Source organism: Arachis stenosperma, chromosome 3 (genome assembly GCF_014773155.1).
Source record: "Arachis stenosperma cultivar V10309 chromosome 3, arast.V10309.gnm1.PFL2, whole genome shotgun sequence".
NCBI classification, from domain to species: Eukaryota; Viridiplantae; Streptophyta; class Magnoliopsida; order Fabales; family Fabaceae; genus Arachis; species Arachis stenosperma.
Window position 1 is genome coordinate 165,285,696 of NC_080379.1, and position 70,096 is coordinate 165,355,791.

General features: G+C 33.8%; 8 protein-coding genes across 12 annotated transcripts; 4 read left to right on the forward strand and 4 right to left on the reverse strand.

Moving 5' to 3' along the window:
* Window positions 1-14,522: 14,522 nt before the first annotated feature.
* On the forward strand, window positions 14,523-20,239 carry LOC130966864 (phosphomethylethanolamine N-methyltransferase-like). Its single transcript, XM_057891685.1, has 12 exons — window positions 14,523-14,801; window positions 14,896-15,014; window positions 15,851-15,988; window positions 16,112-16,249; window positions 16,578-16,721; window positions 17,028-17,138; window positions 17,245-17,386; window positions 18,455-18,735; window positions 19,388-19,549; window positions 19,636-19,689; window positions 19,786-19,860; window positions 19,949-20,239. The coding sequence occupies exons 1-12, from the start codon at window positions 14,792-14,794 to the stop codon at window positions 20,045-20,047; spliced, it is 1,473 nt and encodes a 490-aa protein (XP_057747668.1). The 5' UTR covers window positions 14,523-14,791; the 3' UTR covers window positions 20,048-20,239.
* Window positions 20,240-22,587: 2,348 nt separating this feature from the next.
* On the reverse strand, window positions 22,588-27,771 carry LOC130968903 (ERAD-associated E3 ubiquitin-protein ligase component HRD3A). Its single transcript, XM_057894398.1, has 6 exons — window positions 27,028-27,771; window positions 26,374-26,865; window positions 25,732-25,947; window positions 24,992-25,315; window positions 24,620-24,862; window positions 22,588-23,105 (listed from the first exon to the last, which is right to left on the reverse strand). The coding sequence occupies exons 1-6, from the start codon at window positions 27,586-27,588 to the stop codon at window positions 22,884-22,886; spliced, it is 2,058 nt and encodes a 685-aa protein (XP_057750381.1). The 5' UTR covers window positions 27,589-27,771; the 3' UTR covers window positions 22,588-22,883.
* Window positions 27,772-28,840: 1,069 nt separating this feature from the next.
* Window positions 28,841-30,087, forward strand: LOC130969941 (uncharacterized protein At3g17950). The gene is made up of 2 exons (XM_057895864.1): window positions 28,841-29,239; window positions 29,322-30,087. Exons 1-2 carry the CDS (start codon window positions 29,156-29,158, stop codon window positions 29,775-29,777), a joined length of 540 nt encoding a protein of 179 aa, XP_057751847.1. The 5' UTR covers window positions 28,841-29,155; the 3' UTR covers window positions 29,778-30,087.
* A 2,515-nt stretch (window positions 30,088-32,602) lies between these two features.
* On the reverse strand, window positions 32,603-33,342 carry LOC130970802 (uncharacterized). Its single transcript, XM_057896995.1, has one exon. It carries the CDS (start codon window positions 33,261-33,263, stop codon window positions 32,757-32,759), a length of 507 nt encoding a protein of 168 aa, XP_057752978.1. The 5' UTR covers window positions 33,264-33,342; the 3' UTR covers window positions 32,603-32,756.
* Window positions 33,343-36,150: 2,808 nt separating this feature from the next.
* LOC130968030 (uncharacterized) lies at window positions 36,151-38,580 on the forward strand. 2 transcript variants are annotated; one of them, XM_057893109.1, is made up of 5 exons: window positions 36,151-36,425; window positions 36,558-36,700; window positions 36,811-36,900; window positions 37,028-37,186; window positions 38,260-38,580. In XM_057893109.1, exons 1-5 carry the CDS (start codon window positions 36,209-36,211, stop codon window positions 38,332-38,334), a joined length of 684 nt encoding a protein of 227 aa, XP_057749092.1. In that variant the 5' UTR covers window positions 36,151-36,208; the 3' UTR covers window positions 38,335-38,580. The 2 variants fall into 2 exon arrangements, with proteins under 2 accessions (XP_057749092.1, XP_057749091.1); XM_057893108.1 differs by having other exon boundaries at window positions 36,152-36,425; window positions 36,802-36,900.
* A 2,877-nt stretch (window positions 38,581-41,457) lies between these two features.
* Window positions 41,458-49,111, forward strand: LOC130968621 (uncharacterized). Of its 3 annotated transcripts, XM_057893989.1 has the most exons (10): window positions 41,458-42,486; window positions 42,664-42,906; window positions 43,146-43,292; window positions 43,530-44,863; window positions 45,894-45,967; window positions 46,233-46,311; window positions 46,433-46,552; window positions 47,162-47,268; window positions 48,013-48,170; window positions 48,378-49,111. In XM_057893989.1, exons 1-10 carry the CDS (start codon window positions 41,788-41,790, stop codon window positions 48,612-48,614), a joined length of 3,198 nt encoding a protein of 1,065 aa, XP_057749972.1. In that variant the 5' UTR covers window positions 41,458-41,787; the 3' UTR covers window positions 48,615-49,111. The 3 variants fall into 3 exon arrangements, 2 of the variants coding, with proteins under 2 accessions (XP_057749972.1, XP_057749973.1); XR_009081709.1 differs by lacking the exon at window positions 48,378-49,111 and having other exon boundaries at window positions 47,172-47,268; window positions 48,013-48,172; XM_057893990.1 differs by lacking the exons at window positions 48,013-48,170; window positions 48,378-49,111 and adding an exon at window positions 47,614-47,945.
* Window positions 49,112-50,077: 966 nt separating this feature from the next.
* LOC130970490 (TPR repeat-containing thioredoxin TDX) lies at window positions 50,078-53,414 on the reverse strand. Of its 2 annotated transcripts, XM_057896590.1 has the most exons (11): window positions 53,170-53,414; window positions 53,048-53,081; window positions 52,870-52,959; window positions 52,695-52,782; window positions 52,521-52,601; window positions 52,327-52,391; window positions 52,039-52,179; window positions 51,831-51,944; window positions 51,402-51,432; window positions 50,513-50,847; window positions 50,078-50,338 (listed from the first exon to the last, which is right to left on the reverse strand). In XM_057896590.1, the coding sequence occupies exons 1-10, from the start codon at window positions 53,277-53,279 to the stop codon at window positions 50,513-50,515; spliced, it is 1,089 nt and encodes a 362-aa protein (XP_057752573.1). In that variant the 5' UTR covers window positions 53,280-53,414; the 3' UTR covers window positions 50,078-50,338. The 2 variants fall into 2 exon arrangements, with proteins under 2 accessions (XP_057752573.1, XP_057752572.1); XM_057896589.1 differs by lacking the exon at window positions 50,078-50,338 and having other exon boundaries at window positions 50,459-50,847.
* A 9,282-nt stretch (window positions 53,415-62,696) lies between these two features.
* On the reverse strand, window positions 62,697-65,524 carry LOC130970156 (probable inactive receptor kinase At1g48480). Its single transcript, XM_057896152.1, has 2 exons — window positions 63,920-65,524; window positions 62,697-63,661 (listed from the first exon to the last, which is right to left on the reverse strand). Exons 1-2 carry the CDS (start codon window positions 65,313-65,315, stop codon window positions 63,045-63,047), a joined length of 2,013 nt encoding a protein of 670 aa, XP_057752135.1. The 5' UTR covers window positions 65,316-65,524; the 3' UTR covers window positions 62,697-63,044.
* Between the last annotated feature and the right edge of the window lie 4,572 nt (window positions 65,525-70,096).

The following is a 70,096-nucleotide window of genomic DNA, read 5'->3' on the forward strand; positions in this document are numbered from 1 at the left end:
CGTTAGCATATTAGTGCCTAAAGATATCAAACCTATCCGCCACGAAGAAAAGCATGCATAATGTATGAAATGACTAACGTTATTTAGTTATATATATTATCTTTAAATTTAGACTAAGGTTACACTAAAATTAATTATTAATTTAAAATATATATTAAAATATAAAATATGTTTCGGCCCAGTCTAGCTGACCTACTATCCGGACCTAAAAAGTCGGCCGACCCACCGGTTTGCACGACCTGAGTCGGGTGGCGACCCGAGTGCCACCTCCCACCACACAATGCACATGACGGCTGGGAAGGAAGTTTTTTGGAAGGTGGCTCTTCCTGTGGGACCCGTCCTATTATAGAGATTATATAAAGCTAGGGAGTGTCCTATTCCTTCCAAGGTACGTCACCTATCTTTTATCTTAACTGTTATCTTTGTACGGACACTGATTTTGGCGTCGGAACCCTTTTACAAGTGGCCTCCTTCCTCGTTCTACATCGTCAGCCCGAAAAAACTTTAAACCCCAGTTTTCTCTTCCATACGCCAGTCCGAGAGATTCATACGCACTAAGGTGATCCGAATCCAGTTTTTCCATCATCCCTAAACGTTCGGTGACCTATCCAAAAAACGGACAAACAAACAAAATATATATTAAAATAAAATTAAATTATACATATATTTATATAAAAATATATAATTAATTTTAAGAGTTAATTTTAATGTATAAATTAAATAATAATTTTTATTATCCTTATGTGTTGCGTATATTATTACTAAAATGATGGCAAATAGGATCAAGGGGGGATTTAGAGGGGAATTAGTGGAGGCCATGACTCCGTAGAAAATTTTGAAATTTTTATGTATTATATGATGATATATTTAAATTTAAAATTGAATTGTTAGTCTAGTAGTTAATTAGAATATTTTTTGTTAGGCCAACTATTTTTAATTTTTATCAATAAATCTTTTTAATTCTATTATTGCATAAAAAATACTTTAATTTTTATAACAAATTCTAATTAAATAGTAAAAAAAGTATATACATAAAAATTAAATTATTTCAACATTTATTTATTTTTTCATGATATTAAAATAATAATATATTAAATAAATTATATATTAGTATGAATATTTACATATTTTATTTATTAATTTATTTTAAATGCATATATTAAAAATATCTGAATAACTGATCTATCTTATTCATGTTATATTTTTTATACTAATAAAAGATAAAAATTAAAATTTTAGTTATTATAAATGCTATTAAATATAAAATTATTATTTTTTAGTAGAACTTTTTATTTTAATATAACATTTATTAATAATTTTTTATTAAAAATAATAATAGAAAATAATATCATCAATTATATGATACAATATTTAATTATACAAATAAATATTTAACTTTTGACCTCCTCTTCAAAAAATTTTCTGGTAACCGTACCCCAAATTTATCTCATATATATATATATACTGGTAACCCGAAACAAGTTAAATTGATATTATAATACCAGATAAAGATAATAAGAAATAATCAAAAGGCTAGGAACATAATTTTCTCATGTGAATGGTAAAACACGAATTTAGAAGCTTTTAGAGAAAATAATTAAAAAACAAGATTCAATAGGAAAATTACAAACTTCGTTCCCATATGCATGATGATGAAAGAGAGGTTAGAGATGAGAATTTATGTGTGCTCTCATAGAAGTGAGAGAATTATAAGAGAGAAGCTTGTGAAGAGAAAATGATTTCAGTAAAATGGTGAATGTTTCAATTACTTATGTACAGAGTTCTGCCTTTATACAGAAATAAAGCAAAACAAGCTAACCACTTCTAACTAGTCTAACAGAATGCATCTAATGATTAACATCAACTATCTCTAAGAGAATTGCAACTAACTAATAATCACCTAACTAATAAATTTAACACTGACACTTTGACAAACTTTAATTTAACTAACTACATAACTGAATTGTAATTAGTTTTAAATATAAGAAAAGTTGGTAATTATTGAGTTAAAGATTGATTTTGGATTTATATATATGACGACAAATATTTACTGATTTAAAAGTTTAAATTGTTTTAATGTGTGTTTTAAGTGATGCAGGCTCATTGTTCATTTTTCAGTCCAAGCTTAAGTTGCTTCATCACATTTTCAATACACCAACTTAAGATTCCAGCCCAATACTCGTAATAAGCACCATTTAGAAAATACATGTCAAGAGAGAGAGAGAGTTCTTAAACATTCATGTTTGGAATAAAAGAAGAAAAGATAAAAGAATATTTGACACTATTAAGAGACAGCTGAAGTTCTAGAAAAAAAAATAAGGACACAAGGACAATATCACTATTTCAAAGACATCAATAAAGTAATTAATATTCAGAAAATCACTAGCAAAATTGGGTCGAGCAAAACAAAAATGAAGATATATTTATAATAGCAAAAAAATAGAAATGATATGCATGTCAAGGAAGACAGCAAATCCAAAGACAGTAGAGATGTTGGAGTAACTTCTCAAACAAGCAGAGTTAGTAGAGCAAAATGAAAAAGTATTGCAAGCCGATAGAGACCGCTTCACCGCACAAATTCAAGAAGGAAATTGAAGAGGCAGTGATAGAATTTGAAGAGCAAGCAATTGAGCAGAAATCATTTTTCTTCAACCTTGAGCTTCATTCAAAATTTTAGTGTTATGACTATCTAATGTTATTTTTCTGTAATTGAGAAAAAGACTTGTTATGGTGAGGTGAAAAATATAAAAAATCCATGAGAGAAGAGACAAGAAAGATACAAGAAAAAGTCAATTCAGTTTTTGTGTAATTTTATTATGTTGAACTAAGATTTATTTTTTTCTTGTCAAGCTGGGATAGCACTTGGTGGTTAATTAAACTAGAGGGTTCTCCTTGTCAAGTTGGAACAGCACTTGGTGGTAACTAGGCTTGGGTATAAGCTTAGAATATGATACTAAATGAATTAAGAGTGTAATTCATTGGTGTTAGTGTATGTAATCTGATTGATTATAGTGGAAATTCCACCATAGTTGTGGTGAAGACTGGATATAGCTTTCATAGAACTTGAAAACCAAACCAGGATATATAGTGGTCTCATTTTCTTCTTCTCTTCTCTATTTTTTTCTGGTTTTAGAGACAAAATGAAAAAAAAATCTTCTATATAATTAGCTTATGCAAAAACAGAGCAAAAGAAGTTCACCTCTGGATTTAACTTGATTCAACCTCCTTTTCAAGTTCTAACAGTTCCATCAGTAATTTACAACTTCATTCTATGCAAGATCCTACTGTAAGCTAGAGGTGTGAATGTCCTTTAATCCCAACTTGAGGCACATATTTTTAAAAGAGCCTGATGATAACAATTTTGTTAAAACATTTAGCAATTGTTAGTGACTTGCAATCGGAAGAAAGAAAGGGACGGAGGGGGGGAGAAAGAGAATCGGGTGGTGTTGTTTCCAGGGAAGACCATGGAAGTCGGCTCCTCTAGTGTTGGGGATGCTAGATTTGATGGTCTGAAGTTTACTAGGAAGCACATCCTTCCATACAGCTAGATTGCTATGGATGATGCTGCTATCCGAAATCATCTTAATATTTTAATCCAAGGGAGAATTCATACTGCTGGGGCCTGCACCTCCTTCTTTGATATTTTTGACGAAACTCCTTTGAGCTCTACCCAAAGATCTTTGGAGGATCTCCAAGGGAGGATTACCATGTATCAAGAGGATGAGAAGAGGCTGCAGGAGGAGAACAATAAATTGAAGGAAGCGCTTGCCCAGGCCCGGTAGAGGGAGAGGAAGTTGATGGGCCAATGCGCTATGGCTGAGGGTTTAAAGGAGAAGGCCGAACAAAATTACATTCGCCTTTTTACGGATAAAATTGAATTGAAGGAGGAACTGGACAAGTTTAGGGAGGGATATCAGGATCTGGAGGAGTCCATGGCTGAGGGGACCAAGGTGCTGTTTGAGGTGCTGAAAGAGCAAGTTCGGGTTTTGGCCCCCGACTTGGATCTATCACCTCTGCACCCAGATAAAGTCGTTGTTGATGGTGCCATTGTATCTCCTCCTCGTCCTGCTATAGATTCCAAGCTGAAGACGGTGGGCAGCATATAATAGAATTCCCTCCTCGTGAGGTTGGTATGCCGTCTTCTTCTGTAACTCCCGAGGTGATTCCAGCTCCTAACGTCGAAGAGATCCCTCCAACCCCTCCGACTTCAGCGGCCGAATTTCTGACCTCTTCTCCTGGTGATGATTCAAACTCCCTCCTTGGTCCTAAGTAATTGAAGCTATTAAGGCTCGGCTTGTGGGTCCTTTTTATGAATTCTTTTTATATTTGTTTGTTATATTTGTTTTGATGGTTCCTGACACTTGATCCTTTTTTCATAGGATCTTTTAACAATTTTTTGTTTCTGGTCCTTTTTGGATAGGGCCTTTAACAAAGTAGTCGTTTTTATTATGCGTGCGATGTTGTTTCTTAGTTGATGAAACCTTTTTATTTTGCAAAGTTTTTTTGTGAAGGAACCTTTGCTGTTTTAAACTCTGATTTTTATAAAACTTCTTGAAAGAGTTTTTTCGTCAAATGGAACCCTTTACGGGGAACCCTTTTCCTTAATCTTCGTATCTCTTTTGTTTCCCATCGATTTGGTTTCACGTGTTAAATTGTACTTAATTTATTGAATCGTTTTCGTAACTTAGGCTATTCTTGCGATGCATTTCATTCCGCTCGGACTTTCCGACTTGTAAGTCGTTAGCTATATTATGTCGCTTATCATGATCGACTTTTATAACCTCTTGACATTGACTTGTACCTCATCACTTTATCTTTGCCGACCATGTAGGTCGGTCACTAGATTTTCGCACTTTTTCGAGCTTAAGTCAATGCGTATCGTAGTAATAAATGGAAACTTTAAAGAGAGAAATAAAGAGATAGAGGAAAGAGATATTATTACTAATGAAATGTGGCTTTATAAGGATGCTTTCGCTACTAAGGGAATGATTATCCTCTCCTAGCCCTCGCTTTGATGCCTCGTTAAAATCCCCTCCAGGAAAACCCTTTTTTGGCGAAAAACCATGAAGTTAGAAAAAAGAGTAAATCAGGGAGCGAGGTTCGCTTCTAGCTATAATATCTCTTCATATTACAAGTGTGCCATGATCTTGGAAGCTCGGTTTCTCCTAGATTGGACACTTTATAGTATCATTTTCCTAAGACCTCAACTATCTTGTAGGGTCCTTTCCAGTTTGCAGCGAGCTTTCCTTCGCCCAACTTGTTTACGCTGATATCGTTTCTGATCAGGACCAAGTCATTTGAGGTGAAGCTTCTTTGAATGACCCTTTTATTGTATCTACTCGTGATTCTTTACTTCAATGCTGCTTCTCTTATCTGGGCTTGTTCTTCTTTGTGAGCTTGAACATTGCCGACCTCGTCGTAAAATTTCACTCTTAGACTTTGCTCACTGATCTCAATGGGAATCATGGCTTCTATGCCATAGGCAAGTCGAAAGGCTATCTCTCCAGTAGTAGAATGAGGTGTAGTTTGGTAGGCTCACAATACTTGGGGGAGCTCCTCAGCCTAAGCTCCCTTTGCTTCTTGAAGTCTTTTCTTAAGCCCTACTAATATAATTTTATTAACAGCTTCGGCTTGCCCATTTGCCTGGGGGTGCTCGACCAAGGTGAACTGATGCTTGATTTTTATGCTGGACACCAAATTCCTGAATGTTGAGTCGGTAAATTGAGTACCATTATCCGTGATAATAGAGTGAGGGATTCCAAACCTGGTAATGATATTCTTATAAAGAAACTTCTGAATTTTTTGTGTTGTGATGGTGGCTAAAGGTTCTGCTTCAATTCACATCGTGAAATAGTCTACTCTCACTATGAGGTATTTAACTTGTCTAGGCGCTTAAGGAAAAGGCCCGAGTAGGTCCAGTCCCCATTTTACAAAAGGCCATGGAGAAGTTATACTAATTAACTCTTCTGGTGGAGCGACATAGAAGTTGGCATGTATCTGGCATGGTTGACATTTCCTTACGAAGTCGGTGGTATCTTTTTGTAAAGTCGACCAGAAGAATCCTGCTCGAATAACCTTTCTTGCTAAAGATCTTGCCCCGAGATGATTTCTGTAGATACTATTGTGCACTTCGTCCAGCACTTCTTGTATCTTAAAAGTCGGGACGCACTTTGACAATTGTGTAGATTTTTCTCTTCTGTAGAGGACGCTTTTTACCAATGTGTAGTTTTGTCCCTTCCTCTGAATCTTTTTGGCCTCTTTTTGTTCTTTTGGTAAGATGTCGAATTTTAAGTATTCGATCAGAGGAGTCATCCAACCAAGGTTTAATCTGGAGACTTCTAAGACGTCTAGCTTGGTGTCCTCCCTTATGACTGAAGGTTCTTGAAGAGTTTCTTGGATTAGGCTTCTGTTATTTTCACCGGGCTTGGTACTTGCCAACTTTGAGAGGGCGTCTACTCTATTTTTGAGCTCCCGAGTTATATGTCTGACCTCGGTTTCAGGAAATCGCCTAAGATACTCCATAATTTTTTCGAAATATCTTTTCATATTTGGGTATTTAGCCTAGTACTCTCTGTTAATCTGAGAAGTCACGACTTGAGAGTCACTGAAGACTACTACTTTAGTTGCTCCGACTTTTTTAGCTAACTTCAGTCTGGCAATCAGGGCTTCATATTCTGCTTGATTGTTGGAGGTCGGGAACTCAAATTTCAAGGAGACTTCTATCTGAGTTCCTTTCCGGCTAGCCAGTATTATGCCTGCACCGCTTCCGACTTTGTTGGAGGAGCTATCCACATACAACTCCCAAGTTGTGGATGTCTCCTCTTGATCTCCTGCGTATTCGGCCAAGAAGTCGAGGCCTTGCTTTAGTTCAGGGCCTTGTAGCACCTTGCTTGTGAAGTATACAGGATGCTGTCTGACCTCATCCTCTCGTATTAAAGCTGACACCACGGCCTTCTCTGCGACAGCTAAGTATAACACGAGTTCTTCACCCGCTTTTGGCCGGGTAAGAATTGGAGGTTTGCTCAGTGATGCGTGAGCATCTTCTCTATCTTTTCCTAGTGAATTTGCATTCAAATTGGTGAGTTTAATCAAGATTTAAATATCTTTTAGCCACTATAGATGCTACTTTGAGTTGTGTGCAATTCTATTTATTTCAGGTAGCATTCGGATGGATTTGACGGAGTTTTGTAGCAGAAAAGGAAGAAAGCGAATGATGTTGTCAACCCCGACCTCTTTACACTCAAATAGGAATAACATGAGCTACAGAGATCCAATTGACGTGATTTCAGCAGAATTGAAAAGCTAACTTTCAGGGCTTTCCAACGATATATAATAGTGCACACTTCTTCTCCAACACTCTCGGCCTTCAAGGCGCCAAACTTGAGATACCTCAAGTTTGGCGCCAGACACTCACTCTCTAAGGAAAGCATGCTGGCTTGCTGAAGCTAAACTTGAGAAACCTCAAGTTTGGCACCAGCAAAGAGGACTTTGAAGGATTGCATGCTGACTTACTGAAGCCAAACTTGAGAAACCTCAAATTTTGCGCCAAGCAAGCAGAATTGAAGAATGCTTCACGTATCACTCCAAGGCAAACTTGAGACTACTCAAGTTTGGCGTCAACCAAGAAGAACAATGAAGATTGCATGCGGTCCCAACGGTGCCAAACTTGAATTCTCCATGTTTGGCGCCACCTTTAGTAAATCAAGTGGTCTCCATTCGTCCAAGACATGATGCACGCAGAGTTATTTTAATTTTGAGTTAAACTTTATTTTTATTTTAAAATAGGAAAATATATTATTTAGTTTTAGGAAATATAATTTATATTAATTAGGATTAGATATAAAAGGGAAAACAATAAGCCATTCGGGTACATCTCTTCTCTTTTACTTCATTTCGCAATTTACAGTTTTACAGAATTCTAGTTTTTGTCTCTGAACTATAAGCAACTAAACTTCCACTGTTAAGGTTAGGAACTCTGTCTATTGTATGGATTGATACTATTATTTTTCTATTTTAGTTCATGTACTTATTTATATTTGAAGAATTATTTTTGTTCTTTATCTTATGAATCTGGGTGGAACAGAAGTTTGACCATTGTTCTAATTGAGTTCTTGTATAATTTGGAAAAGCTTTTTACTTGAACAACAACTTGAAAATAATTTCTCCTAAACTTCTAATTATCTGAACTTAACAGGATACATGACATATAATCCTCTTATATTTGGGTAATTAGGGTTTCTGTTGCATATAAACTAGAATTGAACTTCACCCTCTAATTGAAATTAAGTGACCAAGGAATTGGCGGTTGATGAAGGTTAGAGGAGACTAAAAAGGTCTAAGGAATTAGGGTTTAGTCACATATAGTTTGCCATGAATTGAATCTTGCATGATTAAAATAGTTAGTAAAAAAAGTCAATCCAAAAGATAGATATCTATGAAGCCTTAACTGTTTTTTCCATATATATTTCACCTCAATTTACTGCTTGTTTTCTGATTCTCTAAATTACTGTTTGATACATTTGAACTCTCAACACTCTTTTCTATTTGTCTAACTAAGTAAATCACTTAACCATTGTTTCTTAATCCATCAATCCTCGTGGGATCAACCATCACTCACCTGAGGTATTACTTGGTACGACCCGGTGTACTTGCTTTTGAACTCTTAGAATGCCTTCTCACATTCAGGAGTCCATTCAAACTAGCATCCTTTTCTTAGTAGGGAAAAAATGGTAAGGATCTTAATGCTAATCTTGCCAAGAATCTGGATAAAGCTACAAGTCGGCCATTCAACTACTTACCTCCTTTAAGCAGGTCAGACTCTTTATTTTCAGGACCGCTCTACACTTGTCGGGGTTAGCTTCAATCCCCCTTTGTGTTAGCATGAATCCTAGAAAATTTCCAGCCTCCATTGCAAAGGCACACCTATCGGGATTTAGTCTCATCCCGTGTGCTCTTATGGTGACGAAGGCTTTCGAGAGGTCGTCCAGGAGGCCGGCGTCATCCTTGGTTTTCACTAGCATGTTGTCTACATACACCTCCATCAACTCTCCCAAATCGGTGCAAACACCTTATTCATCTGTCTTTGATAGGTGGTCCCTGCATTTTTTTAATCCAAATGGCATGACCTCGTAGCAATAGTTTGCTCTGGGCGTGATGAATGACATATTCTCTTGGTATGGCTTGTACATCGGGATTTGATTATACCCCGAGTAAGCATCCATAAATGACAAGTATTGATACCCCGAGCTAGAGTCCACTAGGATATGGGTCTTTTGGACACTCCTTGTTAAGGTCCGTGTAGTCGACACACATCCTCCATTTGCCATTATGTTTCTTGACTAACACCATATTTGCCAGCTAAGCCGGGTACTTGACTTCTCTGATAAAGCCTGCTTCCAATAGGGCTTGTACTTGTTCTTCGACCACTTGAGCCCGCTCAGCTTCTAGCTTCCGTCTTCTTTGTTGGACAGATCGGGATCCTGGATGAACAGCCAATCTGTGTGACATGAGCTCGGGTCTATCCCAGGCATGTCGGAAGCTTTCCAAGCAAAGAGATCGAAATTATGTTGTAGGAGCTGTGTCAGCTTCTGCTTCAGTTCTTTCGTTAGATTGGCTCCTATGTTGGTGTTCTTTCCGACCTCTTGTCCCGCCTGCACCTCTTCGGTCTTTCCTCCGAGCTGTGGTCGTAGTTCTTCTTTAACTCAGATTCCTCTGAGCTCAATGGTATTGACTTCTTTGCCTTTACCTTTTAGGTTAAGGCTTTCATTGTAACACTTTCTCGCCAACTTCTGATCTCCTCTGATGGTGGCTATCCCTTCTGGTGTTGAAAACTTCATGCAAAGATGGGGGGTAGAAACCACTGCTCCAAGCCGATTTAGGATTGTTCAACCTATTAAGGCGTTGTAGGCAGAAGCTACATCGACGATAATGAAGTCGATGCTTAAGGTCTTGGATTTCATCCCTTTTCCAAAAGTAGTGTGTAGGAAAATGAAGCCCAGCGGCTTAATGAGAGTGTCCCCTAACCCAAACAGAGTGTCCGTGTAGGCCTTTAACTCCTCATCCAATCTCAACTTGTCAAATGCTAGCTTGAACAGGATGTCCGCCGAGCTCCCTTGCTCCACCAGAGTTTTGTGTAGATGAGCGTTGATGAGAATCATGGTGATTACCACTGGATCGTCGTGCCCGGGGACGATGTCTCGTCCGTCTTTTTTGGCGAAGGAAATGGTTGGGAGGTTGGGTCCTTCATTCCCGACTTAGAAAACTTCTTTCAGATGCCTCTTTCAAGATGATTTGGTCACTGCTCCTACCGCAAAGCCTCCCAATATTATATGAATATGTCTTTCGGGGGTTTGTGGGGGCGGAGATCTTCGTCCGTGACCTTCATCGTCTCTTTTTCTTTTCCCGTGATTGTCTGACGTTTTCATGAGATATCTGTCTAACCGACCTTCCCTAGCCAGTCTTTCTATCACATTTTTTAGGTCATAGAAATCATTGGTGGAGTGACCATACAATTTATGGTACTCACAGTATTCATTTTGGCTTCTCCCCTTTTTGTTCTTGATTGGTCGTAGGGGAGGTAGCTTTTCAGTATTACAAATTTTCCTGTAGATGTCGACTAGGAAAACTCGTATGGGAGTGTAGGAATGATACCTTCTGGGCCTCTCAGACCGATTTCTTCCTTTTTCTTAGGCTCCCTATCTTTTTCTTTTGATTGATAGGGGTGCCCTTGTCGCCAGCTGGGTTCTCGTAGCCTGGCGTTCTCTTCCATATTGATGTACTTCTCAGCTCGTTCTTGTACATCACTCAAAGAGGTCAGGTGTCTCTTTGAGATGGACTGGAAGAAGGGTCCTTCTCGAAGTTCGTTGACTAGGCCCATTATCATTTATCACTGCTTCAGTAGGTAGGTCCTGAATTTCCAAGCACGCTTTATTGAACCTTTCCATGTAGTCTCTCAGGGGTTCTCTGACCTTCTATTTTACTCCTAACAGGCTGGGTGCATGCTTGACTTTGTCTTTTTGGATTGAGAAATGCGCGAGAAACTTGCACGAAAGGTCGTCGAAGCTTATCACTGACCTAGGAGGAAGGCCGTCAAACCACTTCATGCCTGTCTTTGTTAGAGTTGTCGAAAAAGTCTTACAATGAGTGGTGTTCGACGCGTCGACTACGTACATCCGACTTTTGAAATTACTGAGGTGGTGCTTCGGGTCAGTCGTATTGTTATACAGGTCCATATCAGGGCTCTTAAATTTTCGGGAAACTTTAGCCCTCATGATATCTTCAATGAATGGGTCCTCTTCTCCTAACGGGGTGTCTTCTCAATCTCTGCGGGAATCCTTATTTCAAAGTTTGGATTCCATCCTTGAGAGCTTTTCTTCAAGCTCTCTTCTTCGCTCGATCTCTCTCTTTAGGCTTCGCTCTGCCTCTCACTGTCGTTCTAGCTCTTGCTCTAGCTGTTCGAGTTGACCTTGGTGGCCATGCGGTAACCCCATTATGTCAGTGGAGTGAGGTTGCCCATCTTTTTCGGATTGATGAACTTCAGAGGAGATTCTTTTTGGACCCTGGGTATTCGAGGGACCTTCACCGTGCTCTCCTTTCTTTCCTTGTAGGGATATTATTGCTTTGTCGTTGTTGACTGCGTCTTGGTGCTCTTGTTTAGACTCTGATGGGGTGTGTCCATCTTCATGCTGGTCGTCCGCCATCATGCGTTGATCTTCTAGGTCTCCGGCAATGGCGCCAATGTTCCGGGACTTGCCTAGAACCGGATGATTGGGCTCGAATGGAAGGCCCAAACGTTAAAGGAAGGTGGCCTCCGACTTGTTTCTTCCTGAGAGCCGCCGTCCGAGTTGTGTGTTTTGAAGAATGTGGGTGGTACCTGCGAAGACACTCCGATGCCTAAGTTAGCAAGGGGGTAAGTAGGTTTTAAATGTATATTGGAACTTAGTTTTATCTGAGTGTGTCAGTGTATTTATAGGTGATGAACCAATAACCACCGTTGAAGTAGTTTCACTTCTGATGGTAGATAACCGTCCCTTTATCTTAGGGTTGTTGAGATATCTCTTCTAGGAGTGGGTGAGAGATTTGAGGAGGTAGTTATTTATTTAAATTTGCTAGCACGTGTCGAATCCGACTTCTTTTGAGAAAGTCAGATGAGAGATAAAAGCCATCCCTTTGAATTGGACCTTTTTAATTTATTAGTCGAATTTGACCATTGCATTGGATCAGAGTATGAAGAGTAATTAAACCTAATAATAATAATAGAACTTCAAAGTGCTTATTGCCTAACATTAATAATAGTAGAAATATTAGTATAATAGCGAAAAGAAATCATATTATTCTAAAACAAAATATATGATATTGTATAATAATTACTAATAATAATATCTAAAATATGCTAATAATAATAAAAAAATAAATAATTATTCTAATAAATTTGATCATTATCTCTAACCTATTTCTCATTAATAATAATAGTAGTAAAATTTTAATTTTTATTAATTAAGTTAAAACAAGGCAAGCATAACAACAATAACAACAACAACAAGAATAAAGTATGTGTTTTTGTCTTTAATGTATGTTATGATTTTTTTAAAAAATATATTTCTATCATTTAACTGTATTAAGTTTTGTTCTTATTATTTTTGGTTTATATTAAAATTATTTTTAGATGTTAATTTTATTTGAAATATTGAAGATAAAATTAAAAATATTTAAAATCTAATTTGATACATTTGTATTAATGACATGATAGATTATAAACAAATAAACAATATTGTGATAAGTAATATCAAACTAATATGTGCTAATTAAATAGTATTGTCTTACGTGACATAATTGTTCATGTCAACATGTCACGATTTACTAATCACTCTATTATTATATTATTACACGTTATTAAACTATAATGTGACACATCGCAAACCATCTATAATAGTACGTGGTAGAAAAACGAATAAAAAATCAATGTGTATAATATTAGTCAATTTAAATGATATTTTTTTATACCATTTAAATCTTAAACGACTTTGATGCACGAAAGTTAATCTCATGAATTACTTTAAAGTTTTATTTCATGTAAGTTGTGTAATAATAAAAAAAAAAAGAAGAAAATAGTGAATAGTGGATTTGTGGTCCATAGATATACCCTAACAAAATAAGACGGAAACAACTAAATGCGTGAGGAACTGACATGTTGTATTGTCATATATTTTTTTAGGTATTAGCCAAATTTTGGTATAATACTCATTTATTGACAAAATATTTTTTGTGTGTATTGACAATACACTTTCATATACGGTATATTTAAATATAAAAAATATAATACAATTTTTGAGAATTATCTCACCCTCAAAATTTTAAAAAATGCTATAAAATTTAATGATTAATAAATTTACACCAAAATTTAGTTAATATTTAAAAAATTACCTTGCATGCATTATCGTGCGAAGGTAATAATATTATATTTTATAATATATTTTAATTTTGGTAGGTTAAAGATGAATAATTATAAGTTTAAATTTTATTTAAAAATTTATTATTAATTAATAAATTATTATATATGCAAAATAATATTTAAATTTTTATATTTGTTTATACTGTTCAGAGTTGGTTATAGTATTAAATCATTAATTATTGAGTCACCAAAAAAAAAAATCATTAATTATTGATTGCTAAGGAGCACGAGTCAGACGGGCCATCCTGCTTGCATGCGGATGCACGTGGCGACAGACCACTGGCACTGTGGATCCCAAATCAGATTCCCTCTCAAAGAATCATTGATGAATTTTTTTTTTGTCCCTTTTTTTTCCATCTCTCTCTTTAATTATTGAATAATATCTCAAATTAATTTTTAAATTAAATTATTAAGCAAAAAATTAATATTCCAAATCAGTTTGTTAAACAAAATTTAGTAGAATATTTTAATTTCTTAACAAATTTTAATTATTAAATTAATTTAAAATTTTTATTTTATTAAATAAATCAATCTTTTCATATCAAATTATTTATCTACATAAAAACAAATTTAAAAATTTTTAAATATTATTATATTTTTATTAAATAATAACAAAAATTAATTTATTTTATTTTTACTAAAATTCAACGTAAAACCTGATATATCTGATAAAAAAAGAATTAGACATTGAGTTAATATTTTTTGATGCAGAAACTTATTTAATATTAAAATTTGTTGAAATTTAAATTCTCTAATTAAAAATTCATTTGGAATTTTTTTAATTTTAAAAAATCAATATTTCTTATTTCATAAATCATTTTGAACATTAACATTTAACAAAAATCAATAAATAAAGAAAAAGTGTGAATAATGAATATATCTAATGTTTATTTCACTATAAATAATTATTTTAATATTAAAATTTAGATAAATAATTTAAAAATATAATATATTTTTATTTAATTAATAATTATTTATATTATTAAAAAAATTATTAATTATCCCATAAATAAATAAAGATCCGAGAAGGGAAAAGCTAAGAGAAAGGCTTGCGTAGCGTGCAGCGTATAAAACGGGTAGGGGAGAGGAGAGGAGAGGAGAGAAGAGAAGAGAAGAGAGGAGGCCCGTGTGTAAATGTGTATTGTGAGTCTGTGAGCGATATCATATCATATGCAGCAAAGAGGGAGAACTAATAACCGAAGATCAAGGAGCTTCACGAGGTCTCGTCTTGCCATAGAGGGCTCTTAAGTTATTACATCTTCGCACACATACACAATTCACCCAACCTATTTCATTCTTCTTCTCCCCTTCAATTCCATTTCCATTCTGTGTCTGCCGGCCATGGCTTCAGGTCCAACCGCATTTCTTCTCATTCACTCTCCTTCTACTTAATAATATTCCATGAACATGAATCAATTGCGTTTCATTTGCATCTGCCATTGCAGGTATGGACGAGCGTGAAGTTCAGAAAACCTACTGGATCGAGCATTCGGCTGATCTATCGGTGGAGGCCATGATGCTCGATTCCAATGCTTCCGATCTCGACAAGGAGGAGAGACCTGAGGTACATTAACCTCCATTGGATTCACTGGCTCGTTCTATCAATGGTTTCTTGTGCTCACTTAATTGAATCTTTGATTGGATTTCCTAATAATATAAATATTAAACATTTCCGATATGTTATTTCCTCAACTTCATTTCCTAATATCACATTATTATATGACTACTCTCTCTTGCTACTTTTAAACCAGAATTCACTGTTATTATTATATTTATAACTTGTTTGGTTTCTTAAGATCAAAATCAATTCTTATCAAGTTATCAAAAAAAAAAAAAAAAACAATGCTTACCTCTAGAATTAGGGTTTTTTATTTATCATTAGAAATTGTAGAATATCACTCCTTTTATACTGGAAAAAAAAAAAGAATCAGTTTTCCTATATTTAAATAAATTTGTAAAAATAATATTTAAAATACTGTAAATCTGATTTCAGTACTGTATCAACTTTTGTTTTAGAAGTTAAACTAGTAAGCACAATTAGGTTTTAGCTTTGAGCTGTAATTGAAACAAACCAGAGAAGGTGACACATTATGCCAAGAATCAAGATCACTTTAAGAGAACATAAATCACTTTATTTTGAAATCAATTCTGATATAATTTAATTTTATACAGAATCAATTCAACACCCACCGACACATGTATGCTACTGCATTTAGCTTAAAACTTTGTTGGATATTCATAACAGTTAGCAAAAGCAAATCGCTAATTTCTATTTAAATATTTTCCAGTATCCCACTATCACATATCTTTCTTCCCCACCTTTTATCATTTTCATTTTTTCTGTTTTCTTTTGGTATTCAAAGTCTGTGCCTTTCAACTCATCTATTTTTGTTAACATAGGTACTGTCCCTGCTACCAGCTTATGAAGGAAAGTCAGTTTTAGAGCTTGGAGCAGGTATTGGAAGATTTACTGGTGAATTGGCTGAGAAAGCTGGTCAGTTGGTTGCTCTGGACTTTATTGAGAGTGCAATAAAGAAGGTAAGCATGGTCTTTTTGATACTCTGGAAATTGATGGTTTATACTTAGACCAGGGCAACAAATTTTGTTAATTCTACCCATTGTCAGATAACCTGAATTAGTTATCTCCCATAATTTTTGTAGAATGAAAGCATTAATGGACACCACAAGAATGTGAAGTTCATGTGTGCTGACGTCACATCTCCAGACTTGCATATCTCTGAAGGATCGGTTGATGTGATATTCTCAAATTGGTTGCTTATGTACCTTTCAGACAATGAGGTCAGCTTTCTTATTATTAAAGTACATGAGTTTTGTGATTTTGTTTTACAGTTAGGCTTGTCAAAATAAACAGGATGTACCCGCTTGAAGTAGTGGTACATGGTTCCAAATTAATTACAAGGAGTTTGTAAATTTCCAATATCAATTTCAGTTGTGAAATTAAATTGAACGTCAATGTTAATGGCTTTCATTAATTCGTCTGTTCTATTTCTGGCCTCTGCATTTTGCTATTTATTACAAATGATTTTTTTCCTTTATCTGTCTTCTATAGGTGCACCTGGCTTCATACCATTACTTGATGCTTATTTTTCCTTCAATTTCATTGTAGGTTGAGTGTTTAGCAGCGAGGATGATAAAATGGTTAAAAGATGATGGATGTATATTTTTCAGAGAATCTTGTTTCCACCAATCTGGAGATTCAAAGAGAAAATACAACCCTACTCACTACAGGGAGCCCAGATATTACACAAAGGTTTGTTGTTTGGAGTGCACAACCCAACTCCCTAATTTTTTTCTTTCTGCAAATTGAGATGATATGGGGAGTATGCATTGATGAAGCAGGGCAGAGTAAATGCGCGTTGTCCCATATCTGCTTAATTAGTTGACTTCGAAATCAGTTGGATGAAGAAATTGTCTTCATAGATGCAATTCGCTAATCCTTATTGCAAGCAAAAATGTCTTCAACTTGTTATACCGCATCTTCTTGATGTTCTGTTTAGAATACATGTGAAACTGATCACACATTCTTTTTATCTGTCTATATCTGTTTTACATGCAGGTATTTAAAGAATGCTGCATGAGTGATAATACTGGGAATTCCTTTGAACTTTCTCTTGTGGGATGTAAATGCATCGGAGCTTATGTTCGGAATAAGAAGAATCAAAACCAGGTAACAAGATTCGTTTTCTATTTGTTTTTATGATTTAGTCATCTTAAATTCAGCTTATCATAATGATTGACAATATATATGCATAAATAATATCTCTGTTGCACAGATTTGCTGGATATGGCAGAAAGTTAGGTCACATGATGATAAGGGGTTCCAGCGATTCTTGGATAGAGTTGAGTATAGCAATGAAAGTATTTTGCGATATGAGCATGTGTATGGCAAAGGCTTTGTGAGTGTCGGAGGACTTGGTATGCCTTTACATTTTTACCTTTCTATCTCAGATATGTTTAGTTTTTGTTAAAATTGATTAATTGAAGAATGATCTTCCTTGGTGTCAAAATACATCTTATTCTTTGCAAGAATAAGCTTCCCTTACAGTTACTTGGCTGTGGTTGTTGAAAGGTTTCATGTGCACTTACTAAACTAGCATCAAATCATTATATTGCTCATGCAAAAGCTGAAATACATTACTGGTTGACTTGTCATTTAAGTTACTTGTTCCATGACTACAAGTTCTAATCTGTTTTGTCACCTCTTTTGCCTTTAGGAACACAATGTAGATTGATTTTGGATTTATAGGAGAATGATTATGTGCACAAGAAAGAGATTTACCAGTGACAATAAATAAAAGTGAAATCTAGTATTTCTAATCTTTTTATTTTGAATATTGGATCTTCTTTGACTCGTCACTTAATATCATTATAATTGACTTAGCTTCTTAATATATTGCTGCCTTTGTCCAATAATAACTGTCCTTAGCAAAAATTTTTGTCCTAAATTATTTAGAATTTGTGAATATCTATGAAGCATCAATTGATATTTTTCTAACTTTACCCTTGTATTTATTAACTCAATTTAATATAGTAATCATACATTAATGGAAAAATGTAAAGGGTAATTTAGTCAAAATTAGCTGATCTTTTTCCACATTTGAGTCAATCTAATGATTTCTTAATCCTATTGTGAAAACCTTAACAGAAACTTACTAGTGGATGGGAGTAGTATATTCGACTTGGGGACATTTGGTTAGTGATGCTAAAAAAAATATCATTTTACAAAATGTAACATCTTGAAGTCTTATAAATATGAATAACCAAAATTTGACGAAATCAAGTTGTGGTGGTGAATGGAGAAAGTACTCGGCTACTAGCCATTCTTAACTTGTTCCTTACTGAATTTCTTTGCCCAAAAAGCATTGTCGTTAATATTATTTTTTCTATGAAGAACCTATTGTTTGGATTATGATTTTTTGTTGTTCTTTACTTTCACATCGTTTATTTTATTTGTCCATGTGTTTGTGTTTCTTGCTTGGCCAGAAACTACAAAAGAATTAGTGGCAAAGTTGGGACTAAAGCCTGGACACAAAGTTCTGGATGTTGGTTGTGGTGTTGGTGGAAGTGACTTTTATATGGCTAAAAATTTTGATGTTGAGGTTGTTGGCATTGACTTCTCCATAAATATGATTTCTCTTGCTATTGAACGCGCTATTGGACTCAAATACCCCGTTGAATTCGAATGTGCCGATTGCACTAGAAAAACATATCCAGTGAACACATTTGATATAATCTACAGTCGTGATGCTCTGTTGCACATTAAAGTAAGGAACCAAACCTTATTTTTCCTTTTAAATTTGATTTTTTATTTTATTTTTATTATTATTATATTTTAAATCAAGCTTTTTGTAAACTCACATGATAGTTGAAAATTGTTAAATAACAATTTAGTGAAACATGTCAAATTATCTAACGATTTTTAAATATCAACTTCATATGTGAGTCTCTACCTTAACTCATCTTTCTAATTTCTAAATAAAAAAAAAGTTTTGAATATTTTTATCTTTTTGATATTTAAAAAAAATAACATATTGAATGTTTACTTATTTATGTATTAGGAGGATAAATTAGAATTCCTACTCATTACTCATCATTATAAGGGTGTTGGGACACAATTTTTAAAAAGTACTTAAAAAAAATCTATTTTAACAATATGTTGCTTTTTTAAAATATAAAAATTAAAAAAATCATGGATTGTATATTAAAAAAATTACCTATATTTTCCATCCAAATATAACTTCTTTTGCTAATTAAAAAAGATTTTTTTAAAGATAAAAGAACAAGTACTTTTTTCAAAAGTAGACCTCTTGATTTTGAGAATATATGCTATGCCTTTTTTCCCCCTACAGTTCATTTAATTATTATTTTTAATGCCTCTGATATCTGTTTTCTGCAATTTACTGTGGATTAATACAGGATAAACCAACACTATTTAAATCATTTCACAAGTGGCTGAAGCCGGGTGGTATACTTCTAATTACTGATTACTGCAAAAATGCTGAAAATCCATCAGTAGAATTCGCTGATTACATTGAAAGAGGCGGATATCATCTCCATGACATTAAAACGTATGAGCAGGTATGGTTGCGAGCGCTATTGCCAACATCATCAGTCTTGTTTTTGTCTATTTGTTTGACAAAACGTTGTGTATTTAAAATCGTCAGATGCTCGAGAATGCTGGATTCGTTAATGTCATTGCTGAGGATCGAACTAATCTGGTTTGTTTGACCCCATAATTTACTTGGCATCGTGATTTTTGGTTGTCGTAGTCCTCGAGTTGTATGACTATTAATTTTAATAATTGTGTGGTTCAGTTTGTGGAAACACTGCAGAAGGAGTTAAATGACCTTGAGAAAAAGAAGAATGAATTCGTTGATGACTTAAGCGAGGTTGGTTTCTCATTCTTTTTATTAATGATTTGAGTTTTGAGGTAGTTTGTGAAGCATCAGATATTATCGGGATTTTGACTTTTTTCAGGAATACTACAATGAAACTGTTAAAAGGTGGAAGGGAAAACTGAACAGGGGTGAATCTGGAGAGCAGAAGTGGGGCTTCTTCATTGCGAAGAAAGAGTGATGTGATGAATTTTTCTTTTTCCTAATGCCTTCTAGCTCATATATTGTGTACCGTATCAACACGGTTTTCCGGATAATAGTTTGAATAATTATTAGTTATTTGTATAACTGGACAAAAATTATGTATTATGCTGTTGAGACTTAAGAACAAATAGAGAGAGTCTGCTCATGGAGTTGAATATTATTATTATTACGTTTACTTGGCATTACGGCTTCCATGGCAAAGTAGTATGCAACTTTCTAGTTGTGCGTTTTATTAAGAAGTTTTGGCTATGTTTGAGAAATTTTAATACATTGTGTTATGAAGGAGAGGGATGATTTACTTAAAGAATTACTCTTTTCTTGACCCTCATGATGAGTGATGAGAGACATTTAAATACTTCCCAAACATATTATTTAAATCTGACCATGCCACTTGTACCCTTCTCTTCAATTGCAACTCTTCGAAAACATGCATGTCTGACTCAAATTTAAATAAAGATTTAATTATTTGTCGGCTCCTATAATTTCACTTGATTTTCAATTAAATTTTTCTATAATTTCATTTGATTTTCAATTAAATTTTTATATTTTTTTTTCTGATTGAATTTTTATATCATATCAAATTTTGTAATTAAATTATGGCAAAAAATGTTTAAACTAATAGAATATTCTATTAAACAAAACGAATATGTCTCACACTTAATTGAATATTATGTATAATTTAATAGAATATTTCATTAATTTTAACGTTTGAGAAAAAGATAAATCCATCCCTGACTTTTTGATCCACTCCACGGGCATTTAAGTCTTTGAAGATTTAAAAATACATTTAAATTTCTGATCTCTTCAATATCTGAACATATTGATCCCTGTCCTTGAGTCTAATTTTCTGATCTCTTCAATATCTGAACATATTGATCCCTGTCCTTGAGTCTAATTTGTAAATTTTAAAAACTCACGTGTGTATCCATATCAACCAATACAACGTCTCTTCAATATCTGAACATATTGATCCCTGTCCTTGAGTCTAATTTGTAAATTTAAAAAACTCACGTGTGTATCCATATCAACCAATACAACGGAAGTATGTCTAGGTTTTAAAAATGTCAAGGACTTAAATGTATTTTCAAATTTTCGAAGACTTAAATATCAGCGGATCAAAATGTCAATGACCTATTTGTCTTTTTAACATTTTTGTCATGGTAAAGACTTAATTACATATAAAAATCTAATTGAAAAAAAAAAATATAAGAACCTAATTATAAATCCGGTAAAACTATAAACATTGACAAAGTAATTAAACCTTAAATAAAAGTGCATCAAACCTAATAGATGTTCTTATAAGGAAAAAAGAAATATTGAATCATCAGTTTCCAACTTTAAAGTGTGTGTTTGGATTTACGTTGGACAAACTGGAGTTTGAATGAAAAGTGATTTTATAGAATTGATTTTAGGTAGAGGTGAGTTTGTGCCAGCATTTATATTTGGCAATTTTTACTAAAATTGATTTTGATAAAATAAATATTGTTTGGATAATATTAATTAAAATCACTTCTAGATAAATAATTAATTAATAATTACTAAAAAAATATAATATTAAATTATAATATTATTTTTTAAGTATATTTAATCTTTTTTTATATTTTTTAGTATTTTTTATATAGTATTTTTCTATAATACTCTATTTTAATATATTATAATTTTTTATTATTATAATAAAAATTAATATTTATTTATAAAATTAAAAATAACATATAAAAATTGACAACTTTTTAAGTATTTTTTTATAGTAAAAATTAATATATTTATTAAATTAAAAATAATATATAAAATAACATATTTTAATACTCTTTTTAAATATTCTTATTTTTTACAAGTTATATTTTTATAATTAACTTTTTATTTAATTTATCATTTTTAATAGAAACAATAATACATATTATAAAAAAATTAAAATAATAAATAGTGCACAAAAATTAAAATAATTATTTTAATATTCTCAGTATTTATTTAGAAAAAATTATGGAAAAACCAATAATAATTAGCAACAAACCTAAACATACCTTGAGTAAACGCAGAAGTTGCAGAAGCTATAACTTCTAGTAAACGAGCTTTTGGGATGCAGAATCACGTTGGTGTTCAGAGAAGAAAAGTTACCAAACATCAAAAAACAGCGTTCAAAGCATTGTAACGTACTTTTATCCTCTCCAACCCTCTCCAATGTGTACACTACCTAAATAAGAATCATACGAACCCAACAGAATAGAGACAACGAATGATTACAGCCATAAGCGTACTATGTTTTGAACGTTAAATATGCAATGGATTTATTTGATTACTATTGTGGAGACCTACTGCAGGTGTTGTGATACCGCGGAACATCAATTACCAAACGGGATACACGCTCTGAAGTGTAAACTTCTGGCTCAAATCACATACAGAACTAACCGCATGAACACAAACATCTTTCAACCTTTGTTTATCCATTTTACTTATCTTTGGGGGGGCCGGAAGTCACAGGTGTCACTTGCAAGTTGCAACTTTTAGACCAAGAAAAAATGAACTCTGAATAGGTTATATTCTGATTTGTGAAATTACAGTGTAAAGGAAAATCACCAAAGTAATTCTATACGGGAGCTCTGACAATTCCCTCACAAAAGTAATGATGAATATCTACAAATTCACTTCTTATTTCCGCAATATAAGATCCCTACGGTACAAATTTCCCTAAAGCTAGTTAGTTCCTCCCACCTAAGGGGAAGGAGAACCTGGCACCCTCTAAGAGATATATTGAACATGAAATCAAGGCCAACAAAATCACTCTTATACCTGATTCAGGCTAGTAGCGCCATGAACTAATTTGGTGCTGGCACTCTGATGTCATTAGGGTGATTTTGCTGTGCCACCTCTCCAGCCAAAACAGCACCCTGCCTTCGTTGCCTCTCCCGGAGATATAGCACAGTTAAGAGGCATGCAAAAAGGGTGAGAATTGTAGCATTTCCCTCCTCCAAAAGTACATTCTCCACCCATGCCTCTAATTTGGGATAGACTTCTGGCAAAGAATCTATCAGATGGACCTAATAAAAACAATAAGAACACAGCAATTAGGATCTAGAAAAGTGACATCCAGAATGTTATTCGGGGAAGCAAATTGAAAGTAAGAGCAAGGCTACAAAATGACAGACAATAGAGCAAGATATCAAGGACAGAAAAAGTACGAAGTAACAAGTACCCACTGTTGTGTATTTCCTTTAGGGCAAAAGATTGTTGTTGCTGCACCTCAACACAATAAAGTTTTAAGAATCTTATTATTCGCAGCAACAATTTAAAAATATATTTACCCCAAGAATACAAGTTATTGTCCATCATATGAAGGAAAATATAGTGACATGCGCATATATAGCACCAACATAATGTAGTAGCTCATAAAACAACAACAAAAAATAAATCTTGATTGACAAGGTGGTGTCGAGTACGTGGATCAGTTGATGCCACAGTATTCTATCACAAGATCATATTCATATTTAAACCATTAGGATAAAATCTCTTTTAATAATTTAACCATCTTTTAGGTCCTAGGGTCTGTTTGGGTAAATAGCTTAGACATTCATGTAAAAGTAACACAGAAAAGCAACTTATGAATGAGTTATTTTGTATTTGATGTGTATTCATGGAAGTTTTTCTTGAGAAGCTAGATATTTAATTTCTCAAAAACCACTATAAATGACATTTTGAGAAGTTATAAAATGTCTAGCCAAACATGACATAAAGCTTTAAGGTAGCGTTTGTTTGATATCCATATCTCAGTGACACATGTCTGCTGTTTGATTTGGTGAGACACAGATTTTCAAAGGACATGGGAGGACACGGAGACACCAAATATGTGTACCTCCAATTTGGTGAGATACTAAGACACAATTTGAGACGCTAATTTTTTACTCTTTTACCCTTATTCAATTTTTAAATTTTCAAAATTTGGCCTCCTATCTCCCCAAACCTTTTCTGAATGAAGGGTAATTCAGTCTTTTTCAAATATTTGTGTGTCTTGTTCATTATTTTTGCCAAAACATAATACATAGACACAAATATTTTATGTCTATGTCTTTAATGTCTGTGTCTTTGTGTCTATGTCTCATCCTATACATCAACCAAACAGAGCCATAACTTTAAAGCATAACTTTTGTCTTCTAAAAGTTGAAATAAGCCATAAGGATTGTTATACAAATGGGGCCGTAATCTTCACGTTGCTCTAAGGCTACTCTCCATCTAATCTAGTCACCACTCTCCACATGAGGACCTCTATATCACTTTCCACACATGTCCAAACCATTTAGTATTTTACCCTCTTTATGATAGGCATTATTTGAACTCTCTCTAATGCATCCGCAACTGATCTTATCCCTTCTCCCGAGGACACAGTCTACATAATGAACACAACATTGTCATCTCCACAACATTTAGCTTATTCCCTGTTGACTTTTTAACCACCCAAAATGAAAAGAAAACCGTCCATATATCTACGCTTTTGACAGAATATATTGATTGGCAATGAACTATGCTGTATTTCAGAAGATAAACCAAATAAACTCACCAAGAAACTGTCAGCATAGTTCTTACGAACCCACAAACTTGTAAGAGCTAGTGTGACCGGCAACTTTGCTGCAGGATCATGCTCTAGAGCTTCATCATAGTATCGCTTGGCTAGATGAAGGTCAAATGGAAGTCCTTGCCCATGCTCATACATGTATCCAAGATTGAACATGGCTTGTGCATTTGATTGTGACTTGGCATGCATGTAAGCCTCAGCAGCTCGCTCATAATCCCTGGTAGTACCCTGAGTCACAGAAGGAAGAAACAAAACATAAGATAAAGTGGAGAGAAGTTGTAGCGAAAGAGCACCATATCATAAGTTGAATATTCAAAACACTGCATGCAGATGTCGAATTCATACAAAAACACATACCCGACCATAGTAATATGCATCTCCAATGAGTAAAGCAGCATGTTCATTACCCTGCTCAGAAGCTTGCCACCACAGAGAATGTGCACGCTGATGCCTTTCTGCATCAGTGCAAAATCCAGATTCCCCCAAGCACATGCTACGCTCACCATATTTGTCAAGAATCCATGCAGCATTACTTTGTGCCACCTCATAGCCCAACTCAGCCATTCTTGAATACAACAAGAATGCCTTGCCAACATCACCTTTTAAGTATGATTCCAGTGCCCATCTAGACAAAGAACTCCATGGACCCCGCTCTGCAACAAGTTTGTACAGAGCAGTAGCCTAAGACCCAAAAAAAAAAAAAATTTAGCAGGAAACTTGTTGGAAGAGATCTTTTATGCAACTGTTAAGGAATGAAAATATTATCAACTCATAAATTTAATCTTGGCTCGTATCCAGGAATTCTACTTCCTCTAGCCCCTAATAACTATGGAGGCAGTGTTCTTATGAATTATACATATAATCTCATGTGATCAGTAAAAACTTTATACATGCAAAACCATTAGGTTTTCATAATATAGTTCTTACATATATGATCAATATATAATTATACTGACAGTAGTTACTTTTCCACTAAATATATGTATCTCTCGCTTACATCCTCCAAAATATAGTATGTTGAAAAGAGCTGATTTCAGGAAGTACACAGCAAATACCAAGTGGCACTTGCATGATAAAAAGAAGAGAGAAAACCTTACCAAGGGTATGTTCTTCTTGAATCCAACACCAATATGGAAAATCTTCGCCAGCTGGTAGAATGCCTTTGGTTGACCTTGGTTAGCAGCCACTATAAAGAACTTACATGCTAGTTTCACGTCTCTTTTCACTCCAATTCCTTTGAGATACATGACACCCAAGTTATAGTGCCCTCCAACCTCGTCATTATCAGCAGCCTTTTCAAAGTACTCTTTTGCCTATAATTGCACAGGAGAGAATATACAGGTGAATTCCAATGATAATGATATTTAGTACACAAACATGCGCTGTGTTATTGCAAGTGTTAGCCCTCAATCTGCCACCTTACCCCTCCCAAAATGATTTTGATTTTGCAACACTATCCAACGGCATGCCTTAATCATTCTGAATCTATCCATTATTACTTATTAGTTCAAGATGATACTATATTAGGTGAACAAAGTGGATTAATAAGTTGTTCACAATCAATCAAAGCTAAGGAAAAGTGCAGTTACGGGCACACATTTCTGTGAATTACTGTATAAAAAAATGCTGATTGCTAAATGCAAGTAGCTGCTATGGAGGAGGGAGAGAAAGAGAAGGAAGGACTGTCAGTGAAACAATCAGACAAGCAAAGTAGAGGAAGATGAAGACAGACATCTTACTTTAGTGTAATTCTTCTTGTCGACTCCATACCCCTTGACATACAAATAACCCATCCCGTTATAAGCAGAATATAGCTGTTGTTTGGATGCAAGGGTAAGCCATTCAAGGGCCTTTGTGTAGTTCCTCTCCACACCAGCGCCCCTAGCATATATCTCCCCAAGAAGTTCCATGGACCTGGGTTCTCCCTTCTCAACGGCCTTCAAGAACCAGGAGAGTGCCTTGGAATGGTCGCGGCGCAATCCCCGGAGGCCAAAGTAGTAAAAGAGGCCAACTTTGTACATGGCTCCTGCATTCCCCTTCTGGGCCTGGTACTCCAGAATCTGGAAGTCCTCATCCTCCTCCCCTTTTGATTTTCTGAGAGCTTCCTTATTCTCCTCGGCCCCGTTGTGAAGCCTAATAGGTTCAATTACCGGGGAGTCTTTTGAAATCAAGAAACTATTCACAGCTACTTCAGCTAGCTCAGCATAAATCTTCACAGCTTTCTCAAACATCTGCACCCAAGTTAGTCAATCAATCAACACGCTAAATTCAATTCAATTCAACTGCAGGATGAAGAGATCTAAACCTATTCTATTGCATTTGCACATGACAACATAACGATCGGAAAAGAAGTAATCAAAATAAGCAAAGAGTTGGAAAGGAAAGGGCCTCACATCTTGGCGAGTGTAGATATAGGCCAAGGCCATCTTGGACTGCATGTTGCCACCATCAGAGGCAAAGTGATGGTACAGGAACGCCTTTGATTTGCTCTTCTCTCGAAGGAGACCCATTCCGGACAAAAACCCTAGCACCGACTGCGCCCCCGGGTAACCGGACTCCGCTGCAGCCTCGATCTCAGCGGCGCCCTCCTCGCTGAGCCTGACGTCGGCAGAGGTGGCCGCGGACATGATCTTAGAGATGCCGGAGTAGTAAAGGGCCTCGGAGTCGGAGGGAGGGTTGGGGGAGAGGGGAAAATCAGGCTCGAAGATGGGGCGCCATGAATCGGGGTCAAGCTCGTGCTCGGACTTGTGGGGGTCGGAGTCGCCGAAGTCATCCCAGTCGGCGGAGGATTCAGGATCCGCGGCGGCGGATGAGTCGTCGGCGGGGGCATCCTTGAAGTCCTCCTGAGATAGGACGAGGACGAAGGGGCGCGCCCTCAGAGTGATTGGGAACGCACACAAGATCCCTATCACCACACACACGCACAATAACACGCTCCTTGATCGCCCACGCATCGTTTCTTCTTTTCTTCCAAGCTACCAACCAACACAACACACAAAACAGTTATTGATGGAATGGGAAAGTGCCCGCTGCCGCTGCTGTAACACCCACAGTCATATCATCTACTGTTACTATCGATTATGAATGAATTGTTCAGATAAATGTTGCGGCACGGCAAGATGCTGTTGCCACCGCGGCAGGGGCATTACTGGAATCTTATTGCATTCTCTGCTATTCCGACCACTAATATCCTGCCAACTCAGCACCTTTCCTCTCTTATGAGCCATCCCCTTCTTGTTTTGGATATAGGGTGTTTGCGGTGCGGTTTGGATCGATTTTGAGACTAATTTTATTTATAGTGTAGTTTGAATTGGATTTTTTTTTTAAAAAATACGATTCGATCTGATCTAGTTTCAATCGGTTTGGATTGGATTAAAAAACTTAAATACATATAACAAGTCTCAACAATATTTTAAAAAGCCAACAATAACATAACAATTGAAATAAAATTATAGGTTAGTTAAAATAAATAAATAAATAACATTTTGAATATAAAATATTTATTAAATAATAATAATATATAAAAAATTGAACATGTTATAACTATAATTCTAAATATAATAATAAAATAATAATATTATAGCACATTGTGCGGTTTGGATTGGATTGGATCGGTTATGAAAATTATATCCAAATCGAATCTGATATAGCGGTTTCCAAAAAATAGAATCCAATTAAATCCGAATTAGTGCGATTTTAATCGGTTTCAGTTTGGACTGGATTGGATGAACGATTTAATTTGGATCGGTTTCGATTTGAACACCCCTATTTGGGTCAACCACCGTCCTAGCTTGTGAGTAAACGGGGCCTAAGCCCACTACATGGGCCTTTATTATGTTTTGAGCTAGTATTGGGCTTTATTAACTTTAGTATTGGGTCTTGAATTAGAACCTGCTCACGACCAAAAACAAGTAGAACCAACTCTAGCTACTCTTTTTGTTCTTGCAATTACTTATTAATTATTTCGATTTTGCTAAGTAGTAGAGCCATAAATCCCCTTATAAGCATATTAGTGCTACTTGAAATTGATTAATTGATAGAAAAGCTTTCCAATTCTTTCAAAGCCAAGGAATTGGCAAAATAATAAAGTGAATTATTAATCATTTTTAAATTAAAAGAGTAGAGTTCACAATTTCAGATATATTATATGATGGTGGGTTAATCATTCTTAAGTTAATTATTTTATTATTTTACCAATTTTTTGGTTTCAGAGGATTTAAATTCAAATTAAAAGGGAAGTTAGTTAATAAACAAGAGTGGAGGAGATTGTAAAGGATGTGGTGTTGGTGTTGGTGGGGCAGGAAGTTGAACATTATTATGATCATATTCATGGGAAGACGGAACACCCATGACCGAACCCATGGCCTTGAATCCATGAATGTGATGGGTAGCAATTAGCAACGACACGCGCGCGAGAGAGAAATCCTCTTTAATTTGATCTCTTTCTCTTTCTCCCTTTCCATTTTCTTGGTAGCAGGTAGCCACAAGCTCGAAATAGCAAGCAAGTGAAGTAGAGTAGTGATGCTTAACCCCGGTGGTGATTTGGTGCCAGCACCATCTTCACCAACCAACTCTTCCGTTTCCTCCTCTGATCTTGACACCGAGGTATTCTCTTATCACTTTCACTTCTTCAGAGATCAATTTCATTTGTTATTTAATAATAATTTGTGGGCTGTGAGTGTGACAGTCAACTGGATCATTCTTCCACGACAGAAGCACCTCACTGGGCACTCTCATGGGGGTCAGCTTCCCAACAATTGCCTTCAGAGCCCCCTCTCAGCCTAATTCCGCCGCCGCTTCTTTTGCCACTATCCCCATCAGGGATCCGGATCCCACCTCAAAGAAGACCAAGAAACCACAAGCACGGTGGTGGCGCTTCTGCAGAGACGGCTTCGCCAAGCCGGCATCGCTCGCTGACTTCCTCGAGGTCGAACGCCGCATCGGGGACGGCGCCTTCTACGGCACAACGGCCGAGTTGGAGAGCATGGTCATTAATTCGTATACCAGCCATGGGCGACGGTTATTTGCCGACGGCAGGGTCCTTCCGCCGCCGGTCGTGGACGACGCGGCATCCACAGCTGGGACTCTTTGTAGCAGATTCCCCGTCTTGCTCACTGGGATCTGTAGCGGAGGTGCGGGATAAACCAACCAAGCCCCACAGCCTTTTTTTTTCCCCGCAAGCGAAAGGATGGGGTTTGGATGGATCATTTTTCTTAGGATTGTTTTGTAGTTTGTTTAATCAATGAGCTACTGTACTAGTACATTACTATATTACGATTTGTGTATCTGTGGCTGTGCTTTCCCTGCATAAAGCAATAATGTTCGGCTTTTCCTTTTAGAACTTTTACTTTTCACTTTTGTTCAAATAATAATAATTTAAGAGGAGTGAGAGGGTAGGAATTTTTATAATTTGTAGTCATGAAATAATTATTAATGATGATTTTAATGGTTTGAGATTAGTGGGAGATTTCATCCGATTGTTTACTTTTTTTGCTGATTACATACCGATCAAAATTTAATAAAGTTGTTAGTCCTAGACTTTTTCATAATTTAATACTACATTATGTGCAAATTAGATAATATACTCCACTAACATTAAACATGTAAAAGAATCACTAGTTAAATTTTAGTTAGATAATAATGAAAAAAATTTACAAGGTGTTCCGGTTGTTGATAACCAGCCGAGTTTATAGCGACTTCTAATATCGATGAGTTACTTGATGAGAGAAATTATATTCGGTTTGAGTTGAATGCTACGCATAAAAATATTTTAAAAAATATATCGACGTTCAAGTCAGAAGCAAGTCTTAATAATATAATAAGAAGTAGAAAAAGTAAATAAAGAACATATGATCCTTTTGTATGTTATTTTAGTTCTTTATATAGAGTGAAAGACTGTTGTAATATTTTAAATTATGTTGAGATCTTTGACGAATTCTATACATATCGCTACGTAAGTTACTTTTACTGAATCATGGTTGTTATTTGACTTAGGGCTTACATGCCCGAACTTATCGTTTCTGTTGTTAAGGTATGATGTGCGTATCATAGCCCCAAGCTTGGTCGGTCTTGAGGGAACCAGGTCGAGTTTTTATCGCTTGTATATACTCGACAATTTCTTTATGATGAGATGTTGAAGCCTTTTAACACTTGCTTGAGTGGACTAATGAGTTAACCACTAGACCAACTCAACTTGATTTTTTAACATCCTTGTCGTTTTGGGATTTGGTGGTTTCCTCCTCATCGCGTCGAGGTTGTTGTTTGTCTATTCTCTGAGCCTCGCAGAGCTCTTCAATTTCCATTTGTCCAGCAGCTTTCTTCCGGAACTCAGCTAGCGTCTTCAGCTTTGTTACTGCTATGGTCTCTCGAAATTTACCAGGACGAAGGCCGCTTTTGATTGCATGCAAGTGTACATCCAGGCTAAGGTCTGGGATCGCTATGGTTGTCTTAGCAAAGCGCGTCATATGATCTTTGAAATTTTTGTGCTATCCTTGTTTGATGGTGCTAAGATAGTCTGATCCATGTACGTATATTTTAGACGCGGCGAAGTGACTAGTAAAGGCCTCCGCAGTCCTTAAAATTTGAAATAGACCCTGCAGGTAATTTGAAAAACCAATATAAAGCAGTATCATCTAAAAAGGTTAGAAAAAAACGACAACGAATAGGGTTAAAAGCACCATTAAAAAAATCATCGCCTGAAATTTAGTAATGTGGATGTGAGGGTCTCTGAGTCCTTCGTATGACTTGAGAGTGGTAGGCAATGTAAAGTTCTTCGACATTTAAAACTGCATAATGTGTTCTGAAAAAAGATTGGATATTGTCTTTTTTTTTTTGTAGGGACTATCATCCGGACGAACTTCCACCATGGATTCGTCGTTTGGATTTGTGTTCTTGGGGTCGCCCTTGTCCTTCTTCCCATTTTGTTGCTGGGTTAGTAAGTCAGTTATTCTTTGAAGTTCTATTTGGAGTTCTGCATTTTGTGCCAGTAGTTCGGACTGCGTCAGTTATAGGATCCTATTGTCGACAATTCTTGGAGTTTTTGCTTCATAAAAAGAAATTCAATATGGGGGTTAGTATAACTTGATCCCATGGTAGGTATCAAATGTTCCGGTTGTTGATGATCAGTCAAGCTCATATCAACTCCTAATATCGATGAGTTGCTTGATTGGAGGAGTTATACGTCGACTTAAGTCGAACGCCACGTGTGAAAACACTTACAAAAAATACTTCAACACTCAAGTCATAAGCAAGTCTTAATAATATGATAAGAAGTAGAAAAAATAAGTAAAAAGCAGATGATTTATCTGTATATTATTTTGGTTCTTCATATAAAATCAGAGTCTGTTGTGATATTTTTGAATTACATGGAGATCCTTAAAGAATTCTATGCATATCGTTATGTAAGTTACTTTTAGTGAATCACAGTTATTATTTAATTTGAAATTAATGTGTCTGAACTTATCATTTTTGTTGCCGAAATATGATGCGCATATCACAAAATATTTTCACATTAAATTAATAATTAAATTATTAAATAATGTGATTAAATTAGCACGTAACGAATTTAGACTAAAAATAGAATTAGTTACTTAAAGAAAAGTATAGAAATTTATATGCAAGTAATATTTACGTGAAATTAATATTTATTTAATAATTTTTAATTATTAGTTATTTTGGCTAAATTTTGTTGGTTACCAAATATCTCCGTTAATTTTATAATTAGACAATTCCACGTAAATACCACTTAAAAGGAATCAAATTAATAATTGCCTGACTCTAGGGTTAACTTGTAGAGTAATTGCCTGCTATTTGCTAGTAGGTTCCATTGTTTCTCTGATGCCAGCCATTCTGCGCAAGCACAAGCAAATATTAATAATAATGGCACTTGAATCCAAAGAGCGTCGGAGGCTGGAGACCATTCCAATAATGAAATGAATCAATTCTCGTATTTCTAATTACATTAGCAGTCTTTGATCGCGAGTACAAACTAAAAACAGAGAGTAAATTTGTGTCAAGGAGCATATAGATTATAGAAGAGGGCTAAATCTAAGGTGTGTGAAACTACAAATAGAATGAGGAGGGCAGGAGAAGAATAAAAGAATCCAAGAAAACATGTATGTATCTAAGCTCTTGATGGACTTTCGTTAATGGTCTCCAGTGCGGGCCTCCAAGATCTCAGCTTCGAGTACGTTTCATCAGTCTCAGCACCAGCATCAGCAAGTGATCGCAATTTCTCGGGCCGTGGAGGACACAAGCATACAAAAAAGTGGCTAAATATTGTATTAGCGAAATTGTTAAGGGTTGGCCTGGATCGGGATGCCTTGTAATTGAAGGAGCTCAACTCGTCGTGGGTGAGGACGGAGTATAGGAGGTCCATTGGCAGAAGGAAGTAGAATTTTCGGCCCTGAAGCTCTTGGTGGGCTAGCAGGCCTTGGATGCGGTGCCCTACTTTCAGGTAACCGGAATCACACACAAAGTGCCCTGGGTATTCAACCATCAGCTCTCCTGCTCTCATTGCTTTTCTGTACGCCTCCACCCTCCCATCATCCACCAATAGCACCTTAAACACCTCTTTCTTCTTCCGATTGCATGAACTACCCCCATTCCCCATTTCCATACATACATACATAGATACACCTTCTTACAATACTCTATTTATATTCTTGCAACCTGCCTACCTGCCTGCCTGTCGCACACACATAAGACTAGCTACTTCATTCTCTTTTTCTTCCTCGGCCTTCTTAGTTTATTGGGTATCTTTAATTTATTGCCATATTTTTATGTTACTTTTCTCTATCTTTAATAATACTCATGTTTGTCGCATTGGAGCAGATTGATATATAAATATATTCAAAACTAAAATTTTTTCCATCTGACAGCAGATATGAGGACAGAAAGTTGGTATGTGGCTTTAGGACTTTTAATAAGCTTTTTTTAATATAATCTTTTTGTGACTCTGCCTCGCCCACCTGTGCAATTTAAGGATCATCTTCTTTTCTAATTTCAAGGTTAGTTTGAAAATGCCACAAATGATGGAAATATATATGTCCAACCTGTCACTAATTTGGCCTATATGACTTTAATAATATTTGGGAATATGAATGCACATACATGATACATCTGCTATTTGCGGGTACCACCCTTCTGATCTGTTGTCTAGTTTATTGGAGTGCACATGGAGAGGACTGGAGTATAGATAATCTCGCGACCTCACTTAGGACACCACCAAGCTAATGATTAGTTATGGTATCTAGCATTAATTAGCAATGGCTTTGATTTTGTAGCATTAACAAAATGGACCATGAACATCTACAATCTACATTTGATTGCAGGTCAAATCTTTGTTTGATATGGTGTCGCTATCATATGCTAGCTTGTAATATATATATATTCCCATTGATGCATGAATGGACAGTCTTTCTTCATGCACTTGCACCTACTTAGGCCCTAGGGTCGACCTGTTAGTTGTCAATTTGTCATCATGTGCTCTGCTGTTAGTATTTCCAGATAATCATACTTTGGCATCTCATATATGTATAGGTTTCTTTTCATCTTTCACAAAATAATAACAAATTATTACTACATTTGGATAAAGTATACATCAATAATTGATTATCAACCTAATCTATTATCACCTTAATTATTGTTTTTAAGCAAAATCATATGATATTTCCAAAAACATAAATCAGTTTTTCTTTTAGCACGAACCAAGATATTGTCCTTATCAAAAGATTGTGGGTTTTGATTTCTAATACACAACGAGATGTCTGCCTTGATACTGTCTCTTTTTCTCTCGGATGAAAATTACTTATACAATAAAGTGTAGATCAGACATAAATAGGATAGGAAATAGATCTTAATTTGAGTGGTGTGTTTCGGTAAAAAATATAAGAAAATAATTTTATTGAAAAAATAAAATATAAATTAATATTAATTTAGGAATTTGATTTAATACATTATTAATGTAAAATAATTCTTTTTTGTTGTCCACAGACAAATAAATTGACCACTCGACCAATCTAAATTAATTAGTGTAAAATAATTTTATATAAATATTTAATTATATAATATCATATTAATACAAATAACTACTTTTACGTCTCGTAAGTAGTCATTACAAGAATAAATATGATTAAATAATTATTTAAAACATTTTATATTATGAATGTATTAAAATTAAACTTTTAAGTTAAATATAAAACAAATAGCCGATGGGAATGGAACCATATAGTAAAAAAATTATGGGTTAACCACCAAAAGTGTCTCCGAATTAGTTAAATACTGACAAAAAAAATATCCAAATTTTACTATCGATACAAATGCCTTCAAATAATTTAAAAACACAACAACAATATCCAATAATAAATATATTTTTTTTAAATACCTTAGAAATTGAATTTTGATACAATTATTTGCAAGCATAATTATAAAAATAATATATTATTATACATAAAAATTGGTGATTTTTTTGTTAAGTATATAATTTTTTTATATTATTTTTGTTAACAACCAATAATACTTTTAAAAAATCAGAAAATAATATATACTCAACAAAAAATCACCAAATTTTAAGGATACTAATATCTCATTTTTTTAATCATGCTTGCAAAAAATTGCATCAAAATTCAATCTTCAAGGCATTTTTAAAAATATATATTTACTATTGGGTATTATTGTTATGTTTTTAAATTATTTAAAGATATTTTTATCGATAGTAAAATTTGAATTTTTTTTTTTTTGGTTTGCACCAGGGTATCCATCAGGCTGGAAGCCCAATGACTAATGCCTCGGGTACTGCAGAGGCACACAAAGTGGGCGACCCTCCCAAGCAAGCAAGCTTCATTCCCATCCTCCAGTGAGTATCGAACCCAGGAGAGATGGTTAAGGGACACAGACCCTCATCCATCTGTGCCAACTTGCGTTGGTATTTGAATATATTTTTGTCAGCGTTTGAATAATTCAAAAACATTTTTGGTAGTTAACCCAAAATTTATTGTATGTTGGGAGAACAAATAAACACTCTTGTTTTGTCTTATTTATGTCAGTTTAATGTTAATTTTTATTTTAGGATTTAAAATTTAGTATTTTAAACTTTATCATTTAGAATTTAGAATTTTATTTTATTAATATATTAGATTCAAATTAAAAAAATTATAAATTTATAATACTAATATAAAATCATTAATTAATAAATATTAATTTTTTGAGAACAAGAGTACATTTAGTTTGTGTTTTTTATCTTTTTAGATATTTTTTGTTTTTAAAATTAAAAATAAAATAAAATTAACATTTCTATTTCCATTTCTTATTTTTTAACAAAAATTAAAAAATTAAAAAATAAAAAATATTAAAAATAAAAACAAGACCCAGACCAAATAAACCCTGGGTAAATTCTCCCATGAAAGGCAAGGTGTAGCCACTAGCGACACGTGTGCAAGAGAAGGAGGCAGAGGAATTTGCAACGCGGTTGGACAAGCAACACATTACACCATACAAATCAGGGCTATCTAGCCTCATATCTTAAGTGTCATCTCATTAAAATATCAATTCTAATCTCATTTTGCAATTGGCACTATGACTCCATTCACAGGCTTATCCCTCCCTCCCAGGCTAGCTGTTTCAAACTCTTACTACTATTCTATGATGGCCCCTTCTACTCCTCCAATTGGAATTGGATTCGGAATCGGATATGCAAATTTCACCCTTCCACTCCAAGGATGCCCAATCCCCTCCTTTCGGCGTCTGCCTGCTTCTTCTTTGCCAACCCCTTCAAGCTTCAACACAGGGACAGGTCAGCCACTTCAATTACCTCCTACTCAGTACTCAACTATTTATTATTCCTTCTATTTCAGATTTTCAGTCCTCTTGTTCTTGTTACTTGTAATGCATATCTGACCCTCAGGTTCTTTTTCTTCCGGAACAGTGCTCCCCCGTTCCACAACCCTAAATGCAAAGACGCTTACATCATTCACAGCGAAACGTAACAGATTCTCTATCCGAACAATTAAAAATAGTTCTTCAGACCCTACTAGCACTCCCTCTCCCTCTCCCTCTCCTCAAGCACAGGCATGTATCACTATCACTCCATCATTTTTGTCAAGTATGTACTATTTGAAGGAATCAAGGAAGTAAGTAATGATGTGTGCTCGCTTTAACTATATTTTTAGATGTTACAGAAGATACCATTTGGATATACAAGGAAAGATGTTCTCTTAATTGGACTGGGAGTTACTTTCCTTGGCATTGCCTTAAAAGCTGGATTAGAGGTACCTTGGTTTCAGTTATTGGATTATACTTTCCCTCTTGTTTTAACATACCATGAGATATGGATTTTCTATAGGCATTCATTTAGGCACTGGGATTAACCTTGGAGTTGCAATTCTTTTTTGGCAGTTTGTTGGAGTTGATCCACTACAAGCAGGAAACGTGGTTCAACTGGTGCTAGTTCTGGGCCTCACAGTTGGATGGATCTCAACATATATATTCAGAGTTTCAAACAAGGAAATGACATATGCTCAACAACTGCGTGACTATGAAAGCAAAGTGATGGAGGTAACATAATAATATTAACAAGGTTGCTTCTATTGTATAGAATTTAGCCTTAGCCAAGTGTGATAAATTTTGTTGGTCATGTGGCATTGCACACTAAATATTACTTTTATTTTTTAGGAGTGTTCCCAGTGTGATTTGGATGAGTTTTGAGTCAAAAATTCTTCTGATCCAAACACTATGTTTACTTGTGGTGCGGTTTGGATTGGATGATTTTTTTTAAAAAAAAAATCCGATCCGATCCGATCTGATCCAATTTCAAGCAGTTTAAATTGGATTGGATTTGCGGTTTTGTAAATTAAAAAAATTAAATATATATAACAAGTCTCAACATCAAATTTTAAATAACCAACGATGACATAGCAAGTCTTAACAATATTTTAAAAGACCAACGATAACATACCAATAGAAATAAAATTATAGGTTAGTTAAAATAAATAAATAAATCACATTTTGAACATAAAACATCTATTAAATAGTAATAATAATACATGAAAAATATAAAAATGTATAACAAATTGAATATATTATAAGTATAATTGTAAACATAATGATAAAATAATAATATTATAACACATTGTGCAGTTTGGATTGGATTGGATCGGTTATGAGAAGTAGATTCGAAATTCGATCTGATCCAACAGTTTGCAAAAAAATAAAATCCAATCAAATCCGAATTAGTGCGGTTTTAATCGGTTTTCGATTTAGATTGGATTAAATGAGCAGTTTAATTTGAATCGATTTGGATTTGAACACTCTGTTATTTTTGTCATTTGTACTTGAAGCCTGAGAGTTTGAGATACATGTTGATATCCAAAAAAGATAAAGGTCTATTAGTCAGAAATATTTTTCTATACATACGTCTTAATTTGTAAACTTAGGACAGAATCGTCGGTGTGATCACATTGTTCCTCAACATAACATGCCTCGGAATACTCTGTTTTCCCAATTTTATTGAGTTATTGTATATTATTGGTTATTATGTTGTGAACAGATTTATTAGTATCACTTAATTACTACCTTACTTTAGGAGATTAGTATATGGAATTTTTTACAAATTAATTTTGAATGTGCAGAAACGGTTAGAGTCCCTAACAGAAGCAGAGCTAGAGGCTCTGCTTGAGGAAATTGAGGAAGAGAAGAGACGCTAAGTTTGTGGGAAGCAGGTAACTTGTTTGTATATATAATAATCTGAAATACTACCACTGTAACTGTAAATGAAACAGAATATTCCAGTCTATATGGTCCTAGTTGACTAGTTCAGTTCAAAAAAAAAAAGGTTAGACAACTTGTTAAAATCAGTGTTCCTTGCCATTGAAGAAAAAACAGCTGAAGCAGAGAAGAGCTCGAGATAGAGTCAATAAAAAAATGGATTGTTACAACGAGGACTTCTCTTACTTTCTAACTCCTTTCATGCACAAACTCTCTCTCTCTCTCTCTCTCTCTCTCTCTCTCTCTCTCTCTCTCTCTCTCTATATATATATATATATATATATATATATATATATAACCATCCACTAATATCTCAACTAATATCTAACTGACTGCGTGCTAATCTTATCCCAAGCATTGGTTGTAGTAAGGTCATTGACATTTGGGATGCTTTTGGAGGAAAGGCTGAGATTCAGAAACATAGACGGGAAGATAAAAACTGAAACTAAATTAAATCTTTGTATTATGTTTGGTATAAAAGGTAAAGAAAAGTTATGTCTTAATATTTTATTTGATTCAAGATAAATATGAGTATAAAATAAGAATATTTACTAAATTATTTTCAAGTATAAAAAAATGTTGTTAAAATTTCAGTTCTTGTGTCTAAAAATTTCCGTTCTTTGTGTTTTCAGTTTTTAGAAATATTAAAAGGATTATGAAATTTTAATTTTAGCTTTTAGCTATCAAATACAATACAAAGTCTTAGTCTTTTGAAAACAAACACTACCTTAAATGTTTCTTAACTACCTCGTTCAAAGTGAAGCTGTGCCTCTCATCGTCTCAGTATTTGCATATTTCTCTCTTTCCTTGAGTGCACTTTTATTCCTCGTTCTGGAAAACTGGGAGAGTGCGAGTGCATGTTTCTGTTGAGCTAAACCTCAAAATTATGATGACACTGGGAAATGCCTGCTCACCAGCGCTACTAAATTGAAATACCCAATTGTTATTTGACTGTAAACCAAAATGATTGGTTAGACATGCAGCATGCGCATGTATGTACAAGAGCCATTCACGTGCTGGTGCAGCTTGCACTAGATTCATGAGTCTCTTGTCCATTTTTTTCATTGCGTTTGCATATACACAGCAGAACCATTCACGTGCAGGTCTGAGCGTAGGGTGAACTTTAAAACAAAGAAAGAAACAAAATCAGAAGAGAACGTTGCATAACAGATTTAGCCGTTCTATAACAAGATTAACAAAATTTCTCAATGGTACATAATCAATAGAATTTATCATTTTTGTCTAATATTTGACCAATAAAAATATTTTTATTTTAAATTTTAAATTTTATTTTTTAATAATATAAAAATAGAATATTGTCCTAAAATATTTATTAATATTGATAAAAATATCAGCCTCTTAATATTTCTCATATATATATGTTTAAAATATTGTTATTTAAAAAAAAAATTAAATATTTTATACTATTATTGTATCAAAATTAAATTTTTATAAAAATGTTAAAAAATGTTAGTAGTGGTATTACTATTAACCTCGTGAGAGATAGAGTTGAGGAAGGATTCGTTGTGGGGAAAAGAGACTCCATTCTTTTAAAGTATCATCTGATTTACTATTTACTATTAAAATAGAAATTGATACATATTTAATAATTAAAAAGTTAAGTTAATTATAAAAACTAAATACATTTATAAATTTAGTCTATCTTTCTTTAGCCTTCTTTCTCTTTTCTCAGTTAACACATTCATGAATGCATGCCAATATTGTATTATCCGATTCGTATCAGTATACACAACGAAGATTCCAAGGGAAAAAAAAAAAAGAAAAAGCAAAGTGATTCAATAAAATTGATCAAGAATATAAGTAACTATAAAAGAATTACCAATTTTTTGTTTTGTCATTATATTCCAATTTGTTATTAGAATATAGAAGAGAGTCACAATACCCGAGTAAGATTGCAAATTTTATTAGTGCGGAAAATAAATGTTCTAATAGAGTTGATAAATAATAAATCTTAATTATATTTGAACACCAAAATTCTACACTTTTAACACAGCCCTATCTGAAATTCATTCATTTACTATATTAAGTATAAAATAAATATATAAATAAAAAAAAATTGGTTTAACACGTTGAAGCAACATTTTAAAAGAGAAGGAGTACATAGATATTAGATAGAGTTTGTTTTGAGGAACTAAGACAGAAATTTAATATTATGTTTGTTAGTTTAGAGATTAGTATTAAAATTTCTGTTTCTATCCCTAAAATTTTAGTAAAGACACAGAGAATTAAAAATTTTAGAAATAAAAATTAAAACTTTAATAATATTTTATATCTAAAATATTCTTATTTTAATTAATTAATTTTAATTTTATCTTTTATATAAATTAAATTATAATTTTATTTTTATTTTAGTTTTTATTTTTCACTTTATACTAAATAGAATATTAAAATTTATTTTAATTTTTATTTTATAGTCTCTGTTTTTAATCTCAATATTTTTGTCTTTGTCTTTTCACCAAATACAATCTTAGATAGATGAATTTTGGAATGATCATAGTTACGAATAAGAGAAGAGAAGATAATAGAAAAGAGATATATAAAAATGACAATCATTTCAAGAAATTTGGTCTAACTTAAAATGTTAAAAAAGATGGAATTACAGACCCTTTCCTGAATCCTGATAGATTTCCGTATACGATATAACATCGCTTTGATTAAATTAAACAGCTTAAGACAGACTAGCGAAACAAAGGCATCAAGATGTGCGCCACGTGTCCTAGTAATCCCGCAGGAGACCTCTTTCCCTCTTTTGAAAATTAGACTTACGCCTGTTGTGTTGTTTAGCAATTTGCTAAACCCTCAATCATTAGTTCATTAGAATTATAATTTTTTAATTTATTTTTTTAAAAGTATTATTTATATATTAAAATTAATTATTAAAATTAATATTTAATATATTTATGTATAAATATATATAATTTAATTTATTTTTAATATATATTTATATTAATTTTGATGATTAATTTTGATGTACAGATAATCTTTTGAACCGATTTTATTACAACAAAAATAGAAAAAAAAAAAAAAGTCACCATCTCAATTCTCAAACGCTTCTCTTCATCCGTACCCATGGCCGTTTCTGTTTCGCCCATCCCTCCCAAACCACCTTTCTCTAGCTTTCTACTCTGAATTCGTTCGCTTCCTCGATATTCTCTCCTTCATTTTCTTTCTTCATCCTCTGGTTATTCTCAAGTAGAAGCTCTTCTTCTTCTGCTGCTGCTGCTGCTGCAGCAGTTGTAGGTGCATAAATCATACATGATACGCCTTTCTCTCGTGTCTGTGTTGAGTTGACGCGGCGGTTCTTTTCATGAAGACGGAAGCTTGCTTTTGTCGGTAGAAACCCTAATTAGAGCGCGAAAGGGGGGAATCAGATGGCGATTGTGACGGGAGATCGGTACCTGGAGAAGTTGGTGAAGTTCGTGGAGGAGCACGCGGGGCCGCTGATCGAGGGGACGGTGGTACTGAAGCTGAACCCGGCGGGGTTGCACTACGTGCAGTCGAGGCTGGAGGCACTGCATGAGCTGGAGAGCATGCTGGCGGGGGCACCGGTAGACTACCTTAGGGCATACGTCTCGGACCTGGGGGATCACCGCGCCCTCGAGCAGCTCCGACGGATCCTCCGCCTGCTGACCTCCCTCAAGGTGGTCTCTGTGCTCCCTCCCCCCATCAGGGACCCCACTCCCTTGTCCTTCCTCCCCTTTGGCCGCTTGAAGGTTCTTGAGCTCAGGGGCTGCGACCTCTCCACCTCCGCCGCCAGAGCCTTGCTCGACCTCCGCCACACTCTCGAGAAGATCATTTGTCACAATTCCACCGATGCTCTCCGCCATGTCTTTGCTAGCAGGATCACTGAAATCAAGGACTCTCCCCAGTGGAACCGCCTCTCCTTTGTCTCCTGCGCTTGCAATGCCTTGGTTCTCATGGACGAGTCTCTGCAGCTTCTTCCTGCTGTTGAAACGCTTGACCTTAGCAGGAACAAGTTTGCCAAGGTAGACAATCTTCATAAGTGTGCCAAATTGAAACATTTGGACCTTGGCTTCAATCATCTCAGATCATTTGCTCCCTTCACTCAGGTACCTATATGGTTGATTATGCCAGCTGGTTGTGGTAACCAGTCACTTAGAAACACTTAAATGCTATAAAAGGAAACTATTTGCCGGAACAATTTTAATGTCCTTTGCTTTAATTCTGTGTTCGTCTTTTACGAGCTAGCTCTTGGACCCATGTGCCAATTGTGTTGGATCATGCAGGTATCCTGTCATATTGTTAAACTAGTTTTGAGGAACAATGCTCTCACTACTTTGTCTGGGATTGAGAAGTTGAGGTCACTTGAAGCACTTGATGTTTCCTACAATATTATTTCAAAGTTTTCAGAGCTTGAGTTCCTTGCTGGCCTTCCAAATCTCCAAAGCTTGTGGTTGGAAGGAAATCCTTTATGCTGTGCTCGATGGTATAGAGCACAAGTTTTTAGCATCTTCGTCTGTGCAGAAAAGGTTTAAGTTAATGTTATTTGCTTTTACACACTCACACATGCGGTGTATCTACTTGTGGCTTTGTAGAGTATACTCTTACTTGAGATGTTGATTGTCCTGATGGCTTATTCTTGTTGTTTAATTGTATTTTTGTTTTTCTTTTCCCTGAGGTCATTTTCAGACATCATTTAATTCGTTCTTGCTTTTAGTTGTTTCCCCCCACCTTTCTAAACTTATATTTTTCTTCCTGTGCCAATCAGTTAAAATTAGATGACAAGGAAATGAGCACTGAAGATTTTTGGAAGAGACAAATAATTATTGCCAGTATGCATAAGCAACCTGCCAGCTTTGGGATTTATGTGCCTGCAAAGGATGAGTCTACAGTGGAAGCGGGCAATAATAGAAGGGTATGTAATAGGTGAAATTGGATGTGTATTTGTATAAATGATACCCGTTGCACGTTGGTTTTTTTGCTAACTTCTGAAATTGAACCTATTGCATTTCTGAAAATTGAACTTCAGAATAGATGCTAATTTTATCTGGATTATTTTCTACTGCATTGTTGAAAAATCTGCCAATTTCATTTTTTATCTATTTGGAGATAAACATTGTGTTATTATGTTTTATTGTTTTCCCCCAAGCAGAGGAAGGTCATTCGTCTAGCCAGTATTAAGAATGAAGAAGTGATGACTAGCTCATGTTCGGATGAGGAATCTGCATCATGTGGGAATGAAATTCTAAATAGAGAGGAGCCTGATTTATCTAATGATGAAGCTGAAGTGGTGGATTTGATAAACAAAGTTGAGCATATGAAGAAAGAGCGTTCTATTCTTTGGTTGCGAGAATTCAAAGAATGGATGGATATTGCTTGTGATAAATCTGTGGGAACTAGCAAAGAAGCCAGAACTGCTTTGCATCATCAGAAAAAACATTACTTCAGAGACAAGACGAATCAGGAGAAATCTGGGGAAGTCTCGAGATATGCATCAGACTCTGCCCTAGCATCAGGAGATGAAAGTAGCATGAATATTTTGGAATCAGATAATTCTTTTGTAGATATGTGTAGGCAGCAATACTTTGATTATAGAGGTTCACACTTTACTGCTAGTCTTTCTGATTTGGGAGGAGTGGATGTGGATCAACTTAAATCTTATTCACTTGCTGACACTGTTGCTGATCAAAGAGCCTATAGAATGGCCGAAAATGTCAACATATCACCATTGACCACTATTAATGACGTATATGGGTCTCAGTCGTCATCTGTATGCCCCTCATCTCCTCCCCATTTTCAAGAAGACCTTTTTCATCGTCGGCAACACATGGAGGAGGAAATTTTGCAGCTTTCCGCAGATTCCTTTTCAGTGGCATCTTCTGACAGTAACACGAGCTGTAGTGAAGTTGATCACAGTGAATTTGAGCCACCAGTTCCTGGGGATGATAATTTGCTAAGCAAAAATTATGTGAATGGGAATGTCAATGGTCATGTTCCCCAAAATCAACCCAAGGACATGTTTTACAACCCAAGCCAGGGAATTCCTCATGCAATAGAAAATGGCATTTCTTTATTTGGTTCTCTAAGTGATGAAAATTCTAAGCAATGTTCAATTAATTTTGCTGCTAGTAGTCACAATGATGCAAATACTTCTTTTGTTAGCGAAGATGCCGATTCATTGACAAGAAAAGTCAAGAAAAAGGTCAAGAAGCGATTTGTGTCAATTTTAGAAGAGAATACAGATGGCAGGGCGTCCCAAGAACAAGAGCAGATTAGTCAAGGACCTATATCGGGAAATTTGAAGAATGAACTGCACACTGATGATTCTTCTGAATTTTCCGTGCATAATTCCCGTGCCCAAGAGAATGATGATTTTATAGTTACATATTTCAATTCGAGTGTTGCTGATTCTGAAGCTAGTGAGATCTGTAGTCACTGCATGCGTTGTAGCTGTGTCATTCAGAGGGAGGCGATTTATATAGAAAGGTAATTATCAGTTCACAAGAATTTAAGCAAATTTGATAAGAAGAGTCAAATGGTTAATAACTTTATCTGACGGTTTTGTTTACTTAGCATAATACTGGGTATAAATATATATTGTTATTTCTGCAGTAAATTGTTTCTGAGGCTGAGTCAATTATTGTTTATAATCACTTCTTTCGTGTTATAAAATTTCTTATGCTCTTTACCCATGGTGAGCATTAGCTCTGCAAATGTTTATCGTTGCGCATATTTGTAATGACAACTGTTTTCTCTCATAATCTTTCTTATATATATCAATCAATTTTTTCCATTGTTCTAACTGTCAAAGTAACACTGTTTCCTATTGATTGCATTCAATAGTTCTCCATGGAGATTTATATAAATGACACAGTTTCTTTTTCCTTCTTTTTTTATAATAATAATAATAACAAGCAAGGACAGTACCAAACTAGCCATCTTTTTGAGAGTCTGAATACTTACCCTTTGGTGTAACAAAGAAATGATATTTGCCTTGAGCTTCTATTTTAATTTGAAAGGAGTACTAGAGAATTCTTGTAAATGAGTATCACATTTTAATAATCATAATCATGTGAAACAAATCATAATATTTGCAATGGAATAATCAAATACAAATTTCATATATACCTTTTTAAATAAAGTGGAAAATTGTGTGTCGCATTGTTGTCAAATATTTGCAAAAAGCTTTTATTAATCTCTAAATATATAAAAGGATCAAGTAGATAAAAAGTTCAAAGCTGTTGTGAAGAATTCTGAAACATATTTCATAGATGATGAATTTCAATTTCACAAAATAGTAATGTAAAATGTTTGAGCTGCATTACTTGATTTTATTTCTTTTTCTTTTTTCTCTGTCAAGTTCAGTTCTAGATCCATTGGTAATCACCATAGGAAGCATGAATCTTTCCAAAATAATTATCTGTTTATGTTGTTCTGAACTGATTATTATTATTTGTACCCTAAAAGTTGCACATTCCAGACATGACTTTTGTTATTTATTGTTTTCCCCATGTAGAGAGGTTGCAGTACTGCTGAGCAGTCTTAAGAAGCTCTATGTGCTACTAATCAATGTAGCTTCTGAAGGGTCAGGTAGGCTATGACCTTTTGTTGGCACTTGAACTTCCCCGTATCTATAGTGGATTCTCTTTGCCCAATTTCCCATGATTATCATATTAATTTATGTAAAATGTGGAATTTCTCTTAATGCTTGCCACTTATCATATTTTCACAACCTTCTACTGCAAACAATGGCATTTTCACAACCATATTCACACCTTATAAAAGTTGAACATTCACCTGATTGCTGCTTATATATATATATGTACTAAAAAAGCCTTCTTAAAATGCCATCCAGGAACTTTGAGTGTATTGAGTTGCCACAAGGTAGAAGAAGTTTTTGAAGTGCTTGTTGGTATGGGGCTTCAGCTGTTAAGGTCAGTGCACTCGCATGTTTTTTGAGCTAAAAAAAGTAGCAACTTCTGAATCACCTGGATATGTTTCGACTTTTGAACCTAAAAACAGCAGCTTTGTATATGTAATCTTTTGGCTTCTCAGGGTGAACTTTGAGGGTGGTGAAACATACCTTTTCGTAACAAGAAACATTGAGAAATCACGAGAGCTATTATGCAACATGCTTGATTCATGTGTTCGAAATGGTAGATGCTCAATAAAAAGGTATACCTATAAAATATTAATTTGTTTGATAGTTTATATATATAATTTCATTTTCTTTAAATGCATGTCTCTATGAAAGTTTATTTTTTATAGGAAAAAAAAAAGAAATTTACGCCGTGAACTATAGGTCGTGTGTACTTTACCCCTAGAATGTTAACAGCGTGTAAATCAACCCAACTTTTTGTTCATTAATAATGGAAAATAAGTGCATCACTTCATGTGCACTTCAGTGCCCCTTAGCTAAAGAACGATGTGCAACTTAATATGCAATACATTTTTTAAATTGGGTCTGTTAACGATAGATGACAGAAGAGTCAATTTGCATGGTTTTCAACTTGTTCTATTTCTGTTAACAAATAGAGGAAAGATGAGTCAATTTTTGTGGTTAGGAAATGGTCAGATGGTCGATTTGCACAAGTTCAAAACTCTTGGGGTAAAGTGCATGTAGCCTAAAGTTTTATAGGGTATGGTGCTTTTTCTCCTATTGGTTTTCAAAGTTCAAATAATTTATTACTCTATTTTGTTAGGACCATGTTTATTTTCTTCTTCCATTTTTTTTTTCTAATTCGTCCTGTTATAATAGACTGGTTTTGGAAATTTAAATGGCAGTTTGGAGCAGGTTCAGGTTCAGTTGTTTGACAACCTAGTGTGTGGTGGTTCAAATGTGAGCATATATCAGTATTCCATGGTGCTTGTCAGTTGTAACAATAGCAGCGGTACACTTCTTTCCAATCATTTTATGTTGCACTTAATTCTTTATACTCAATTTGGAATGAGAATGGCAGACAATGGTCATATCTGTTTTTGGTGACCCGTAGAAGCCCAGTACCTATGGGGAGGGGGAAGACTGAACTACCGAGTTAACTTCAGTTGGCTGCAATGGTCATGTCCTGTATTTTTTTTTTTTTTTTTTGTCACCAGACTTCTAGATACTTTGTAGCTCTGACTCCTGAAAGATAACATTTTATAAAAACATATCAGAACTAGTTATAAAATCATATTCTTGGAGAAGATTTTTTCCATTAGATGAACCGATGGCCAATCATCCCATGTTAATGCAGGGTCCGGAAAGGACTGCACACAAAGGGTGTAATGTAGGCCGCCAAACCTGATAATTGTATCAGTGGGGAACACAGCTTGAGCCCTTGAACTTGAGGTCACACGGAGACAACTCATCCGTTGCTCCAAAGCTTTCCATCATGTTTTCAGTGATACTAAATGTATAAAAGGATTTTAAAAACTTCCAGTGCTGTATCTTTAGCAAATGTCCTTTCTACACTATGCAGCAAAACCCTTATTATTAGCTCTATATCCACTTAGTCATAATTGTTTCAAAGACTATCTTGTACTATTTAACTGTAGTAGGGTTGAAAACATGGAATTAATAATTGCAATGATTTATATATTTTTTAAATTAAATATTAATTTACAAAAATAAAGTTTTCGTTTTCAACTTACAGAGAAATCATGGGTCTCGAGATCGCTCTTTGTGATTAAAGGTTATGTGCTTTTATGCATTGAAGATGTTAAGCAGCTGTTCTCATTGTCATCAGATTCTTCCGTGTCTCCCTATTTCAGAGTTGAATCTTGTTGCTCCATTCCTGACATTACAAAAGTGGTAAGCTTCCTGAGGGTTTTGAACATCTTACGTCATTGCAAATTTGCAATACCTCACCAGTCATCACAATACATAATACTTAGCCATCTTCCTAGAGAGAGAAACTACTGTGGACAACACAAAGTTTCCCATTAAATAAGTCTAAGCCTTCCCTTTTCTTGTGTACCTAAACATTCATTGCGTAGCTTATTCTGTAACACTTAACAGGTCATTGAGGTTGGCGAGAGCTGTGTGACTTTGGTTCTGACGTATCCAGCGGCAGAATTCCAACCGTCTACCCAAATGAACCTTGAAGCTGTCAACCGGGGAAACTCTGCTCTAGGACCGCTTAAATTGAAGCTTAAGTGGTTCTGCAAAGATAACCTTCTGAAGTTTGTGTCATTGTTGAAGGCAATCCATGCAGAAAAAATGGTCTGTCCGTTGGTAGTAAGATGTACATCATAAATCTATTTTGCTCTGTTAGTTTACATTCATTTCATTCATTCGATTTGGGTTTTCATATTCCTTTTTGGCTTGATCGTTGTGATGAGTTTATGCTTTCTTTTATTCTTTGATTGATATCCACGTAGTGGTGGTTCTTTTCCAATGTATAGAATTGTACAGTAGTCTTCACAGAAATGATGTTGTAGTTTCTTTCTATGTAGATTGTCTTAAAGGGAATTTTGTTGATTCAATAGAATATTACTAGACATAATGGGCAAATGGCCAATCCCCATGGTTACATTTCCCCCTCTGCTTTTGAGCCTGCCAGCATGGGGTATTCTGCCAGGAAATGGAGACCCTGCTGGCTGCTAGGCTTACCAAGAAATGGATCATCAATGAAATAATCGATTGAATGCGGCAGATCCTTAATGATAGCTTTTAAACATTTGTTAGACAAGCGGCATTTTATGTGAAGCTTTACAGTTGCAGCCTTACTAAACAAATTAAATCTTTTAAGGTAATGTCTAGAATGGTTCCTGAATTTTTGAACGTGAATCAAAATAGTTTTCACTTTTATAAATGACCAAATAAGTCTTTAAATTTACTTTGGTGAATTTCTGTTGGTTTCTAATCAAACTTTTGTTAGTACAATGCTATCTTAGACTTTTAAATGCCAATACCAAATACGACTTTTTAACATGATCAAATTTAAAATGGTATTTCAAATTAGTTAATTGGATTTAATTTAGTCCTTTCTCTAAATTATAGCATCATCTTCAGCTTTTCTTCTTTTCTCACTGCAAGAGTTTGTTTGTTTGTTTTGGTGATTTTTGGTCCGCGTAGTATCTTACATGATCATTGAAGTGAAAGTGTGAATACCTTGTTGCCAGAAGAGAGTTCAATAATGGATAGATTATTTAACTTGTTACGAGTTTAGTGAGGGACACATTCATTGGTGTTCTCTTAAGTTGCCTCCTTTGGTTCTGAGAATAGAATAAGACAAGACACTCAAAACATGATACAATGACAAAAAAATAAAAATTAGTATTTTGCTATTTTGTTTGGTAATGAAGTGAAAATAAGATAGAACAAATATTAAAAGTCTAATTGATCTTTATTTTTTTCTTCACACAAAATTTAAAATAAAAAAAATATAATTATAAAAATTTGATAGTAATAATAAAAAAAAATTAAAAAACAAGTTGTCTCTGGATCCTTTTTATCAGAAATGACATAAAATACATTAATTCATCCAAGACACTATCTTTATCTATATCCTACTTGCTAAACATAATTTATATCCTTATGTCTATATCTTAATATCCCGTCTTATAAACAAATGCAGCCTTATGGGCCTTATATGAATTCATATATCACACAACATAAAAACACAAACCTAGTCAAAGATGATGTTACTGTAATTTTTTGGTATTAGGATCTTATATTAGAAAAAGAACTAAATTGAGTCTAGTCAACCAATTTAAGACATCGTTTTGATCATACTAATGTAGTGTTCATATCAATTTACCGTTGGGATGTTATGTTAGCACTTAACAATTCGACTGTACTAATGAAAATTTGGGTTAGAGACAAAACACAAGTTGCCTCCTAAGTCCTAATGAAGTACTGAAGCTTCAGCTAGCTAGAGTTACAATTTCCAAACGAAGGAATAAATTCAGGTGAAACTGATCCTCAATGTTCCAGATAAGTCATCATCTTTTGTTTCTCCACCAATCATCACGAATCTAAAATCAACAGTAATATTTTTTACACTCAATAGTCAATAAGACCGGAAACTCAAGCCATGACAAACTCCATTAATCTTTGGCTATGTTAGCACTATGAACATATACGCAAAAGCAACATCAATGAAATTCATTTTATTGCAAGTTCTAACAAGGTCCTTATTAGCTACTCACTTAAAGAGGGCTGGCATGTTGTGCAATCTTCCTTTCAAGTGCATTGTTGTCAGCCCCCACCACACTATCAACCTCTCTGCCGTTTTTTATAAAGAAAAATGTAGGAACACTGGCGACATTCCAACGTGCAGCAACATCTGCTGCCTCATCTATGTCAACTTTTAGAAAAACAACTTTTGGGTACTTCCCTGCCAAGTTTGTATAAACAGGGGAAATAAATCGACAGGGGCCACACCATGCTGCAGTAAAATACAGTATTGCCAGGCGAGATGTCTTTGATGCAGCATTCAACTTCTTTTCCAATTCAATAGCTGAGTGAATACCAATGACTTGCCCTGTCAAAAGCCGCAAAACATAATGTGTCATTTAATTAAAAAAGTTCACCCTCTTCTCCGTTTAAATTCCAATGGCTGGAGGGATACCTTGACCTCAAAGATCAAAATTTAACTTAAATATATCAGAGGTAAAAGAAGAAAATAAATAGCCTGTTGGTCGGTCCAATGTACTTTTGACCAAGAACCTCCTCACCTTTTGGTGAAAATATACTGGAAACACCTTGAACAGCATGCTAGCGGTTAACCAAACAGACTTATAGACAATTTACATTGTAGTTCTAAGTAAATCGTTAAAATAAAAAATTAGTTATACAAAATCTGTCATGGAGCCATTCCCATCATCATGAAAGTACCATTTTGGCAAATACTATCTGAGAAGGATTCCAAGGCTGTAATGTAGGTGTGTGGACATACTGATGCAATATGCAGATTAAAACTGTCAAGTTTTATTATCAGAACCGCAGGTAAAGTATGCAGGAAAGTGATCAGACAAGTAAAACAAAAAATTTTGGGAATTTTAATAACATCAAGTAGATGGAAGTATAGAGACATACCATCTTTCAGAGCAGACAATGCTTCCTGAACCTGTAGAAAAAGTCCAACAGGGAATTTCAGCAGAAAGACCAAATGACATAACAATTACAATAAAATTATAAATCCGGAAATTATGAGTTGATTGAATATTATGTTACATCTCAACTTTAGAGTAACCTAGACAAAGTAAATCTACTTTAACCTTGTAGATAATGCTGCAAGACAAAGGAAAATTGTTGAGAGATTAAAACAGAGCTGGACTACCCAACAAAAAAATTATCAGCTGAAATGTCATTTCTAGAAAAGGAAAAATGCCCAAGACATAATTAAGAAGATTGATGATAATGTGCTGCTTAAAGGTTTTGGTACAAAAGATGTGTCGCCCAGCAATGCCTAACTATCAAGAGACTACCCAATGATGGAAGCGTTATGCTACACAATACACTCACTTGAGCTTCAGCTGCTTCTTGTTTTTTGAGTTCTGCTCTTTTCTCCTCCTTATGCTTTCGTAACCGTTCATATTTTCTCCTATGGTCCTCAATTTTGCGAACATTAGGTTCAACCTGTCTAACCAAGAGATCTAATTTTAAAAATTCAACAAAAAAAAAAGAGAAAATCATTTGAAAGTTGGTCTACCGAACATGGTGTTCAAATTACCTTTTTAAGTGCCATACCAATGTCTTCATCATAATCTAACTTTGAAGCAACATGAAGATCACTTGCTGCTTCTTCCCAGAGTCCCAGCATGGCCCTTGCCATGCCTCGAACTTTATATCCTTTGGCTGAGTCTTGATTAATCTGGAACAGACGAGATACCTCTGAGAACACACATACATATTTGTGCAGAAATTCTTTTAAGACCGTGCTCTATGAGCAACAAGCTATGACTAAATCAAATCAACTTATACACTAGGCCAATTACTAAACGACAAAATTAATAATAACCTTCAGTGCAGTGTCAGCATCACGGACAGCAGCATTTGGTTTCTTCAATTTCAATAAGACACTAGCTGAAAACAAGAAATCCAATAAGTGATGCAAACAGTGAACAAATAAAGCCGTGGAAAGATAATGGAATGAATTTGTGAAAAGGTATCTCGTTCTGGAAGCTGTGTGTATGGGAGAGTAAGAGTATGTACCTCTGGTAGCATAGAGTATGGCTGAATGTGGGTTTAGCAATATAGCTTCTGTTAGTTGCTCAACTGCTTGATCCAACTTATCTGGAAAAGCGCCATTGAAAATGAAGAACAGGATTTAAAGTAAGTAGAAGAAATAAAACAAAAGAAGACCAGAGAGAGAGAGAGAGAGCATGCTTTGTGATATATAATCAATGGCCCTTGATTTTGCTAGTTGTGCAGCATCGATCATGTCTGGTGTTACTTGAGCGGAAGGGTCGCCCATCTGCCTCATTTAATGATAGGAAGTATAAATATTAGTTGAGTTGCAGAGGAGATAAAGGGAGACATAGATGAGATAAGCACAGAGCACCTTTAGAGGAGGATCATTATCGGGTTCAACAAGATCAGAATCATCGAGGTCTATGTCAGATTCGACTATGTCATCAACATCAACTGGTTCCTGCATACATGGTTGATAGAGGTAGAACACAACAGAAGCATAGCAGAGCAGAGAGATTCAGAAGAAGAAGAAGAGAGGAGAGGCTCACCGTTTTGGGATTCGGGGGGATGCGAGCACCCAGGCTGCGTAATGCAGAGTTCATACATTCATTCTTAGAGATAGAGAGAGTGAAGCATACATACATACATACATACATACATACATACATACCTGAGAAGATAAGACTTGAAGAAGGAAAGAGAAGGGTCGTGGATGAATGAAGGATTGGACTTGCATGCCTCTATCAATTGCCTCAGCTCTAGTATCTTCCCGCTTTCCATAATCTCTCTCGATACACAAACTCCAAAATCAATGATCAGTCAATCACTCAATCAACGAAATTAGGGTTCAATTTTACAACTACACTGCCTCCTGTGCCCTGTCCAAAAAATATACACATGACTTCCCTCATTGGCTAATGCAACAGCACTAGACACCACTCCACATTCTAAAAGGAAAGTCAGCAATGTGTATTAATAAATATTTTTTTTTTTACTAAAGATAGAGAGATTAAAACTCGCCATTTTTTAAAAGGCACCACTTAAATAAAGATCTCAAAAACAACTTTTTTTAAAGACACTTATGTGGCAAAACTTCAACCATACATTCTAAAGCCACACTTTTAGCTATATAACACTTAAAACCATAGCATTTTATGAGAAAAGCGTCACCTAATAGAAAAAAATAAATTAGAAGATTTAAGAGAAGAAATAATTAAATTATCAAAATTAATAGATCAAAAACTAATGATTTTAACTAATGTTAATTGTAATGATACCAAATTCTTATCAATACAAAATGATTTTTCTCAAAATCTTTATTTTACTATAAGTTTTATTGAAGGATTTCAAAAACCTGAAAAAACTTATATTTCACATGGAATTTCTAAAAAATGCTACCATGGAAATGATTCCCCACATCTCTATCATACGTTTAACCCACAATTAAATTCTATAGTAGATATGCTTGAAGAAATATTAGTATCCATAAATTTTCAAAGAAATAAGGAAAAAGAGGAACCTAATATAAACGAAATTAAACAAATATTAAATAAATACTTTCAGAAAGAGAATCCCAAAGAAGAAAAAATTCAAAATGTAGCCAACATAACAAAATTAAAAGTAAAACCACCATTGAAATTATGAATATTAAAAAAAATTAGAAGAAGTTACAATGCTTTTTAAACAATTAAAAATGACTCAAGAAAATAATATTATGGAACAAGAAATTCAAATAGAAGAAGAATTAGTAAATTCTGAAAATATAGAAAATGAAGAACACATTCTAGATTATTCAAGTGATGAAGAACCAGCAATTCCAATACAAGTAAAAAATGAAGCTGGAACATCTAAGGATAATCAATCTCAATTTAAATGGGAAACAGGGTTTGAAAAATATGCTTTTAAAAAGGGATTTATAAATAAAAATTCAAAGTATACAAAAATACCATCAAAGTACGTTCCTAAAATCCAGGAAACGGAAGGAGAAAGAATGCTCGATTTAGACTGTAAAAAGAATGAAAAAAAAATTTTCGAGAACTGGTTGAACTCCTTCTTATTAGAAGCCTTTACTAATCCAAAACTTAGTGAATTGTCTGGAGGAGATATATGGAATTATATAGAATTTCATACTAAAGGAACTGTAAGAGATTATATGACATCAATAGAAAATCAAATAATAGAAGAATTAGCAACAAAAACAACAGTTTACAATAAGATATTACATATAATGGTGATTCTATATAAAGAATTTTTTGGAAAAAATATTATAGATCATAGACAAGAAGTCTATAATAAAGAATATCAAGAAGTGAAAAACCATTTAGCTAATATTTAAATATATGATTTATGTAATGTGGAATCTTACATATGTAAATATAGAATACATTATTATAAACTAAAAGAAGAAGATAAAAACCATTATCTTAGTATGTATATAACAAAATTTCCATACCCTGCTAATGAATTTATAATGGGAAGATTTATAAGAGAAATAAATAGAGGAACAATTGAAAATAATTTTCGAGGAGCAACGTCTTCAATACGAGAGGAAATAAAAGAACGTTATATGCAAGAAGCAACTCAAAAAAATTTGAAAATATAATTAGAATTTGCTGTCAAGATAATGAAGAAATACCTCAAAAATATGGTCTTAATAAAAATTTTCAAAGAAAAAGAAAATATCAATTTAGAAAAAGAAAATACTATCCAAATTGGAGAAAAAAGAGGTATTTTAGAAAAAGAAGTAACAATAAAAACAAAAAACAAAAAAATGACTATTGCCCAAATAAAAAAGAAAATTGTAAGTGTTGGTACTGCCAAGAAGAAGGACACTATGCAAATGAATGTCCAAAAAAGAAGGATAAAAAAAATCTTACCAAACAATTAGAAATTGCTAAGTCTTGTTTCATGGAACCATTAGAAGAATCAGATGATAACTTAGACTATATTTTTGAATATGTCTTTGAAACAGACTCAGAGACTGAGCAATAATATCACATTTATTACTATAAAAATAACAGAAAAATTTATAAATGCTTTCATAGATACTGGAGCAACACAATGCTTTGCTAGCACAAATATAAAACTTGATTGAAAAAAATTAAAGAAACCATTAAGAGTTAGAATAGCTGACAAATCAATACATAAAATTGACCAAAAAGCAGAAATGGCTGAAATATTTATTCAAAATCATAGGTTCATTGTTCCATCCATATATATGTTAGATTCTAGGATGGATTTTATCATAGGAAATAACTTCTTAAAGCTATATCATCCATTCATTCAAGAATTAACATATATAGTTTTAAAAGCTCCACACGATTCTTCAATAAATCAAAAATCAAAACGTATAAAGATACCAACTACTACCATAGATAAGATTTTAAAATTTAAAATATTTTCTATATTAGAAACATGTTATTTAAATTTATATTTTTAGATAAATATCCCAAAAAATAATCTTGAAATAAAAATAGAAGAACTTTTGGATAAAACTTGTGCTGAAAATCCTTTAGATGTTAAAAATACAAATAAAGAATTAGTAAGCATTAAATTAAAAGATCCTACAAAAGAAATAAATGTTTCAAATAAAATTCCTTATTCCGCAAGAGATAGAGAAGAGTTCTCATTAGAATGTAAAGATCTTTTGAAAAAAGGAATTATAAGACTAAGCAAAAGTCCTCATGTGGCTCCAGCCTTTTATGTCGAAAACAATAATGAAATTAAAAGGAGAAAACGAAGAATGGTAATTAATTATAAGAAAATGAATGAAGCAACTGTTGGTGATGCTCATAAACTTCCAAGAAAAGATTCTATTTTGGAAAAAATCAAAGGAGCAACTTGGTTTTCATCTCTTGATGCAAAATCAGGATACTGGCAACTTCGTTTAGACAAAGAAGCAAAGAAATTAACTGCTTTTACTTGCCCAACAAAAGAATCAACAAGTGTGTTGCTCTATGAATGGAATATTTTACCATTCAGATTAAAACAAGCCCCATGTATCTATCAAAGATTTATGGAAGAAAATCTAAAAGAGTTAAATGAATTTATTATAGTTTACATTGATGATATATTAATTTTTACAAAACAAGATAAAGAAGATCATCTTCAAAAATTATTAATAGTTTTAGAAAGATGTAAAGAAAAAGGATTAGTTCTTAGCAAAAAAAAAGCAAAAATAGCAAGACAAGAAATAGAGTTTATTGGGTTAATTTTATCCACTCAAGAAAAGCTAAAACTTCAACCAAATATTTTAGAAAAGGTAAAATTATTTCCTAATAAAATAGAAGATAGAAAACAATTACAAAGATTTTTAGGGTGTATAAATTATATTTCTGATCAAGGATTTTTAAAGAATATAACAGAATACACTAAAAACTTATTTCCAAAAATAAGTACTAAAAAAGAATGGAAATGGGAAGAAAAAGATAGTATGCAAATTCAAAAAATCAAAGAATTATGTGAAAAGCTTTCGGAACTTTATATTCCAGTAGAAAATGACTACTTAATAGTAGAAACAGATGCTTCAGACATAACCTGGTCAGGATGTCTAAAAGCTAAGAAAGCTATAAAAAGTTTGGAATAAGAAAAAGAATCACTAGATTCTAAATATTTCCCAAAAGAATTACTTTGCAGGTATATTTCAGGAACTTTTGCTCCAACAGAACAAAGATATACTACTCATGAAAAGAAAACTCTAGCAGCAATTAAATCTCTTAAAAAATAGAAAATTAATTTACTACCCAAAGAATTTACATTAAGGACAGATTCAAGTTACCTAACAGATTTCATTCGATACAATTTAAAAGTTGATTATAATCATGGGAGATTGGTAAGATGGCAATTATTTTTGTTACAATATCCAATAAAAATTGAATATATTAAGGGTGACAAAAATATTATTGCAGATACATTGACAAGAAAATGGAGTTCGTTTACAACGCATTAAATCAGGAAATTCAAAAATATCAGCAAGAACTCGAAGAATGCAAGCATTGTCTGCAAATAAGGGCACAGATCCAATCCCTCAAGAAAGTCATTGAAGCAATGAAATCAACACAACAAGCAAAACTATCAGAGTTCAGCCAGCTAAGCAGGGTGGACAAACCAGGTGAAGAAAAAATTTCAGAAAATAAAACAATTGCTGAAATTATTAAAAAATTCACAAAAGATAAAAAATATTATGTAATTTATAATGGCCCCATGAAAGGAGTATATGATGTCTGGGAAAAAGCAGCACCATTCACACATCAATCAAAGATAGTTCATAAAGGAGGATTTTTAACACTAGAAGAGGCAAAGGAATCCTTCAGGGAATATGAAGCTCTTCATCCAGGACAAACCCTAAAAAGAGCAGATAAAGCTCCAATTCAAGTCCAAAGAACAGGAATAATAAGAAATATTCCTACAAAGGCTGAAATCAAGGAAAAGAAAAGGGTATGTAGATCAAATTTCAGAGAAACCCTTAATATAGTCCTGAATTGGACTGAAGAAAAAAGGGCAAGTTTGGGATACTATATCCTATTGCCAAAGAACAGCTAACAAAGCTGGTTATTTTTTCAGAGGCTTTTTCATCTGACACTTATCAGTTTTTTCAGTATGGATTAATTGATACAATTTTAATTTTTAATGATCTAGAAATTATTAGTGAGTTTCCTGCAGGATTCGTTGATGCAGTAAAGAGATTTAAAAATATGATTAACAATGTAAATCCAAGGGATATATCCCTAAAATTTACAAATAGTCAACCTATTTTTAGTGAAGAAGAAGAATGCTTAGTTCTAGCACACCAAGTAATATTCATGTCCGTCTTCCCAGAAAACTTTCAACCAATTGATCAAATTCAAGATTTAACAATCTACAGTCATGAAGGAAGACTAGCCAGCACATTAGCAAGGATCTTTGAAAGAACTAAAAAAATAAAAAGGGAATCTCACACAAGAATTAATTATAAAAGCAAAAATACTCTGCTTGTGTCCAGCAAAAGAAATGAAATTGAAGAAAGAGAGATGAGACTCTTGGTGGAATTTGAATCTGCATTCTACAATTTATCCGAACTCTTAGAAAAGCTTCCTGAAAGGATAAAAAGGAATCTCTGCTATTTGATAAAAGAAAGAGAAGACCACAAGTGCCAGCTATGTGCCTCGGAAATATCTGAAGAAAGCAATAATGAAAGGGAATCCACCCACATGATAAAAGAAGAAGACAGTGCATCTGAAGCATCCCTCAACATTATTGTATAATGACGTAAGCGCTTAGGTCATAGAGCACCAACAATGTAGCTGGTGCAAGATAATAAAATAATGATGTAAGCAATGACGTCATAAGAAGGGTAAGGATAGGAATTGTCCATCAGACCCAACCACTATAAATAGATTGCTTAGGCAATTGTAGAAGGCATCAGAAAACAGAAAACAGAAGGCTAAGAGTACTCATATGCTAGGAGAGCAAGGAGAAAGTTGCCGAGGCGATTCTGTAGTCTGAAAAAAGAATTCCCTTAGGAAAAAATAGTTTTAAACTCCCATCTGGAGTTAATATCTACAATCTCCCCTCTGGATATAAAAACACCTTATGTAAAATATACTAAATAAAGGAAGTTTTTCTCCAGAAAGGTATGCCTTTATCCTAGTCTCTTAGTTATGAATTATTTAGAAAGCTTAGAATTAACGAAAGAATCTAATTATTATAGATTAACTGCTTTATTAGATAATGAAAAATAGGCTGTTCTAAAAACAGAACTAAATCTCAAATCAAATAAAAATTTTAATAAACAAAGTCTTTTAAAAGAAGTTTTTAATAGAAAAAATATAATATACTATGGAAAAATTCAACTTGAAGCCCCTGTAAAAATAAAATATGCTAATGGAGAACTTGAAATAGCTTTGATAAATGATGAAGAATTAAGTAAATAGATCGAGAAAATTAAGAATCAACAGAAAAGATCTAAAATTGGATGGATTCATATTAGTACCATGCAAGTTTTAATTAAATCTATATATATGAAAGGAATTAATTCACCAATAAGTTTAGCAATCTGTGATAAAAGAATTACTGATGACCCAATAGATCAAATAATTGGAATTGTTCATGGAAATCTGGCAAATGTAAATGTTAAATTTAATGCCCATCTTGAATATGCCATACCTTTATCAACTGAAAATCTTGGTAGATCTATAAGTTTAGCTTATAAATTTCATAGAAAAAGTTTAATAGAATAAGATGATGAACCATTTTCAATTACATATGCAATAAATTATGCTTTAACAAATAGCCATCATAGTATAATATTTAAAAATAGAGAAAGAATCTATGTTGATGAATTATTTCAGAAAATTATAAAAACAGAAATAACAAAATATAAAACTATTGAAAACCCAGTTCTATTATTAAAAGAACCATAAAAAAGATCGGTTTCATCAAATTTTCAAATAAGAGAATCTAAAATCAATAGTTCTTTAAGTTTATCTAAATTAAAAATTAAAGAAGAAAACTCTGAAATAAAAGAATTAACAAAAAAGGTCAAAAAATTAAATGAAACCCTAAATACTAAATTATGACAATAAATAAGGAAGAAATATATGTAACTTATCAAGATAAGAAACAAGAGCTCTTTGAAAGAGAAAATCGTTTGAATTATTTGCAGTTTTTTTAAATAAATCAAAGAGCATTTAAAGCTCTAAAAATAATCTATAACAAGTTAAAAAGAGAAGTTGAAGAGTTAGAAAAATTAATAGAATCTCTGGAAAATAGTGATGAATCAATGATAGAGTTTGCAGAAATTCTAAAATAAATAATGATAAACAAAACTATTTTAGGAATTATAATAAGATTACCTAATTTATGAGGCATAAAAAGATTGAAAAATCAGAAAATAAAATAAAAAGGAAAAAAGCGAAAAAATTTAAAAATAAAATAGAGGAGTATAAAAGAGAATTAAACAATCTTCAAATCGAAATTGATGACCTTATAATAAAAAGGATAGAAATAAGAATAAATATAAACAAGTTAAAATCTAGAAAAATTATAAATGCCTGAAAAATCATATTACAATTTAAAAGAATTAAAACTGTTAGAAATAAGAGAAAGTGTAAAAATAAAAGAAGTTTTCGAGGATTTAAGAAATTATAAACTTATTCGAAACAAAATATGAAGAGTTAGTAGAAATTTCGAAAAAGGAATTAAAAGAAAAGTCGAAATTGAAATTTGGTATCAGAGACAAGTTAACGATTAAGGGCAACACTTTCTCTTTAAAGCAACACTTTTAATAATATGCTTTTAAATCAATAACAACCACAAAATGAAAAACGTCTTTACAAAAAGATGAAATTGGCATCTTTATCATAGCATCTACCTTTTTTAAATGAGTATGAGATATATTATTTAATCTCTAACTCATTGGCGTATATTAATAAATAGGAAAAGTATGAGGACCCAATGGAATATTTATACAATGTGTACAATAAAAATTTAGAGAGTATTAGAGATATAATCATTAGTGTTACCTCATTCCATTAGCTGAAACGTTTGGGATGAGTGGTAACATGACATGGTATTAGAGCGCTAGATCCGAAAGGTCAAGAGTTTAACCCTTGGTGAACCTCAAAATTAGTTTAAGTTTTTGGGATTGTACACATAGTACAAATAGTCCATTGTCTTCCTAGCGGAATCCAATTTTATAAGAAAAAATATAAGTAGATAATGAATTTAGTGAACAATACAATTATGTATACGTTCCACTTACGATTTTTGTAATTTTCATAGGGGTATAGTATATTTTTTACTTTATTTGATCAATTTTAAAGTTCATTATTCACATTGTTTATGAAAATCATTGTCTACTGAATAAAACTGTTTTTATAAATATATATATATATATATATATATATATATATATAATAAAAAATATTTTAAAGGAAAAAAGTGTACAACAATCTTTTTCATATCTCCATTATAAATTTGAATCTCTAAGTCTTTAATTTTTATTTTAGAAGGTAAAATGTGATCTCTCACTTTTAAATGGTTTTTCTTTTATATTTTTTTTATTCCACCTAAAGTAAAATTTAAAATTTAAAAAAGAAAAAGTATAGATATACAATGAAAATACTAAACAATATGAACAATAGATATATTGGATGTTCAATTCACCAGGTATGCAGATAGTTATTCTAATATTAAAATTTAGGTAAATAATTTAAGAATGTAATATGTTTTTACTTTATTAAACAAATTTTAGAATTCATTATTCATATTATTCACAAAAATCATTGTCTATCTAACAAAGTCCTTTAGAAAATCCAAACCCTTCTATTATATATCATATAAAAATATGAATATTACAGTTTTGAATTTTTAAACCTTAATAAAATCTTTTTATACTAAACATTTATACTTCGACAAATGCAATATGTTACGAAAATAATAATTCAAAATTAATTTATTTAATTTAACATCTATAATTTCAAGAGTTATCCAATAATATGACATTTAGTATTATTCAATTATTTCAGTAGTAATTAAAAAAATAAAATAAAACAAGTGAAAATTAAAAAAGAATATAAATGTCTGTTGTTGGTAAAATTACTGAATTAACAGCAAATTCATCTGATGAATTAAATTGATCCAACATTGATTGGAGACTATAAATGATAACCGACCGTGTTACTACTCGAAAAGTGGAAAACCAGCTTAATTAACCCAACCCAGTGAGGGTGAAGTGGTGATCGTTCATCAATTTGGAAAATGTTGGATGGGACAGCAATAACCATGAAACAAACACATCACATTCCCATAACGTGAAAAAAGAAAAAAAAAATAGAAAAAGGGCTGCAAATGGAATGTCACTGTTTCTCACATCGCTTTCAACATTCATCGGTTTCCAAACCTTTAATTTTTTTTCGGAACTGGGGCCATTCTAGTTATCTGGACCTTTGAAGTTGTGAATGTTAATGAATCTTATTGAATTAGTTTAATATTGGTTAATGCATCAAACTAAATTCATTGTTGACTTATTTAAGCAATGCTACTGACAATCTGATGTAGTAGAAGTAAGATAGTAGTAAATACTAAATACTGTACGTACTACGTAGTATTCATACCTGTCGAATGAATTAACGAAAGTTGGTTATGGTTCATCTTTACCGAAGTTGGAGGAGACACACGCTACCGACGAGACATTTCAATTACAACCAACCAACGACAGTGACTATAACATTTCGATTTCAAGCTTTGGACAAAAGTAAAAACCCATGTTAAAGCACAAGTGATAATTACATCAACCAGAATCCACAAGCAAAAAAATTAATGGAACAGATACATCAACTCCCCCACAGGAAATCAATTGGGAAGGGAAAAAATGGGGAGGGGGGATGACACAGTAGAGATTTAATTTGAGGATTAAAATAATGGAAAAAGAGGAAACTCAAAAGAAATTTTGGGTTGGAACCAACGCTACTGAATACAACATAAGCACATGATTTAGTGGGATCAAACAATGTAACTGTAGGCAAATCCAGAGGAAACTCACGGGGAGAAAGATAGATACATCATCTATAACTCTACAAGATCATGTTGGGTTTGGATTTGGTCCTGATCCTCTTTCAAGCTGGAGCGACGCAATTCTTCAATGCTCTGTACCACTTGTGACATGGAAGGGCGCTTATCAGGGTAGGGTGCTGCGCAATCAACTGCAAGCTGCAACAGCTGAACCATCTCCTCTTCAACATTCTGGTACCTCAGCAGCTCAAGATCAAACACCTCCGAAGTCCACTCTTCTCGGACGACGGATTGGACCCATCTAGGGAGGTCCACTCCTTCCTCGTTTAGGATAGCATGGGTCGGTGCTTTCCCGGTCAGTAGCTCCAAGAGCAGCACGCCAAAGCTGTACACATCTGCCTTCTGGGATACTTTGCGAGGATCGGTGACCTCAGGGGCGCGATAGCCGGCCACTCGGTTAGGGGTGGAGGAGGGGCCAACAAGGTGGGCGAGGCCGAAGTCAGATACTCTAGCATCGTAGGACTTGGTTAAGAGGATATTAGAGGACTTAATGTTTCCATGAGAAACATTGGTTCCCTGTGAGTGAAGGTATTCAATCCCGCGTGCAGCTCCAAGTGCAATGCCTGACCTGATTTCCCAGTTTAACGGTGTCCTCCCCGCTCCTTTGTTTCCTGTAACAACAATCACATACATCATCGCATTGATGATACCAAATCTAATCCTAATTACTAAGTAACAAATCCAAATCCAAAGCAAGTGAAGTGCATCTTCTTGTTACTAAACATATAAGGAGAGCCACTACACTACTGAAGTACTGACATGGCATTATAGCAATGATGATGACTCTTGAACACAAAGCAGATAGAACTTAGAAGTAAACAAAAACAAATAAAAGAAGACAAATGAAATGAAATGAAATGAGTGCTGACCATGCAAAAGAGCAGATAAGCTTCCGATGGGCATGTAATCATAGACAAGAAGCTTCTCATCTCTGCTGAAATAATAAGCCCTCAGAGGAACCAAGTTCTCATGATCCATTGCTCCCACAATCTCGATCTTCTCCTTGAACTCCTTCTCGGAAATCGTCACATCCTTCAACCTCTTCACAGCCACCACCGGCCCTGCCTCCAAAACCGCCTTGTACGCCGTACCAAACGTACCTTTCCCCAATACCTCCGCCGAAGCCCGAAGCAAATCCTCCAGATCAAATGGCCTCGCCGCCCCCGCTGTTGCAGAATTACCAAAAAACACCAACTTCTTGGCTCCACTACCACCGCCGCCGTTGGCCTCGGCCTTGTTTCCATTCCCTGTCGCCATAGCCGCTGCAGCTGCTGCAGCCACCGTATACCCATTTTCGTGAGCGCCATTACTGTGGGGCCCCGGCCCGTTCTCCAACTCGTCCACTGGTTTGTCGCCTGGAAGTTCGGGCTCCGGATGCTTGACGGTTGCAACTTCAACGGCACTGGTCTTCTTGGAACTCTTCTTCCTACACAAAAGAATCAGTGCGAATACGAGCAGCAGAAGACACACCACGGATCCGATGACAATTCCAGCAATGGCACCACCAGATAACTTGTTCTTCTTCTTGGTCTTGTTATTGGGAATGTCGCCGGAAGGAGAAGATGCAGACGCATCGTCGCCGGGGCAGAGCTTGAGCGGGCGGCCGCAGAGGGAATTGCCAAGAAAGGAATCTTGGGGGAATTTCTGGAGCTTGTCGGGGACAGAGCCATTGAGGAAGTTGTTGGAGACGTTGAACTGCTCGAGGTCCGGCAGGCTGAGCTGCGGGATGGGACCGGAGAGCTGATTGTTTTGGAGGTAAAGAGTTCTAAGTCTGCTCAACTTGTTGAACTCTGCGGGCACCCCACCCGAGAAATTGTTGAAGCCAAGGTTCAGGCGGACCAGGTCCGGCAGCCGGAACAGCAACTCTGGGATTTCGCCGGAAAGCAGATTGCGCTGCAGGTACAGGTTCCGGAGGTTGATGCACGATGCCAGATCTGCGGGGAGGGGTCCCGTCAGCGCGTTGAACCGCAGGCTCAGGGTGCGAAGGTGTGTCAGGTTCCCGAATATTCCCGCCGGAATGCGCCCGGAGAGTGCCACGGCGGGCAGGTGGAGCTCCACCACCTGACCCTGCTCGCATTGCACGCCAGCCCAGTTGCAGGGGCTCTGGTTGGTCGCGTTCCAGAAGAGGGTTCTGCCGCCGACGGAGGACCGTAGAGCCAGCAATGCCGCCCGCTCCGATGCCAGATCTGCCTTTCCCAGTGGAAACACCGCCACAAGCACCAGCACCAGCACCGTGGCCACAATGGCATTGGCCAGTGCCACCATTGCTCTGCTTTTGCTCACAACACACACAGAACGCAGAGAAACAAACAGCAGAGGTTGCTGAGGTGGGTTGGTGGGTTATGGGTGTGGGTATATTTTGATTCTGATGGACATTGCGAGAGTGAGAGAGAGAGATAGAGTAACCGAAGACAAGAGTAGAGAAGGGCAAGCTGCAATTTTTATTTTAATTAATTTTGTCTGTCACATTAAGAGATAGTGTGTGAGTTGGAGTTGGAGGTCCAGGCTGTGTGTTAATCAAGACACATTACCAACAAAAAGAAACCCTAGCTAGCTGTAGCTCTATCTCTCCACATAACTAAAGTTGATAGTCAACTTTCCTCTTTTCTTTTTCCTTTATCTCTCTCTACTTTTACTACTTTTTTTTGTTTTTAAATAAAGATTTAACGAGTAAAGTATCGTTTTTATCCCCAATGTTTAGAGTAAATCTAAAGTTGTTTCTAACGTTTCAATCGTTCTATTTAAGTCTCTAACGTTTTAAAACTGACTCAATGTTGTCCTGTCGTTAGAGATCCATTAACAGAATTGACGGCGGGACAAAATTAAGACGATTTTGAAACGTTATGGACTTAAATAGGACAAAAATGTTAGGGACAAAAATGATACATAGAAATAAATTTTAATTTTATCCTTCAATAATATCAATTTTTTACTATAGATAGTATTCAATTATTTTTTAATCACATCTAAATAAATTACACTTAATCATATTACTTTCATTTTAAATAAATTAATTTTTTTATAACTTTACTCTTAAAGATTTTTAGTTATCATAAAATATTGGTAGAATGACTAGTATATAAACTTGCAGAAAAGAAAAAAATAATATATATACAATAAAATATAAATTATACATTTTGTCTCTAATGTATCAGAATTCTTTAAAATTATAAAAAAATGAATTTATTTAAAATGAAAGTAATGTGATTAAGTGTAATTTATTTAGATGTAATTAAAAAAATAATTGAATATTATGTACAATAAAAAATTAATATTATTGAAAGATAAAATTAAATTAAAATTTATTTTTATGTATTATTTTTTTCCCTAACGTTTTCGTCCTATTTAAGTCCCTAACGTTTCAAAATCGTCTCAATTTTGTCTCGCCATCAATTCTGTTAACAGATCCCTAACGACAAGATAACATTGAGCCAAATTTGAGGACTTAAATAGGACGATTGAAACGTTAGGAACAACTTTAAAATTTATCCAAACGTTAGGGATAAAAACAATACTTTACTCAAGATTTAATCATTTGGTACCTTAAAACTTCTTTTAATAATATAATAATAAAAATATTTTTATTTTTATGTATTTAATATATTAAAAATTAATTTTAATCATTTTAATAAATATTTTTTATAGTATTCTTAAACTATACATTAATAAAAAATTTATGTAAATATCTATTTTAATTTTATTTTATGACTAAGTATTCATTTGTTGTAATATTACCATTTTTAAGTCTCGTTCTTTATTAACCTTAAACAAATAATGTAAAAGAATATAAATAAATAAGATAATTAAAAATTATTTTAAAAGTAATTTTATAAAAAAAATTATTTTGTAAATATTTATGTGTAAATTTTAATATGTCTATATTTATAATGGTTACAGTAGTTATTAAGTATTATAAAATTAAAGTCATATTTTTTATACTTTAATAATTTTTTTAAAATATCATTAAAATATAAAAAATTATTTTAATTTTAACAATATCTTTTAAAACATTATAATATAGAGATATTAGAAGGATCCACGTATATATAGAAAGAAGGAAAGAAATAAATAAGAATTTTCGGTCTTGTGAGATATTAAATTGAAAGCACCCAAAATTGGTGTTTAAATAAAAGATATTTAATAATAATAATATTAGACAAATAATATTTAAAGTTATTTTATATAATATAATATTTATAATTTTAAATACATAATTTAAAATTATATATTTATTATATTTAAAAATATATAATTATTCTAATGATAATTATAAATATTAATTACGTTAATTTTGGATTATTTAAACTAATTTTATTATGTTTTAAATATTATTTTTATTAATATATACGTAAATAATTTAATATTAATGTGCTAAAAATATGTTTTTATTACCACTAAGAAAATCCATCATAGAAACGAAGTTTATTATTGAAGTAGCATGAATTGAAAGAAGAATAATATTATTTGCGGATTAATGTATTTTGATCATTGAAAACTAAAGTCGTGTCAAGATTAGTGTACATTAATAGATATTAACATATTTATTAATTTATGTTTTTTAAGAGAATTTAATATGTATATTAATATTTTTATATTAAAGAATGGGAATGATGTCATACCAACAGGCAACAGTCACGTTGCCAACTGTTAGATACAGATAATATAACAGATACTAGTACGATTCGCGATAACATCAGTACTCGCTTTACTTAAAAAGGGCCATATACTAGTTACAACAAGAATTTCAATTAGGTTTCTCGTAGTTATTGAAAAAATTAAGGAAAATTCTAAAGAATATATATATAAGTCTTAATTAGTCTAAATGCCAATACGCCATCCACTATTTTAATATTGTTGATGTATAGAATTAAATACCAACTTGACAGTTTAGTGCAAGTTGACATACACAAATAATAAATTTAATTTAAATTAATACCTTAAATTTGTTTAAAATACTTAAATTGGTCTATATATAATTATAAAATTTTAACTTTTAAATCTTTATCTTTATTATTTGTTTTTTCTCTCTTATTTTATGATGTCTTTTTTTTCATTTTCATCATTTGTCTCTTCTCTCAATGTCTCACTCTTCCATTCCAATTGCTTCTTCTCTTTTCTTTTCGTCGCCTTCTACTTTTTCTCAACCCACACTGAATCCGTTTTCAAATCCATTTCCAATGTCTTCATTAGTGGCAACAGTTCCACTCCTAAAATTATTCTCTAATATGATGCTGATGACGCAGTTGGTTTTCCTCTTAGAAAAAATATCGTAAATGAATTTAAAGTCGCGTCATTGTTTAGGGTATTCCCACTTTAATCGGCGTCCAGAAGCCCATGGGTGAACCTTCTGAGAAAGCTTTCTTCCTCTCAGTCCAATCGAGAGCAAAAAAAGAAAGACTCGACTTTTCAGGTACATCAATGAGTACGGAGAACCCTTGATGAATTACAATACAGCGATGAGTACGAAAAATCCTTGATGAATTACAATGACAAAACTAAAAAAATTAATGATCAAAATAATCAAGATTGTAGTTTATTTTTAAAAGAAAATGTTTATGTTTATAAATTGTAATTTGCAAGTGTGATTATGATAATGTGATCAATAATTGTTACATAAATGAATTATAATATATAAATTATGAATTATAAATTCTATAATGTATTTAATGTCAATTAAAAGTTTTTAAGTTTGGATTTAGCTAACAATAAAGTTCTACATCCAAGAAAAGTACTTAACTAAATCTAATCAAGTTGTTATAACAACTTTTAAATCATGCTTCTCCTTCTACTTCTTTGTTTTCTTCCCTTTCTTTTTCTCCTTCTTTCTTTCATTCTCCTTCTCCTCCTCCTCTTCCTTCTAAATTCGCAAAATCTTTTTCATTATTATATTGGATCCTTAGAAAAAAATTTGTATCGAATAAAATATATAATTCGACTTTCTTATATTAAAACGTTGGCTCGTAAACACAAGAGGACTTTACGCGTTTTTTAAAAATATAAGATTCAAAAGAATTATTAAAAAGAATTTTTTACAGAGGAAGAAGAGATTCTTTCTTTGATCTTTCCTCCTTCTCCAATGTTGTGTCTTCTTTTTTTTCTTTTTCGTTATCGTCATCACCAATAACATCAATATTTTGCAAACATTTTTATTAGTTCTGATTTTCTCTAATACCATCATTACATAATTTCGGTTCAATTCTTAATTTATTTCAGTTCATTTGTGTGTTAATTGAGGTTTACTTTATGTTACTGATAAGTATTGACCAAATTTTTTTTTCTTTAAATAATTTTGGTTCATTTTTTAGTTTAATTGAGGTTCATTTGGATCCAAAAATGAATTCAATGTGTTTTGTTAATGATTGAGTCTTTTTGACTATTTGTTCAAATATGAACTAATTTCGGTTCATTTGTGTGCTAATTGAGGTTTACTTGATGCTTTTGATAAGTATTTACCAAAATTTTTATTCCTTAAGTAATTTTGGTTCATTTCTTAATTTAATTGAGGTTCATTTGGATCCAGAAATAAATTTGATGTGTTTTTATTGATGATTGAGTTTTTTTACTGCTTGTTCAAATATGAACTAATTGAATGGAATAGAGTGGAATCTAATGTAATTGAATAAAGTAATAATAAATAATTTCATTCTTCTTTGCTAAAAAAATTGGTCAATACTTATCAGCAGCATCAAATGAACCTCAATTAATATAAACACATCGAATTCATTTCTGGATCTAAATGAACTTCAAATAAACTAAGAAATTAACCGAACTTACTTAAGAAATAAAAAATTTGATCAATACTTATCAGCAGCATCAGGTGAACCTCAATTAACACACAAATAAATCGAAATTAGTTCAAATTTGAACAAACAGTAAAAAAGACTCAATCATCCACAACAACAGATGCAAATTATTTTTGAATTCAAATGAACCTCAATTGAACTAAGAAATAAATCGAAATGACTTAAGGAATAAAAAATTTGGTCAATACTTATCATCAGCATCAAGGGAACCTCAATTAATTTACAAAAGAAGCGAAATAAACT

Excerpts from the sequence above, each read along its gene's own strand:
- LOC130966864 (XM_057891685.1), top strand. Across the intron at positions 17,139-17,244 it reads ATAAGAAGAATCAAAACCAG|ATTTGCTGGATATGGCAGAA; the intron begins GTAACAAGATTC and ends TCTGTTGCACAG. Across the intron at positions 17,387-18,454 it reads TGTGAGTGTCGGAGGACTTG|AAACTACAAAAGAATTAGTG; the intron begins GTATGCCTTTAC and ends TTGCTTGGCCAG.
- LOC130970156 (XM_057896152.1), bottom strand. The coding sequence starts at position 65,315 with ATGGTGGCACTGGCCAATGCCATTGTGGCCACGGTGCTGGTGCTGGTG. Across the intron at positions 63,662-63,919 it reads CTTATCTGCTCTTTTGCATG|GAAACAAAGGAGCGGGGAGG; the intron begins GTCAGCACTCAT and ends TTGTTGTTACAG.
- LOC130970490 (XM_057896590.1), bottom strand. The coding sequence starts at position 53,279 with ATGGAAAGCGGGAAGATACTAGAGCTGAGGCAATTGATAGAGGCATGC. Across the intron at positions 52,602-52,694 it reads CATTGATTATATATCACAAA|ATAAGTTGGATCAAGCAGTT; the intron begins GCATGCTCTCTC and ends GCGCTTTTCCAG. Across the intron at positions 51,433-51,830 it reads AAGAAGCAGCTGAAGCTCAA|GTTCAGGAAGCATTGTCTGC; the intron begins GTGAGTGTATTG and ends CTTTTTCTACAG.
- LOC130968621 (XM_057893989.1), top strand. The coding sequence starts at position 41,788 with ATGGCGATTGTGACGGGAGATCGGTACCTGGAGAAGTTGGTGAAGTTC. Across the intron at positions 42,907-43,145 it reads TCTTCGTCTGTGCAGAAAAG|TTAAAATTAGATGACAAGGA; the intron begins GTTTAAGTTAAT and ends TGTGCCAATCAG. Across the intron at positions 44,864-45,893 it reads GAGGCGATTTATATAGAAAG|AGAGGTTGCAGTACTGCTGA; the intron begins GTAATTATCAGT and ends TTCCCCATGTAG.
- LOC130968903 (XM_057894398.1), bottom strand. The coding sequence starts at position 27,588 with ATGCGTGGGCGATCAAGGAGCGTGTTATTGTGCGTGTGTGTGGTGATA. Across the intron at positions 26,866-27,027 it reads ATATCTACACTCGCCAAGAT|ATGTTTGAGAAAGCTGTGAA; the intron begins GTGAGGCCCTTT and ends ACTTGGGTGCAG. Across the intron at positions 25,316-25,731 it reads TCAAGAAGAACATACCCTTG|GCTACTGCTCTGTACAAACT; the intron begins GTAAGGTTTTCT and ends TTTGGGTCTTAG.
- LOC130970802 (XM_057896995.1), bottom strand. The coding sequence starts at position 33,263 with ATGTATGTATGTATGGAAATGGGGAATGGGGGTAGTTCATGCAATCGG.
- LOC130969941 (XM_057895864.1), top strand. The coding sequence starts at position 29,156 with ATGCTTAACCCCGGTGGTGATTTGGTGCCAGCACCATCTTCACCAACC. Across the intron at positions 29,240-29,321 it reads CCTCTGATCTTGACACCGAG|TCAACTGGATCATTCTTCCA; the intron begins GTATTCTCTTAT and ends TGAGTGTGACAG.
- LOC130968030 (XM_057893108.1), top strand. The coding sequence starts at position 36,209 with ATGACTCCATTCACAGGCTTATCCCTCCCTCCCAGGCTAGCTGTTTCA. Across the intron at positions 36,701-36,801 it reads CTCCCTCTCCTCAAGCACAG|ATGTTACAGAAGATACCATT; the intron begins GCATGTATCACT and ends CTATATTTTTAG. Across the intron at positions 37,187-38,259 it reads ATGAAAGCAAAGTGATGGAG|AAACGGTTAGAGTCCCTAAC; the intron begins GTAACATAATAA and ends TTGAATGTGCAG.